Source organism: Alexandromys fortis, unplaced genomic scaffold (assembly GCF_014885135.2).
Source record: "Alexandromys fortis isolate MF-2015 unplaced genomic scaffold, M_Fortis_MF-2015_v1.1 scaffold_74, whole genome shotgun sequence".
NCBI classification, from domain to species: domain Eukaryota; kingdom Metazoa; phylum Chordata; class Mammalia; order Rodentia; family Cricetidae; genus Alexandromys; species Alexandromys fortis.
Window position 1 is genome coordinate 2,797,280 of NW_026068008.1, and position 72,089 is coordinate 2,869,368.

The 72,089-nt window shown below is 42.2% G+C and overlaps 1 protein-coding gene across 1 annotated transcript; it reads left to right on the forward strand.

The window, feature by feature from the left end:
- The first annotated feature begins 7,053 nt into the window (after nt 1–7,053).
- Nucleotides 7,054–55,700, forward strand: Stmn2 (stathmin 2). Its single transcript, XM_050161733.1, has 5 exons — nt 7,054–7,140; nt 38,055–38,150; nt 41,754–41,926; nt 49,154–49,345; nt 55,480–55,700. Exons 1-5 carry the CDS (start codon nt 7,122–7,124, stop codon nt 55,537–55,539), a joined length of 540 nt encoding a protein of 179 aa, XP_050017690.1. The 5' UTR covers nt 7,054–7,121; the 3' UTR covers nt 55,540–55,700.
- The last annotated feature ends 16,389 nt before the right edge of the window (nt 55,701–72,089 follow it).

Here is a 72,089-nt window from a genome sequence, read left to right on the forward strand (position 1 = left end):
GAGATGCTGTGAGCTGCCCTATGGGAACAGGGAATTGAATCCAGATCCTCAGGAAAAGCAGACAGTGCTTTTAACTGCGAGACATCTCTCCAACCATCAGATATTTCTTAATGTTTATGATTATCTTTATACTTATTTTGGTACTGAATAATGAAGAAGCTGAAAACAGTGCACTGCCATTATGCCTTGCTGACCACATTGTGGTCTCACTGAGCTATAGCAAATATACCATAAACTGGAGGTTTATAGACTTTAACATGTGTTCCCAACAGGTCTGAAAACTAGGAGATGAAAGACTGAGGGGGACAGATTTCTAGCTGTGTCATCGCACACAGAAGAGCAAGGGCACTCTCTTGGGTCTCTTTTATGAGGCACCAACCCATTGACCAGGATCCATTCTCATGACCTAATCCCTCTCTATTGCCATCACCTAGTTCTGTCATCGTAGGGCTTCAGCACATGCATTGGGGACGTGTGTAAACTTCAGTTCATTAGAGTGCCACAGCAAAAATATTAGGACATCATGGCTCAACTAGTAGATTTTGACCAAAATTATCGTAATTCATAGATGGTAGTCTCCAACTGAGAAAATTAAAGTGTTCAGGAGAAGTCTAACAGAGACTTGAACAAGAACCACATCATTGCTTTGTGCTGCTTTCTGTCACAATATTTTGCAGTAAACTCTCCGTTTGTAGAAAACACCTCCCCTAAGTTTTAACTAATCAACTTGCCCAAGGACAAAGCTATGCTTCCGTGTTGCTATGTCTGCAGTGACTTCTGCATTCCCATCCCATCCCTTAATTCCAGAACCGACCTTCGGCACATGTGACTCAACAACAGCCCTGCTTTTAATTAAGCTAAATACACCTGAGTCATTCTTTTATAAGATGATATTGAATCTATTCCCTTAATGGTTGGCTCCCATTTACAGAAAGCATTGAAACAAATTAAATGACCACCACACTGGATATAAACAACCACATCCAAAATGTTAGAAGTTCAGTAATGTCATTAACCTACTTTCCATATTAAACAGAAGACAGGAATCTGAAACAAAGAAGGGAGTTGTGCTGCAGTATAACCTGATTTGAGACTTGCAGAGAAGAGACTTGTAGTGAGTGGTACTTGGATAGTATTTAAAACAAGGCTCCTACAGAATAGCATTATTAAGACAATCATGAAAACGTTATTGTGGACTGGGTGTTAGATGATATCAATAAATTATAATTTGTATCAGAAATGTGGATATTTTATTAAGGATACATATTAAGAATTTATTTAAGTAATGTCTTACATTATCTTTTAAAGAATATCTCAAAGACAAAAACAAATCAGTGAAAGCAAGGAAATCTTAGCAATCTTTTTACTTCACTGACGCAGGTTCCTTATCTGCCCTTCTTCCAAATCAGTTCAAATAGACCATGACAAAATTTTAAGTTTGATGTTTTTATGCTTTGATATAAATATTTGAGTCTTCCACAGCTCTTGGAATGCTCTTTCAGGACAGGACCTTTCTTGTGCATTCTAAATAAAAACTCAGCAATATATTTGAGAAGATAGCAATTTATTTGGTGGTACAATAAGTGGGAAAGAGTTGCTCATTGCTCTGGTTTTGCTGAACAGAATCCTAAAAATGAGTGGTTTCTCAGCCCATAATTCAGAAACAACCAGTACCCCCAAAAAAACTGAAAAAAGGAAGAGTCCTTCAAGATGTGAAAAGACAAAGAAAACTGAAATGAGATTCTATGTTCTTCAGTTTCATTTAAGACTGTGTTATTAATGAGTTGAATTTTTTATCAAATAGCCTTTCAAAATGCTGCTATGTCTTTTCATTTAGTTCTGTTTGATAATATACTAGGAAAGAGTGGGGAAAGTCCAGAGGGTCAAAGAATTAGTTAATAAAGAACACACAAAAAGATCTCTCTGGAAGCCAATGTCATGTAACCCTTTTAGAGTCAAGGTTAAAGTCCCTTTCCTCTTGAAATCTTACTACTTCCCTACCCCACTGTAACAGAAGAATTTTTAAGCAATAAACAATGAATGTTAGTTAAATAGTCATTGTAGGGCTCCCCTTTTAAAGCAAAGAGCTTGTGTAAGAAATAGAATAGGTCATATTTCCAGACTTCTTTTCTGGGCACTTCTAGGACCATCACACTTGTATGCTCAGGCAAGGCTTATGAACTAAGAAACTGAGTGGAAACCGCAGGGCAGCCAAACTCTTAGCTTCAATAATATCCACCTAATATTCTCCCTGGATGTTAAGCTGCAAAGCAACTCAGAAAGAGAGGTAAAATATTGTAGTAATGGCTGCCAAGACAGCAAATAATTTTTCAACATCTTCAATATAATGAAAAGATTAAGTTTATTAGGTTCAGATTAGTCTCTTATGATTAGAGTGAGTTCCTTTCTCAAAGTTCAATTACAAAACCATCAATAGGATTTACTAATTTCACTAAGTCTCTTTGCTTCTGGGGCAAATTATTTTAATTACTAATATACACAACTCACACAGAGGTATAAAGAAAACCTTAGGTACAAAAAAGGACATAAAAATTAACTAAATGTTCTTGAGTTGTAGATAACTAATATCTGAGGAAAACAATAAAATACTATTTATTCATCCTCTCAAAAATAGTTGTAAAATACAAACATGGAGAGATTATACGCTAGAAAGACGATGGCTGCACTTGCTTTCTGGACACTGCAGTGAAATGGCATATATGGGCTCACAAGGCAAGCGGCAGCACACAGAAGACAGACAAGAGTTCAAGCCAGATACATTATCAGCATGAAGACAGGAAGTAGATGCAATGCCCCATCCCTAAAGGAGGAGCTTTGGCAATTGCCAGCCTCTTGGAGAGGCAATATTATTTTTCTTTAGATATGTGGCTCCTACTAGGTCAACCAAGATCCCGTGGACAGTTCCATACACAAGAGTATATGGGCAGCACAGTTGAACTCAGTGGGTTAAAATGTAAAAAGGGACACAAAGTCTGGTGGGTAGTCAAGGGTGCATCTGAAACAAGTTGGTGCAGGGGTGAATATAATCAAAATATATTGTATTAAATCCTCAAAAAGCTAATAAAGATAAAAATAATGCTAACATATAAACAACACAGGCTGCAATGTTAGCAAAAAACACCAGATCTCTTTCTATGGGTTGACTTTCATATGTCAAATAATACATATTTGTCAAATAATAAATATGTCAAATAATACATATTTACATTTCTACTAAAAGATATACTACTTTTTATTTCTTATCAATCTATACTGATATAAGCATGTCAAAAATAGAACTACTAAACAATTAGCTATTTTTTTCACATGTGATTTTGTAACTACAAAATATGCTAAATTTCTAAACACCTAACAACATCTGTGCTGTCTTTGTGTTGCTTTCATTGAATAATAAAGAAACTGCTTTGGGCCTGTTAATAGGGAAGAACTTAGGTGGGCAGGGAAGACAGAACTGACTGCTGGGAGAAAGAAGGGAGGAGTCAGAGAGATGCCATGGAGCTGCTGCTAAAACTTTGTGTGTAGACCATGACTTTGTGATAATGCAAAGATTAATGGAGATGGGTTAAATTAAATTGTAAGAGTCAGCCAGTAAGAAGTTGGAGCTAATGGGCCAAGCTGTGTTTAATTAACATAGTTTCTGTGTGATTATTTCAGGGCTAAGCTAACTGGGCAGCGGGGACGAACAAACAGCTCCCTGCAACACATCTGTGACTCATTTCTTTCTATTTTTTTTTTTGTAATCAGATGAAGTCAGATTCAAGCAATTCAAGTGCAGCAATATTGTTTCATATCTTAGTAACTTTTAATAATTACTGTGGGATTATTTCCCAGATATTTGATTTATTAATAGCAAAATCATATGACTGTATTGAATGACATCAGCACCCAAAGCAACTGTTATTCTCCAGTCTGGAAGGAAACCAACCCCTCAGGCCTCTTCTCAGAGACAAGTGCAATAGGCTGAGCTAGAGAAATAAAAAGGATGCTAATACAACTTTGACTTCCACAAGTTCAGCTTGTTGCCATTGAAGGAAACAAAGTTTGCCTTTGTTCTCCAACTAGTGTGAATCCTATTGACTTCTGTCCTTTGAGAGATGAATAAGACATAAATAAACAATATCATGTCTGACACATGCTTTCAATATGAACTCAGCAGAAGTGGCTGTAAGTACTGACACAGAGCTTGGAGATTTGTAATGATCTCAACAAAGTGTTGCTGCTTATTATAATTATTGTTGTAAGCATTTATTGATCTATCATGTGAATCATGCATCCAAATGTTATTAGAAAACTAATAAAGGTATTTGTCACTTGGCCTTTGCTCTTTAAATGTTTCAGTGTGTTACAGCCATAAACACAGCCACAGAACCTACAATTAATTGTGTGTTTATAATAATGGAAGACACTTATATATGGTAACCTGTCAGTTAAACAAAATCCCTATGCTACTATCCCCATTCTACAGTAGACTTTAAGGGTACCTGTTCTTTAATCTGAGTGATTTCCAGTAGCCATCAAAAGCATTTGCTACAGGAAAATATGACTACAATATACTCTGTTTTATGATAACATGAGCCAAGAAATTCCATTTCATTTTCAGCAGCAATGTGTGGTTGTTTGGTTCTGTTTTTTTTATTATTATTTGCAAGCAACTGTGCCGTAACTGATTTAAAAGATGATTGTCATCTTGTAAAGTTAATAACATTTTATTATGGAAGAAGGGCTGTGTTTTTCTTCATTTTATACTTTTTAGACAATAAGGAGAAACTTAGCTGGGTTCATAATATAATAAAGCTAAAACTTCATTAAAGAGTTAGCTGTGGAATAGCTGAGCCAACTGAAGAAGTGAGTAAATGAACAAAGTGCTGCATAGACAAGAACTTTCCTGTTTCTGATTTGCCATAATTTCCCAGAAGAAGAAGCATGGTAGCACATTGCAATGCCAAAAGAAAATAAAAGGCATTAATTAATATAGACCCATATCTTTTAATTCATTTCAACCTCTCTTCCAATTGACAATAACTCATTATCTTCTGCCTTGCAGTAATTTATATTAGCCTATCTGCTCCCTGCTTGGCATCACTGAAACAACCATGCAGAAGTGCAGTGAGGTGGCTATCACCCAAAAAGCCAAGAGAAAACAATTGAAGCCACTCATTTGCTATTTGTCTCTGTGTGCACTGACTTCCTTATCACATTCCTGTCCGTCAGAAAGGCACGCTCACCAGAGAGTGAGAAAGGAGGACAGTAGAATGAGTGTTTTGTTTTGTGCTCGCAAGAGCAATAGATCTCGCTGACCTGCCAATCGTAGCTGTTAGAGACATTATGCCATGACTGAAGGCCCTGTCCTCCAAGAGAGCTGAAGAATGTATAGGGACGGCACACAGCCTGGGAAGAAGGGTGTGGCAGAGAAAGATATTAGTCACACAGGCAAGCAAACTACCCTACTGAGAAGGAAGATGCTCTCACATTTGTACTGAGAGATGGCTTTTGAGGGGGAGAAAATGGTAATTTATTTCCAGACCCTGCCGATTTCCATATTGTACTCTCGCTGTATCATAGTCGTAAGCCTGTTCAATGACAGGAACAATAATTTCTGATCTTGCTGCTCGAGAAATAATTTTATTGATCTCCACTTTATTTTTTTATTTTTCCAGTGATTCAGCAGGTCAGAAATGCTCCCGTTCCAGTAGTTTCCTATCATTTAGCAAGTCATCCTGAGTGTTAAAATGCCTTTACAAGTTAACGGGAACTGCAGAGTGATTTCAGCACCAAGGAGAGTGCTCTGTCTTTTCCCCCTTGTGCGGTTGAGCTGAGCATGATGTTAAAAAGAAATTTTAGAACATAAATTAATAGCTACCAAAAAGCTTACTAATGGAATAAAACTTAATGTTGATACCTTTAAAATTAGACGGTGTTTCATACATGTTCATGAATGCAACAGCGTTCTTTTTTTTCATCTCTGAGATGGAAGTAGCTATTCCTCGCTATTTTAAAATATTTAAGCCACAATTTCTCCATGGATTTAGGTTAATTTGATGGCAACACAATAGAATTCAGTCATGTTGGATTAAGAATTTCATAAGCACAAGTCCAAAAAATATCATTGCTGCTGTTTCTTTGGTGTTGTCAACATGCTCAATAAATGAATGAATTGAGAAATAATAGACTAAAAATATGTTTAAGTGAATGAATGAATGCCTTGTTTATAACTGCTTTCAAATGCCCTTGCATGCCATACTGCCTAATCTGAGCTGTGAATGCATCTCTCTTACTCCTTTGTATCATGTCCTTAGATGGAACACATCTCTGTGCCCAAGTAGTCAAGGGTTTCCTTTGCTGTGCTGAAGAGAGAAAAGGCCAGGCCTCCCTGTCCTATGAGACTCTCCTGATTTCATGGACTCGGGAGTCCAACTACACAAGGAGGAAAGAACAGTAGCCCTGCTCATTCCTGAGCTGCCACCACAGCCAGACATGAGCTGGTTTGGGAAGTCCATCATCTGTTAGGGAAGTCAGCATCCACCAAGGACAGGGCCAAAGGTGAAAGAGAAAAAAAGAAAAGGTAACAACACAGGCTTTAAACAGATTCTCCCGACTGGGCATTGGGATGACTTCTCAGACCCCTGAGTCTTTCCCTTCTCCTGGTCAATCTATGCAATGACACATGTTTGAGCAAAGTATAGCCTCCTGGGTACAGGTAGGCACAGCCCAGTCCTTAGCTCCTAGGAGGCTTCCAGGCTAAGGCGCCACTCCACTTGGACTGTACTATCAGGCTCTAAAATGGGGGGAGCTTCCAGGCGAGGACTGATTTCCATTTCAAACTGCATTCTGGTACTTTGTACTCCAGCACCATTGGCCGATCAATATTTAATGCTTGGAGATTCTGACTCTGCGGGAGTCATGTCAGGGGACCCTGGGAGCCAATCTGCTTGAGCTTCTGCGTGATAATTATTCATAGGCTCCTGCCTCCTGCTCTTTCTCTAGCACGGTCCCACTCTGCAGACTCAGTGCCTTACTCAGACTCCTCTCTTGCTCTCGCCGCGGCTACAGCAGGACCCTTCTTTGCCTTCGCCACCGCTCCACGCGTGCACATCCCTACAATGGCTAAAACAGCAATGGGTAAGAATCGCGCTTCTCTCTCCCCAAGCTCAAGCAGAAGCCCTTCTCTCTGAGGGCTCTGAAGACATTGAGAGGTATTTTATAAAGGAAAAGACATTCATGATACATGGGATCTGGAAAGGTCGGAGGCAGGAGGAGGAGATGAGAGAGTAACGAGGAGGTCTTTGAAAACCTAAAGCAAAGGGTTTATTTTTTAAAAGATAGACGTAGATAAGTTGGCCTCCGATGGGTAAGAATTTTATTCTACTTCCATATTTAAAATTAAAATGCCATGGGAGGGGAGGGGGCTACCTTAACTCTGCCTTCAGTGAGATGAAGGGACATTTCAGAAAGTGGTTTGTAACGTCTTATATTCGTTCTGTAGTTTATAAAGAAAATAGAACGGGAAGGGGTTGAGGTTGGGAGAAAAGAGAAAATGCAAAGGCAAAGCGGTCCCATCCAGGCGGTTTGAGCAATGGGTGGGAACGGGGGAGGGGAGTGGACACATTTAATGGTATTGTCTCTGTTGGAAAAACCGCTAGTCTTGGGGCGCGGTGCAGGGAGGTAAGCGGCCGGAGGGGTGGGGTAAGACCTTAGCTTCTTTGTTTTAGGGAGAGGGAGGGGAAGGAGGAAGAGGGCGTGGAGGGCAGGGATGGGCAGCTGCAGGGGCGGAGAAGCGTGTGAGGCGGGGAGGGGTAGAGGGACCAGGCTCCCAAGACGCCAGGGTGGGGTTTCTTTGTGTGTGGAGATACGGTCCCCCGGGTGGGGAGGGGGGCACCTGCAGCGCTGGGCACACTGTGTGGACCGCCCCACCCTGTGCGGAGTCAAGCGGTCTCCACCCTGACCTAGCTGCGCGCTCTCAGTGGAAAGGGGGGCGGGTGGGGAGCGCAGCGCGACACCAGAGAACCCAGCCCTGCGGGGACAGAGGAGCCCCGCCACGCCCCGCGCACACACTAGCAGCCTGCTTATGCCAGAGACCTGACCGCTAACCTCGGCTGCCGCACCCTGGCCTCATTGTTCTCCAGTAGGGCTAGAGGAGAGTGGGTTAACATATTTTTCAAAACCACGTTAAATAGGATATTCAGACATAATAGCAAAAAGAACAGGAAAAGAAGAAAAAAGGGTTACTCCAAACTCCTTAGGTCGTTTCGGGGCGGGGGCCGGGGGGCGGGGGAAGAAGAAGTTTAGGGGAACCTAGAAGGCTGTACAGAAAATAATACAGATAAAGAAGTGTGAGCATGATAAAAGGCAAAAGAGGTCAAGGTCTTTAAGAGGAACCACGTGCAATTTCCATTTTGTGGGTCCGACAGGGCCAATTATTAGGAAGTCTTTTGAGCTATGTAAAACCGCAGGAGATTCCAGATCCAGAACCTTCGTTCTGAATAGGTCCTGTGCCTCGCGTGCGTGGCCCAAGGGTGAATAGACTGTGAGGGGCCTGTACCCAGGAGGAGACTGGAAGTCCCCTCCCCCATGCCCGGCTCTGGTTGCGGAGCAGGGAAAAAGATGTGGACTGGCTCCACCCTGCCCTGCCCCACCCTGTCCGTGGAACCCCGCAGATTCAGATTCCAGGCTGACTGACCATGAACTTGGGTGGGGCTCCTGAACAGTCTGCAGCACAGACACCCTTCTTCCACGCCCTGCTTCCCAGAACTGCCCTGAACCCCTCAGGGGATGCAGACACCTGGCCGCGCTCACGGTCGCGGCGATAAGCCCCTCCCAGCGGAGGGGTGGCAGGGCAGAAAGGCGAGCCCCGCCCGGCCACACAAAGACGCGGCCGCGCCCTGCCAGGCCTTGGACCACAGAGGTGACCCCTTCTCTGTGGTTCGAGAAGGTGTCCTCGCCCACGCACAGCCGAGAGCCCAGGTACCTTATCCCCAGCCCAAGCCCATGGTCCACTGTGTTCCAGGAAAGAGACCCCCATTGAGGGTCCTCCAGTGGGGCGTGGCTCGGCCCCACCCCTCGCTGCTAGACCGGGAGTGGCGAGCCAGGCTGGCACGCACGTGGTGATCCCGCGCGTGGACTGCGGCCAGCCCTGCAGCTCTCGCCTTTCGGAACTGGGCGTTCGCCCCCGCAGGAGCATCCCAGGAGAGGGTTCTGCGCAGTGTCCTGAGCTACTCCCGCTCGCCACGATTCGCAGTCAATCAGCCTGTCCAGGGGGCTTCTGATGTGGGTTGGGGTGATCTTCATGCACTGTACTCCCACCAAGGGGTTTCAGCTGCAGACGACTGGCTAGTTACTCCTCATCACCAGAACTGTGATTCCAAGTCACCCTGATTGTTAGTCCAATATTCACTCTCTCCTTAGTCTCGGCTGTTCAAAAAGGATGCTGGTCCTTTTGATACTGATAAACCCCTTGCCACTAATTCTTCTTGATCATCTTCGCCTCCACCTCCTCCCCACCCACAACCCAAAGATGATTTTGTCTCCTATTATTCAAGTTTCTATCAAGCAGATACGTTTTGGCTTCCCTTCGCTGTTGTATGTTCATGAGGCTGGGACGCATGTGCTGGTACTTGCTAAGGACAGCCTCCCATGCGCCAAAGATCGCTGAATAATTCTCCACAGAATTGTTTGTGGTTTCAATGGGCGAAACCTATATATAATCGAGATTATTCCCTCCACAAGAGGGCACATCTGTAAATATTTAAATATAGGTTTTGCACACAATTTTTGTTGTTTTTCCCCAAATCTGCTCTTAGAAGTGCTTTTTGATACAGTCTCAATTCTACCCAGAAACAAGAATGGTGAAATGGTAACACCAACCAATGAAACTCCCACCCCACATATGACAGGTGCAGAGGTCTTTCTGCCTGAGGCTGCACTCGTGAACGTGAAAAGAAACACTACCTCTGCAGTAAGAAAAGTGCCATTTTGGCTTTTGGGTTTTGTTTAAAAAAAATCCCAACTGCAAAGAATAATCAATTAATGTACAAGGCAAGTGCTTTTCTCCTGATTCCTTAAACAATTAGTGTATTCTGTAAGCTCGTGCTAAGTATGTATTGCCTACTCTCTTCTCAAATGGAGCCGCAGTATAAATTGATGCATGCATAACTAGAAATAAAAAGCTGAAGATTTTCAAGGATGTCGGGGTGGGGGACTGAAAGAAATAAACGGGGCTTTGTCAACTGATTTCACATATCTAACTCATACTAGTTGGGTGGGCGGCAGCAAGCTTGCTACGCCCAGGGAAGCACAACGCCAGTCGCTGGCACAGTGCTGTGTATTAGGGGATCATTGCCTGTGCTGTGATGGAAATCTATGACGGAAAGTCCGTTTCAAAATGATCGTTAATACTGAATGCTTTGTAATTTTAAAAAACAACTAAAATCCTGACCTCTGTTTTGCCAAAATTCCTAACGGTTTTGCACTGACTTACAGACTGATCTCGGGTAAATTTTCTATGACGAGAGGAAAGAGGCATGCTTTCTGTTAGAGCTGTTGCTATTTCTTAATCATTTAAAATGTTTAGCATAATTTAACTTTTTCTCTTTAAAAGTGTTATCATTACTTTTGGTTTTAAATTTTTAATTATGGATTAAGTTAGAAGAATAAGCCTTAGGTCATTTGGCACTGTTTGACTTTAATCAAATTCTCATTGTCAGTCATAAAAAAAAAATGCTACGAGGAGTTCCTTCCAGGATGTCATGAAGCTGGTTCATATAATAAAATAGTTTCCTTTTGTAATTTAGAATCAAAATAGTTAATTAGTTCTGTGGTTATTTGATGATATCTATCAAGCAAGATTTTTACATAAAACCCAAATTACTGAATATAAAATTTATGAATTCATCTCGAATGTCTTTTCATTGATAAATGCAGTGTATCTTCAAAAAATGCTATTATTCTATCCATTGATGGTTTCATTCTTTTAAATAAGACGGATTTCATGATCATGTCACTCCAGTAGCCAGTTGCCTACGTACAGCTAGATAAAACTGGTCACAGACAGAGCATGTGACAGCTAACAGCTCAAACCCAGACCTGGGTGTGGCCAGCCCCACACTGATGGTTAACCCCAGCTCTCACCAGCCCCACACTGATGATTAACCCCAGCTCTCACCAGCCCCACACTGATGATGGTTAACCCCAGCTCTCACCAGCCCCACACTGATGGTAGTTAACCCCAGCTCTCACCAGCCCCACACTGATGATGGTTAACCCCAGCTCTCACCAGCCCCACACTGATGGTTAATCCCAGCTCTCACCAGCCCCACATTGATAGTTAACCCCAGCTCTCACCACTTTTCTTTTGTTTGTGGAAAAACACAAATTGTTACCATGCAATCTGTAACAATCTATGAAGTGTGGCGGTTCACAAGAAAACACTCACTAGTTAGTGACAGAGCTATTTGCTTTCTGGGTCTCTCAATCNCCCAGCTCTCACCAGCCCCACATTGATAGTTAACCCCAGCTCTCACCACTTTTCTTTTGTTTGTGGAAAAACACAAATTGTTACCATGCAATCTGTAACAATCTATGAAGTGTGGCGGTTCACAAGAAAACACTCACTAGTTAGTGACAGAGCTATTTGCTTTCTGGGTCTCTCAATCGGAGACCAAGGAGTCTGCAGTATCTTTTCACCCCACTAGAGGGCAATCAGTTTCTCTAAGAATGATTTCAAATGGGCTTCAAACATTAACTGTTCAATAAAATCTTTCTTTTTATTGGGATCGTTCAATTGTTGACTTAATAAAGCAAAGCCATGCTCTCCCCCAGTGAGGGGGAGGGCATCTACATCTCCGCGGTGAGACCTACTGACTGTAATCTACAAGTTGGCGGAGCCCTGGAGAATTAGTCCCTTATGATCTTCCTTTCCAGTTTCATTACAGCATAATTATTATATCATTTATGTTACTTCTGGGGTTGCATGCTGCATAAATGGTAGAAAAAGTCAGTGGCAATAGCAAAATTATTTAGGAACAGATGTTTTAATTTGTAAGTAAAGGCATAAATTAAGCTCATGTTTACTTATTCGTTTATTTAAATATGATGCACGCTGGGCAGAGCCCTAATGTCAGAGTCTCCACCTTAGGGGGGCTGCAAATGATATAAGTAAAGCAGGCAGGAAAATGTGATCCTGGGGGCCAGACCCAACCCGATCACAACTGCTTTCCATGTTAGAAGATTTTCCAAAAGGATCTACCTTTTTAAATCCAGTCAGATAGTTTTTGTGTGTTTTCAACAATCAGGATTTACACAGGATATATTTATAAGTATATATGTTTAGAGTTGATGATTCCTGAAAGATGTTGAAAAATTAGTCTTAAAACCTCGGAACAGTTTTATTGTCTATTAAATAACTAATATCCATTTTAAGGAAGAAAAAACAGATAAGTATAAGCATAAGCTAATTTTGATAGTTATCAAAGTAAATTCTTTCAAAGTACAAAAAAGGAAAGTTCTTTTTATATATTTACATAACTATAGTCTACCTCTGAGGTATTTAATAGTTTCATATTATGGTGTTTCTCAAATTCTAGTATAGTTTTCATTGTAGTTAGGATTCTTATGGGGTAGGACTGGCTGGAGGTGGATCTTCAACTCTGAGACCCTGCTGAATGATGCCACTTCTGACCACCGAGCTATCATGGTTAGAATACAAAGCTAAGACATGCATGCATCCTCATAGGAACCTCCAATGTTATGTCTTAGGACTTTTAAACCTGTGGCAATGAATTACAAAATATTTCACTTCCAAACTCACGCACAGGGATTTAATTCCTCGGAGGATTGTGTATTCTGTGCCATCATTCTTTCTTAATTAGATTGTTTCAAATATATTTATATTAAAAAACTAAACAGAAGACTTTCAAGAGAAATTGTGGGAGAAATAAGAATTTGGCTGTGTGTGAATGTGTCTATGAAAAGAACATAGCTTGTGGCACAGTTAAGAAGGGATAATAGAAAAATGGAATCATAGATTATACTAGATTACTGTTATCCTCAAATAATATGCAAAACAGAAATTCAACCAAGAGCCTTTGTAGGATAATGTACAATTTACTAGACAGTTAACTCGGCATGTATAGTCCATACGGGAAATAAAGTACAGCAGCATTAGCCAGACTGAAGTTAGTATTTATGCATAGTTATTACATACCAGATTATTCCAACAGAGTATTCATCCTGGATTCTGAATAAAAAGAGAAGTGTTAAGAACTCACTGGGTTATAATGCCTCTATACTGGAAAACAGATTAGGTTTGGTATGGTATCACATGCCTATCAATCCCATCACTCAGGATGCTGAGGTAGGGTTGTAGGTTCAAGGCCAGCCTGGACTATATTGTAAGAACCTAATTAAACAAATTAAGTAAATAATTTTTCTTTTGCTTTCTTAAGTCAATAAGGGGCCTCTATTATTCAGTATTACCTTTCTAAGAAAGTTGGTCTCGAATGGAAAAAAACAGGTCTTTAAGGAATATCATCAAAAATATGATATGTTAGTTCACCCATGAAGTGGGTAGCAGACAATGAAGACATTACTACATTTCTGGAAATTCTGCCCTGCAAAAATGATACTAGACACAAAATGTCTCATTTAAAACATTATCCCAAATAAACACTGGCACAGATGGTAGAATGCAGTGACAGCCCAATACTGGAGGAAGGTTGGCCTTTGCCTTGTTATTGTTTTCATCTCATCCCAGGTCTCTGGAAGCTGGAAAACTTTAGATCACTGGTTCTCAACCTTCCTAATGCTGCAACCCTTTAATACATTCCATCATGATGTGGTGACCCCCAATCACCAAAAAAAAAAAAAAAAATACTACTTCCTAATTGTCATTTTGCTACTGTTCTGAATGCACAGGATGTCTGACAGGAGACCCCAGAGGGGTCCAGACAAACGCGCTGAGAACTGCTGTTGTGGATTGTTGCAGGTGCGAATATGTCCTTTGTTTGGGGGACTTAAGTCTGTGTTTGTTTTGCTTTGTATTGTTTTTAAGAAAGGAATGTTAAGACGGCAATACAGGCGTGGTGTGTATTAAGTGCTTAATCCTGGCAGTTTTAGAAATAACATTTGGAGAGGACAGAAATTGAAACTGACGACCTGGAGTGAGATTTTAGTCCCGCAATCAACAGCATTGCTAGGGTGTTGCTTAAGGAATCGTTTTTCTGATGCAGGCCAACTGCATCTTTCACTCCTTCCACAGACCCCAGGCAGTTAATCTTAATCTTTAGTTTTACGAAAGAAACTAGATTTAAAAGAAAAATAGAGCCCAGGCATCTGCTTTTAATAAATCTATACATTGTTTCAAGATTATCTTACTAGTTCAGAAGCAGGCAGGCAGGAGATCTGTGGGAAGGCTTTGACTCCCTGGTGCAAATTTTTTAATTATCTTTAATAAAAGAATCAGGCCTTGTCATTTGTCAAGGAGACATTTGCAGCAGTAAAACCTGTGTTTATAATAACCCATTTTTATTAGTCATGATTAAAGATAACATTTTGTGTACATTTGTTCTTGCAAAACACGTTTATGTCGATGTAAAGGTTAATGCATCCTGGCACTTGCTGTGCTAGTCACCTGGAAACAGCACGTCCAGGGCCTGTGCCTGAGAGAAGCACCATGTCGTGCTATGAAGCAGAACCAAATTCCTAAGAATTTGTTAATTTACAGTGTTGTTGACCTTAGGAAAATTGTAAGTTCCAAAATTTGCCTTTTGACAACAAATAGATCATTACAGTTCTCAACACATTAAGAATGGATTGTTTCAATACTGAATGTCATTTTTGCTGGGTCACACTGCAATGCCTTTATGAAGATCCACTTGGAAATTATCCTTCTGCAGTAATTAGACTTGGGGTCTTGGAGACGATGCTGTGTTCTCAGTTGTTCAAGAACCTGGGAAAAAGGCAGATCATCAACACTGTGAACCTATGAGTCAATTAAATGTCCTTACGTCAAGATAAAGATACTTAGATTAAATCTACCTAACTCTTATCCCCAAACTACATTTTATAAGAGATATTTTAAAGAATACATTATTGTCATTAGTAATCTCTTCACCCTTTTTAGAAGATTTTATTTTTCTATGAACATCGACTATAAAGTTTAATTTCTATTGAATAAAATTGCCCACAGCAAACCTAATAGTCTGCCAGTTTAAAAGAAACATAACTTCCATGGAAGAAAAAACCAACTGGAAAATATATATATATGTATATATATATATATATATACATATTCTAAAATTGAGGCCAGCACAACACAATTATCTATTGCCATTCTGTAGCTCCCATAGCAAGCGACCAGCTGACATCCTCTTAACAACCGCTCCAAATTACCAATCAATTCAAGTCTGGCAGATCACAAGACCCACAGTCCCGTCTCTTGAAAATGTTTCTTTTCATTCTACTTCAGCCAAAGCAAACTCTTTCATTTACAGTTTTAAGAAATGAGCATATAAGCACAGAATAATGGGGGTTGTTTGGCTTTTGTTTGTTTGTTCTTAATAGATGGCTCAGCAGTTGAGAGCACTGGTTGCACTTCCGGAGGACTCAGAACCTACATGGTAGCTAACAACAATCGATAACTCCAGTTCCAGGAAAGCCAAGACCCCAGACAACCTCTGCAGGCCCTAGACACACAGGTGGTACACAAACAGACATGCATACAAAGCACCCAGACACATAAATATTTTAATTAGACAGTATGATCTGTCTATTTGGGCAAACATTCACTTGTTTTGTACATTCTTTTTAAAAACTTTTATTAAATATTTTTTTATTTATTTTTGCATACTGACCACAGTTTCCTATTCCTCCTCTCCACCTGTTCCTTCTCTCCAACCCCCCTCCCATTTATGCCTGTCCATCTCCTTCTCCATTCAGAAAAGGGTAATCCCTATGCTTTGGACACAGCATAGAAGCAACTCTATTAAGGGTGAGCAAACTTAAGCCTAGAAGAATGGACTCGGTCAAGTGTATAGCAAGACCAGAAAACACTGGTGACCAAGGTAGATATGAATCCATTTTAATATAGATTTGATGTGAATAGAAAATATATTACAGTTAGTGCTTGTCCCTTCATCCTGAAGTCAAACATATGCAAAGAAGAAAAGTACATGCTAGGTATATTTTTCTGCAACCCTAAATCATGTCACTTAAGAATGTCATTTAATAGCCCTTACATAAAACTAAAAACCTATATACTTACTCTTAGTATGTGAATGCTGACTCTATTCAGGAGCCTGTGCCATATATCCTAAGAGTATAAATTGGTCTTCTCCTCACCCTTGGATAATTTACTATTTTGAAAATAACAAGATCTTATACATAATAACAAAACAGAAAGGCAATACAAAAGTTATACATAGACAGCTTCTGCATTTTAACAGTGCTGTTACAGCTTCCAAGGTATCTGGCAAGTCGGTGCATAACAGGAGCATCAGTGGGGAAGGGCTGAGATCCCTGAGATGCTGCAAGTCCCTTCCACTTGGAATCCTTTGGTTAAAACATGTATCAGAGTTTCCTGAGCAACAGCAGCCCTTTGGGGAGAGAGTCTGTCCTGAGGTTTTGAAGTTGGACCCATGAATTGCCATATCTAGTTGCTAGATGGTGCTACTGCGACTGGTCTAGACCCACACCAGAATAAAACACACAGCATAGTAGTGACCAGGGAGGAACCCGGTGGTCCTTCAGGGAGAGGGCTCCTTCCTTGCTCTGCCCTTGTTCAGTGCAGACTACTTGGCTTCCTCATTCTTACTATACCTTGGCCATGGTGATTTCCTTTGTGACTCTCTCTAACCAATCACTAGAGAAACAGCAATCCTATCTGCCTTGTCTATGTCAGAAAGTGATTGTCAGCATCCAGGAAGTAAATGTGAAAATGAAATGATTAGTGTTTGTCAGGTAACCATGTAAATGCAGGAGCTTGTGTTATTTTATCATTAGCTATAATAGCTCTGAGTGTGTGTGTGTGTGTGTGTGTGTGTGTGTGTGTGTGTGTGTGTGTGTGTTTGAGACAATGTTATCACTCTGCAGCTCAGACTGACCTCAAACGTATCTGTTCCTCATACACTTTTTAACTGCTGGGACTACATGTATGCACCACTACACACAGGTTTGGGGGATAGGGGTGTCCCATGTAAACATCAACTAGCATGTATTCAGAATGAATAAAGGGGATCAAGAAACGTAGTCTGAACCTGAAATCATCTGCTTTTGAAAGATATATTCAAAATAGTGAAAAGTGAATTGAAATGATGATTGAATCTCTCAGGCCATAGCACATACCACTTTGAGGGGCTGGATATCAGAACCCTGCTGAGCAATCTGAGCCTTCTTCTTGAGAAGTAACAATGAAGTCACCCAGAATTCCATTGGTATCCCTGCTCAACTTTCCTAGCCTAGGCTTCTTCAGTGGAAGATGATGCCCAAGACAGGAATCACCCATCTGAGAGACCCTCTGACCATAGCACAGACAGACACAGAAAACATAAATGGGCTAATAAGAGGCAGGTAGAACTCAAGTTGCTTAGCCTTCACTTCCAGTTCTCCTTCAAGCATGTTCTTAACCCTTCGCCTCTGAGTCAGCATCACTGAAACAGATCAAATCCTAATCAGAGAAAATACCCAGCCCAATATCCATGTGTGCTGACAGCTTCATTTTAAAAGCTGCTTTTGAGATACACTAGAAAGGCAAAGCTCCCTGTCATAGGAGTGTGGAGCACAAACAGATGCCAAGTCCCGAGGGAATGAAAAGGTGGCTCTTCAGTTCCCAAAAGTGCTGCAGCTGGACCTGCCTGTTCCAGGTGAGAGAGAGAGATGCAGGAATGCGAAGATGCATGGGTTAGACAGATGTAGCTTTGCTCTGCTCACGCCCTATGAAGCCCTGAGCAGAGTGATCATCCATTCTACAATATTAACATAATTCTCACCATTTCAGAATGGGAACTAATGCCTAATTATGTGTTACTCACTGAGAGAACTAGGTGAGCAACTGATAGCAAGCATCTGACAGTTTAGAAAGAAATTGATCACCTTCTCTGATTCCCTGAGCCAGAAAAAATATTTTTAAGATTAAACACCTTGATTCTTACGCTAACTTCTACACATAATGGTAACCATTGGAAAGTACTTGACCTATGGAAATGATTCTACTCAGTAATTCCTGGTTGCAGAAGGAAATTTGATATCCTACCCAGCTGCCCATGTAGTAAATCTCCAAGACAAATCAATTCTAAGCAAGGCCAGAATTTGATAGTCAATGCATCTCATCTGAGGCAAAATACTATAAATAAGAAAGACAAAGTAAGGGTGTATTTTCTTATCTTTATTTCTGTCACATTTCCCTGACATTAATATCTCATCATACTTCAGCAATGTAGGTAACATCAGTAAAGTTGAATCTTCTTGCCTATTTGGGAAGATTCATCAATTTAAGACATCAATTAAATCAATAGAAATTAAAATTGACTCCAGATATGCAAAGTCTACACTTAGGCCTCTTGAAGAGTAAGAAAAAGGACAATTAGAACACATGAGCTCAAGCTCACATGCGTACACACACACACACACACACACACACCTTTCCCAGACCCCAGCTCTCTTGCCTTCTGCTCAGTCATCCTACCCTCCAATCTCCTTGTTGTTTGCCCTGCTCTCCCACTTCAATTTCCAGCATCCTTGGTATTTCTCCAAAAGAGCTATTTATAAAAAAGCATGGTATATAAACAACGGCTTATATTTATTATGTGAGTATAGATACCTTGAGAAAGGTCTGAGCTCATACTTACAAGCATGTTTCAGATTAGATATGGCTTACAATAATCATAAAGAACTCAATATTTTGTCAGCTTTACAGGCTATAGAGTTCAGCTGGTACACTCCTACTTTCTCATTAACATGGAATAATGAGCAGGAGGAGCTTCGCATGGAAGCACCAGGAGGAGCTTCGCATGGAAGCACCAGTAGTATTTAAAGCCTCACAAACTCAAACCACATTGTAAGAAATGCGCTTTGCTCTGAAAAATGCAGCCACTCTCCTCGCTTTAAAATCTCAGGAGAGCTGAAGCTCACACGGCAAACAGGCAGCGAGAACAGTGCTTCTTCTCTCTCAGCCTTGAGAGTTGAAGTCTAATATTAAAGCAAATAAGATGAAAGTCAGGATTTTGGAGGAATTTATTTTTCCAACTTGAGGACTTAAGCAGCTTTGAAAAGAACTGGATTACATTTGCTGAAAGTTTACCAAAAATGACATATAAAAAATTAGGAGCACACACAGTTGCAGTCTGTGATATTTATAAGCTGTATTTTAGCTTACCTATGACAAAGTCACATGCACAGACAGGCACACACACACACACACACATGCACACGCATGCATGCACACACTCTCATACTTGCATACATGCATGCCACTTGAGAAGGAGCACTGGGCTTTTTTTTATTTATGAATTAATTAAAGATTTCTGTCTCTTCCCCACCACCGCCTCCCCTTTCCCTCCCCCTCCCCCAATCAAGTCCCCCTCCCTCGTCAGCCCAAAGAGCAATCAGGGTTCCCTGCCCTGTAGGAAGTCCAAGGACCACCCACTTCCATCCAGGTCTAGTAAGGTGAGCATCCAAACTGCCTAGGCTCCCACAAAACCAATAGGTGCAGTAGGATCAAAAACCCATTGCCATTGTTCTTGGGGTCTCAGTAGTCCTCATTGTCCGCTATGTTCAGCGAGACCGGTTTTAACCCAGGCTTTTTCAGACCTACACCAGCTGGCCTTGGTGAGTTTCCGATAGAACATCCCCATTGTCTCAGTGTGTGGGTGCACCCCTCCCTCGCGGTCCTGAGTTCCTTGCTCGTGCTCTCTCTCCTTGTGCTCCTGATTTGGACCTTGAGATGAGCACTGGGCTTTTCTATCTGTCTCTCATGGCTGTAAAGAATTTTAAAGCTACACAATTTAAAAGATCAAAATTAGAAGCTATTGCTCCAGAAGAAGTCCATAGCTATGATGCTGTTCTGTCCAGATCATTAACATTTGATTAACTTTATAGCCATGAAGACACTAAGAATAATTAGCTAAGAAACCAGATTTCCTGCCGTTGCTGTGCATTGTCCCTGAACAGACTGTGGCAGGTTCCCATGGCAATCTCCACAGCTCCCCTTGAACTTTCCTTCCTGAACTCCTCAGGATTGTCCCATGGCAAACTTGGCAACTAGCCATGTGGTCCTATTATAGGCTTTTTCTTTTCATATTCCCTCTGCTTTCATGGTTCTACACTGTGAAATGATTTTCTTTTTCTTAACGTAAAACTCTTCTTTCTCTTCTTTTCTACTGTACCTGGGTCTTGTGTGGAGCCAGACACATTCTCTTACTTCATCTTCACCGTAGCAGGTTTATTTCTTGCTGGATGACTTTGGGCTAACATGCATTGATGTCTGTTACTGTGACTGTACCAAAAACCAATATAAGGATTATCATCTACATTTTTGCAGGTGAGAAAAGAGGAGAAATAAAATTGTGAATTTGAAATAAATTACTTTGACCCAGAGCCCACTTAGTTAATCTCAATCTACAGTCTCCTTGGACAGAATCGGGGTTCTGGTAGTTTGGGGTGGTCTTGTGGTAAGAGTGACGTGAGAAATGGAAATCCACAGTGAGCCACAATCAAACAAACATGGCTGTGAAAACGGGAGTGTCTTTGAGAAGAAGCTCATTGAGTAGTTCAGTAAGACAGTGATGGGGAAGGATATGACAAAGCACATCATATGCACATGTATAAAATAAAGCACATATGCACATGTATAACATACAGCACATATGCACATGTATAACATAAAGCACATATGCACATGTATAAAATAAAGCACATATGCACATGTATAACATACAGCACATATGCACATGTATAACATAAAGCACATATGCACATGTATAAAATAAAGCACATATACACATGTATAAAATAAAGCACAAGCCGGGCGGTGGTGGCGCACACCTTTAATCCCAGCACTCGGGAGGCAGAGGCAGGTGGATCTCTGTGAGTTCGAGACCAGCCTGGTCTACAAGAGCTAGTTCCAGGACAGGCTCCAAAATCATAGAGAAACCCTGTCTCGAAAAAAAAAAAAAAACCCACACACACAATTGTAAGAATCAAAGTTCCACACACTTAGTATCTTTTTTCTATTGATAAAACACCATAATCAAAGCAACTTGAGGAGAAAAGGGTTTGTTCAGCTTATAGTCCAACATCACAATCCATCATAAGGGAAGTCGAGGAAGGAGCCTGGGAGCAGTAGCTAAGGCAAGGCCGTGAAAAAGTGCCACTCACTGGCTTGCTCCTCAAGGCCTTCTCAGCCTTCCTTCTTGTACCACCTGGAACCGTTCACCTGGGGGGCCACCGCCCCCAGAGAGAGGGGTCTACCCACATCAATCATCAGTCAAGAAGATGCTCCCACAGGCCAATCTGGAGGAGACACTTTCTCCATTGAAGTTCCCTCTTCCCACATGACTATCTTGTGTCAAGCTGACATAAAACCAGTCAACACATTTAGCTATTGCCCTTTCAAGTGTCAAAAATAAAGATCAACCTGATGATATTTATTAGTCATATGTTAACATTTCACTTTCTCAATATATCACCTCAGCCACTAAAATAATATTCTCTCCCCGTTTGTAGACAAACTCATGCTCAGAAAGTATGCAACCTAAGATGAAGAAACTCATATTCGGAAGACATAAAATGTTATCTAAGATTGCTTCAATTCCAACCCTATTTTTTCCATTATTCTCAGGGCCTATTTACTCGCCTCTAGCTATTATTGAGGGCAGAAGCAAGAAAAACATATAAATAAGCAGAAGAAATGTCTCTTCTTTCTCCTGGCACAGTCAGATGTCTTCTCTAAGAGGAGGCCGCAAAGCACAGCCAGTGAATTTCACTACTACTCTCTGGGCTGCTGTTTGCACATGAATGACAGCCCCTCCCTGTCCAGCAACCAAAGGATAAGCATTTGTGGAACAACTGTTAGCTACCGAACATGCATCCATGCAGGGGAATATCAAAGACATTAGGAGATATGCCCTCCCTCACTCTCGGGAAATGAATGGCTGGAAAGAAATGAGTAGGAAACCAAGCAATAGAGGAAAACACAACCAACTTGAAGAGGAGCAAGCCAGGAAAGGGACGGTTTCCTTGAAAAGCCAAAGGCACCCCTAAAGCCTTTGCAATAGTAATCTTGAAGTTTGATTCTGGTTTTAGGGAAATGCATACTTAGCTTTGGGAACTACATGACATTTACAAATGGTCATCACATCCTACCTAATAGGCCTGTCCATTCAACCTATTACAGTTTGTCTGAATCTCAAAATATGAGCTATATTTTTTTTGTGAAAAATATTTAGCATAAACAAATCCACAGTGAATAGGACATAAAGAAGGGCAAATATTGTGTCTTTGGCTTTGTGCATCACCAATTGGTGGTATTTTGGTAAAAACACATTACCATGCCAAACTCCAATTCATATGTATCTATGCAGATCAAATGCTTAATTCTATTTTTATTGTGTTTATAGCCTCATATAGTATTTGCTGCCGCAAATAAAGTCCATAGGCCATCCTAATCTTTCAGTCCAGTTATACCAGCCTGCAATCTTCGTAGTATGAGAACGACTCTCAAAAAGAGTTCCAGATGGCATTCAAAAGGCTTATGTTTTATGTATCACTTTCTGCCTGTGAGGAAGGGTATTTGAAGCTAAAAATAGACCTTTTATGGAGCACGGAGAAGAGTGGATGTGCTCCGAGAGTTTAGCAATTTGAAATCAGAGACGTGGGTTGCTTCCTGAAGCATTTGATAATATTCACACGGTCAGACACACAGCTACTGTGAAACACAAAGATCCAGAAGGAAGAGAACATTATAAGCCAGAAATATGAAGGCTAGACTGCTTTTACTTAATATGAGGTGCAATAAAATAATTTATCTAACGTAAGGTAGATAAAGGAAGTCTTTACTTCAGAAAACAATGTGTATGTAATGGCAAAAATACTCCATTTTAAAATCTATTGAGTAAAAACCAACTATGTATGACAGTCAGTCGGATACAGAGAGGTGACATGATATGTTCAAGGCATGCAGACCTTTGGGGTTACAGATGTGGCCCAATGACAGAGAGCTTGATTCCAAGAACCAAAAAAGGGGGAGGAAGGATAAGGAATTTAAGGTTTTAAAATTTCTTAAAACTCATATAATGCAATAGCAACTCATAGTTCATTTTTCTACCTGTAACAACAACAACAAAAACATCAATCCAGACCTATATGAGCAGCATATTCTCACTTGAAATAGTGGGAACACATCCTATACATGTATAAAATTTTAAGAAATGCCATTTTCATGAAAGCTTTGTACGTGGAGACTGTTGAAACAGCAAATGTGCATGAGAATGGTGATGGTCAGAAGCAGCAGGAAGCAGCCCCTGGAGTCTTCCTCCAAACTCCATGCCCACGAAAGTGCTAGTCTAGGCCATCAGAGGTTCCCTTCACATCCCGGGGTAGACTGCTTTGAAAGTCTTCCCTAAGTTATCTGGAGGACATTATTGACTATAAAGGTCTGCTACTAAGAAAAGAAATCATTTTTATTATGCAGCAAAAACATACAAGCAGATTTAAAAACAGGAGAATTAAATGTTAGTAAAAATCACAGATTTCTTCTAAAAGCTCGCCTTTCTCCAGCCATGGCATCCCATTTGTTCTCCTCCCTGCTCCTGCTATGCCCTCTGGCTACAACAACCACCACCTCCGAAGCAAGGGAGGAGCCCAGGGTGAGATTTCCATAGATATAGTAGGAGATCATCTTTAGGCAATTTTCTCTGTTGTTTGGACTCCAAAATGGTGATTGATTATTATAACTGCAAGAAACCAAGTACCAACTTATCAATAATCAGTGCTTCTCTATATCAGTGCATTTAAAGTAATTCTTTGAAGTGAATACTTACTGATCTGCATCAACCGGCTCTTAAAAGGTGAGAAAAATGAAAGTGCAATAACCAAAATAAGTAAAACTCCTCACAGCATGCTTCCCAGAAACAGAAAGAGAACCTCCTGATCTTATCGGAATCCTCACTGCTATCCTTCAGGTTAGCCATGGTTAGAAAACTATCTGCAGAAAAGCATGACTGCTCCTAGATCTTTTCCGCTTTCCTGCATCGTATCAAGAATAATCTGTTGATTATTCCAAGTGAACCAAACCCAGTCCTCAGGAGCACTATCTTGTAAATGCGAATCACTTACAATCAAAGGCGTGATGGTGGAAGTGGACCTTGAAAGAATAGGGACCTTACATTTACCATGGCAACAGCACACAGACCTAACTGCTGACAACACTGGCCTTTAAATTTAAATTGTAAAAAAATAAAAATAAAAAATAAAATAAATAAATAAATTTAAATTGTATTTTTTACCCAATTTCATTAAGATAGAATTCACAAATAAAATGTATATGTATGTATGTGACTCAATGTGATGCCCTAACATATTTATTTATACACTGGCAAATGATAAAAAATCTAATTAGAATATCTCTCTGTCCATGCTTACCTTTGAGTGCCTGCTGAGAACATGCACTTTTGCCAAGCACGTAGTACTTTGTAATGAAATTCCTGAAATCATTTGTAAACAAGATAGTTATAGCCTTTGACAGCATCCGTATTTCCTGCTTGGGTTTACCCTTATGTGCATTCCTTGTGTTCTCTTTAAATATAATAGAGCCACAAAGCGTAGATGCCACTGTAACTGCCAGACTCATGGGACTTGCATTCACTAGAAAAATTTTTCCTGACTTTTGTGTTTTCTTTGCATCCACATAGCATACATGCATAAACCCTCAACACACACTTCTTCAGTGACTGACTAGCATAAACTGTAATAGCGTGACTTGGAGATCCAGCCACTAGGACAGCATTGTGGAAGATCTGAATACAGGGATTTTGATACACTGTCAAAGGAGACCTTGTGTTTCTCTTATGTTTGGAGAAGCAGGGAAAATGTAGTTCCTGCGTGGAGTTTCTGTGACTTGTACTTGAAATAGTTACCTTCTACTAATCACAAGTAAACAAAATTGCCATGACTACAATTTAAATACCACTCAAACAAGAACACTATCTGGTGGGAACAAACATCACAAGTATTATTTGGCAATAATACTGAATTAAAATACTTTTATTCACAGTTGATATCAACACTAATATACATGGCGTGGATCTTTTTGATGTTGAGACAGATCTCACCAGGTTGCCTGGCTGATCTGGAACTGTGTGTGTGTGTGTGTGTGTGTGTGTGTGTGTGTGTGTGTGTGTGTAGATAGACCAGGCTGACCTCAAACTCACAGAGATCTCTGCCTCCATGCACCACCACATCTGGCTATAGCATAGACTTTTTTCCAAAAAGGATTTCAAATACGAACACCTGTAAAAATCTGTGTATTGCATGCCCAAGCCTGAGCAAAATAAATCACAAAGGAAATTTTTTATCAAGGAAAAAACTAGATAAGTTTTAGTCTATCTTTAGCAGATATGTTTTTCGCTGTCTTTTCCTTGTGGAAGCTTATCTCAAGGCATAGATTTTATTAAAGATATTTTCAGGACTAAAAGAATGACATGAAGCCATTCAAATATATTGATACTTTACACTAGTTCAAGCAGAGGTTTGCATGCAAGCATATCCTAGGAATACTCATTGAACTTTTAGGAAATGTTCAAACTGATAGAAAAAAATAAATCACATTATACCTGCTAGATCTTGTAGCACAGGCTGCTGTAGAATCCTTAATCAGACTGTTCTACATAGATTAGCATGTCTCTTTAGCCAAACAGAGACACTACTTCCTAGCAGTATCTAGGGTTTAAGGTGGAAGGAAACCTTTAGTGCTCACAATCAGGATTGGTGATAAAATCTTGATACGGAAGCAGAATAAAGAGCTTCTAAGATGACTTAGCATTGATGGACCTTGAGATTTTTCACTGGGGGAGGTTTAAGTGACAACTCTCCTCCACGTGCAAAATTTGCATCAAACCCTTCAAGAGCTGCAGAGTCAAGAGAACTGTGAGCTTCTCAAGTGACACAGTTTACTACTTCTACTGCACTATGGGTAAGAACTGGCTCATATCTGCCCATTTCTTTCCCTTGTCACTATTGCTGATGTCAAGAATCCAGTGAGTTAAAATATAAGAGCTTCAGGGACTTTTGTAAACACCAGTGATGGGTTGGTTATACTGTTTTGGTTCTCTTAAAATTTCTTTCGTTTTACGAGAGAGCTTTGACCTACAAAGGGAACTGGAATGCCTTGTCTGGTTAAAATGTGCGGTCTTTCAAAGCCCCTCTGCTTTGGAGACACAGTTCCTGGGGTAGAGATGAGTAGAATAAATGTGAACCCAGTCTAATTTTACACTAAACTAAGTAACATCCCATCATCCCAGCAGAAGTATCTAGAAACATCACCTCATAACAATGTTTTTTAGGATGTTAAAACCTGACCTTTGGGAATCATTTGTTCTTCTTTTTCAGTGTTACATCTTCAGTTACATATTCATCAATAAAACTGTTTCAATGCTCGCTCCCAATTTAATGTTGTATGTAGGAAGTATCTTAAGCAAATTCACACTAATCTATTTCTTTGTGTGTGTGGTGTAGTGTGGTATATGTACCTGTTAGAGGGGTAAGTGCACCCTGTGTGTATGCACATGTGTAAACACGCATGTGGAGTCCAGGGATCCATGTCAAATGTCTTTCCTTGATTACCATCCACGTTTATTTTTGAGGCAGAACCTCTCATTGAATCTGAAGTTCATTGGTTGGGCTCAGTTGCCAGGTTGAATGGGCTTCAAGGATCCACCTATCTTTGCCACACACATACACACACACACACACACACACACATACACACACACACACCCCTGAGCATTAGAGTTTCGGGTGTAAGCACTGGGAATCTAAACTAACCTCATCAAGCTTCTACAGTGAGAGCACCAACTAAAGCATCTCCTCAAGCTCCATCTCTTTTGTCTTTAAACACCACAGGGAGCTTCAAAATCTTCATAAATAAATGCCTACATGTGTGGCTCAGCAGGTACCATCCTTGCCTGGCCTGAAGTAAGCTTTGGATTGGATCCCCAGTACCATGTAAACTGGACATACTGGCACATGCCCATAGTCCTAGTGTTTGAAAGACAGAGGCAAAGAGGATCAGAGGCTCAAGACTTTCTTTGGCTGTAAAGTATGTTCAAGGAATGCCCAAGATGCATGAGACTCTGACTTAAAAATAAAAATAAACAAGCAAATAATAAATAGATGTTTTCTGAGATGAAATGGTACATCTGGGTGAAAGGTAAATGATTTGGCCTTGACTTAATGAACAAACCACCAGACACATACACGGCATGGGCCCGATCTCGTTAAGGTAAGCCACAGGACCTGAATGCACAAAATGTAAAAATTTTAAACAGTCAAAAAAGGCTACTACCAGATAGCTAATTCCTGCCTCTAGTGCTTAGTCTTAGATTTTATCGGAATCAGCTAGCAGAGGGCAGGGTTTTTCTCATTGCCTACTGCCATGAGTCAGACGTAGTGGCACACACTTTAATCCTAGCACGCTGAAGGCAGAGGCAGGAGAATCTCTGAAACCAGCCTGATCTACAGAGTGAATTTCAGGTCAGCCAGGTCTGTATAGTGAGATACTATTTCAAAGGGGAAAAAAAGTAAATCTTTGAAACAAATTACAAAGACTGTAAGGGAGACTGGATGCTTAGTTAAGTACTAAAGATTCTTTTTCAATGACAATATCGTTCTTTTAAACAGCACTGTTTGTCACTGTTTATATATATATTAGTAAGTCTCAGTCAAAGAATTTTTCTTCTTTCTACTAGAAAGAAATCAGGATATCCAAATGCTATAAAACAAGGTGAAAGTCCTTGATTCCACATTCTGCAGTGTCTTGTTTTGTCTTTTGTCCCCAGAGAGCTTCCCAAAGAAATTGGAATTCAAATACAGGTTGAATCCAAATAGACTGTTTAGGATTTCCCAAGAAATAATCCCTACTAGACTAACGTGATCACACCCTTTCTACTAGACTGAGTGGTCACACCCTCCCCACTAGACTGAGATGGTCACACCCTCCCTACTAGAATGACATGGTCACACCCTCCCTACTAGACTGACATGTTCACACCCAGAACAAGCACAGTGAAGATCCATGAAGTGTGCAGGCTGACCCTAGGCACTCTTCCGCAAGCCTGGAACCAGGGCTAGTTTTCCAGTCTTCTGAGCGACTGTACCCTTACCGCCATTGAGAACAAAGAGTAAAGACTGGAGACTTCTGGGTTCTGATCTCTGGCTCTCCCTAACTCAAAGCTCAGTTTCCTTTCTGGATCTTACTTTAACACCATTGAAAATAGGAGAGCCATGCTTTCCTCCCCGTCTACGATGTGATGGAGGAAAAGGGATAGGTTCTTCTTAAGTTATGCTTAGAGCTCTTTTTAAATGACCCCATAGGCATTGTGTTTTTGTTAACTGAATTCTTAAAAGAAAAGTCATCATGAAAAGTAAAAATGCTGGCTGGCTATTTATATATTGAAGCTTGTGGTGCAATGATTAAAATCATTGCAAAACAATTTACCACGTAAGGCCAATAAAATGATAATTAGGAGAGAAATGAAGCCAGTGTGCCAGGCCACAGACAAGCATCCCAGTAAACATACACAAATAAATATTTCTCTCATTCTCCTAAACATTTATCACAAACTCAGAGCTCTAAACTCTTTCAAATACATCTTAACTATATATGCGCTGTGCTTTGAGAAGAAATATTTTAAAGGAGTTATTGACTACTAACGTAGTACATTAATTCCTAATATTTTCAGAACTTCCTTTGCTATCTTTCATATGTCAGCAAGAAGTCTAAGACATATCATTTTTCTCTTCAAATATTAGACAAAAGTAAGGATTCAGGTAAAATCTTGTCCAGGATGAATATCCAGAACTAATTTCTATAATGTTGCCAATTCCAAATTACATAATAGCAATCATATGTATGATATGTCATACTAATGGTTACTCCCACATAAACCAAATGAAGTGGAAAATTGAAAATTTTTAAACCATTTACTTCTAATTGTTTGGGTCTTTAAAAAATACTGGAGTATAACATTTCGGATTATGTATATTATTTTTGACTTAAAGTAAGACACATACACAATTAAGATAGATTTGAAAGGGCAAGTAAAGCTTAGAGTTCGTGGGATATGGTTTAGATGAATGGAAGAAATTTTTATATGCCCGTGTTGTATTTTCTAAAGTAACCTAATCTCCACATGCTTTAATCTAAAACAAAATCATAACTAATTACTAAATCCATGTATTCTTCTAAAAATTGTTCCTGAAGTTTCCAGCCATATCTATACCAATTTATTACCCATGGACAATCCATACATCAAAAAGTATTGCATTTTCCTTCTGTAAAGACACATAGGCATCCCTCTGATTTGACATCCATAGATTCAATCACGAATTGCTAGTATTTTTTAAAGGGTACCTCAATGAAACATGTACCCACTAATACTTCATATCAGTATTTCCCCAAGCCACAGCACATAACAAATATTTACTACCATATCATCATTGTTGGATTATTAGGTATGAAAATAATTGAGAGATGGTTTAAAGTATCCAAAAAGATGCTCATACATATAAGTAACAGCATTCAGGTTATATATGCAAATATACATGCAATAACAAAAAAGATCATGAATTTAAAAAAGAGCAAGGATGGGAGTACTGGGGTAAAGGTTGCAGGGAAGAAATGGAAGAGAGAAATGTGATTATTTTATGATCTTGAAAATAAAACAAATTTTAGCAATCATCCAGGAGGTAATTGTCAAATAATACACTCTCAAAAAAAAAAAAAAAGAACTTGGGAATCCACAGATTCTGATGTCTGCAGAGGATCACAAAACCAGTCCTCCATGCATACAGAGGCCCGGGCAAGTGTATCTCTAGCTGTGCAATCAATGGCTTATGTGTGGGAAGTAAGGGAGGAAATGCCAAGGAGAAAACGTTTATGCCTTCTATTTTATTAGTTTCTGGTTGGAAACATATAGACAGTGAAAATGAGAGCAAACTACCCAAGGAAAAATTGCTGGAAAGGTGAGAGTGGGTATGAAACTTGGTGGTGAAGCACTTACCTAGCCTGCACAAAGCCATGCGCTCAACATCAGCACCACAGACAACGGGAGGGAGGAAGAGAGAAAAGAGGAAGGGCAGAGGAGAGAGACATAGAAAACAATCCATAAGGACATGAACAGCATGGAGCAGCATGTAAGAGGGAAAGAGTCAGACAGACTGAACACTTTAGCATCCACCGGAACTCACAGAATTTATCCCACATCTCTGAACTTTTTCTTCACCTATAAACTTGGACTATTTACTAGACCTTTCTCGGCATTGCCGAAATGGCTAAACAGAAAAATGTCTTCCCGATGCCTTAGTTCATTGTTTGTGCTCAACAAAGAGCAGCTGTTCCCATTACTCATGGTTCATTGTAGCCATTTGGAAGAATAGAAAAAGTGCGATTAGTGTTCACGCATCATTAGGCTAAGAGACTATTACTATATAATTATTATACTTTGTGTGGGTTGAATTTTAAATGAATTCACTAGACAAATGCACTTATTTGTAAACATTAATAGTTAATAGCCAAGTCAACCAACGCACCCCTGGGAAGGAATATATGGAATTACCTATTAACTCCCACATTCTTGCAAAGATGCATTCAGTTCTTCTTGCTCTTGGAGTTTGGTAAAAGTGTTTATATACATTGACCCCAAAATCCAAGAAAAGAAATTATTGTCAACTCAGTGTATGTAATACCAACAGCAAAATCATAAGCATGTTTCTCACAGTACTTTTTATTTCCTGAGGAGTCCTTTGCTCTTACTTTAAAAATCATTCAAACCATTTATAGTTCAGTACATGAGCCCACACACAGTTATTCTCCAAGCAAACCCTTCCTGTGAACTTCAGCTTAGCTACATTCTGCATGGAAAGTCTCCCTTGACCCCTGTTTACAGAGACCTTTTACCCTTCCTTCTGTGTTAGTATAGCTCTTTGTCCCAAACTCATTTATTTCCTAACAAAATTTTCATGAGATTTTGTGTTCCTACTTTGTTCCCTTCATTTCCTATGTTAATGCCACACACCACCTCCTGGGCGTCCATTGTTTCTTCATGTGTCTCCTGCATTAAAGAAGATTTTCTTAAAGTTGGGCGGGGGAGATCGGAGAGATGGCTTAGTAGGTGAAGGTGTTTGTTGTGCCAATGCAAGGATCTAAGTTCAAATCCCCATAACCCCTGCAAAATCCAGACATACTAGCACTAACATGCATCTGTAATCCCTGTTATACTGCAGAGAGATGGGAGATTGACACAGGACCTTCCCCAGAAATTCAGAAGCCAGCTAGTCTGGCATTGTCAGTGGAAAAATAAATAGGAACTCCTGTCTCCAACAAGGTGAAAGATGAGGACCAACACTAGAAGTTGTCTTCTGACCTACACATACACACACAGCGTGCATCCTGGCATTCACACAAAACAACAACATAAAGGGAAGACAGGAAGGAGGGAGAAGGAGAGAGAATGGAAAGAAGGAAGGATGGAGGGAGGGAAGGAAGGCGGGCGGGAGGGAGGAAGGAAGGAAGGAAGGAAGGAAGGAAGGAAGGAAGGAAGGAAGGAAGGAAGGAAGGATCAAAAGAACAAAGGAAGGAAAAAAGGAAGGGAGGAGGGGAGGAAGATAGAAAGATTTTTATGAAATAACTTTTTTTCAGCCTGTTTACTGGTTCCCCACTTCTGAACTGATAACGAAGGCTAACCTGGGAGACTTTTGACACTGAAAGGAACCATTACCAATGAACATAAACTGGAACCGTCGTAGAAACCAGGACTTGTGGCCACCAGGCACACACTTCTTAAAATCTTTCTCAGGGACTGGGGAGTTGCCTCTGTGATTAAGAATACTTGGTGCTCTTCCAGAGGAGCCAAATTCAGTTGCTAGCACCCACATCAGACAGCTCACAACTGTCTGGACTCCACAAGCTCTGGGACGTTCAATGTCTCCATCCTGCACAGCCACCTGCACTCACACACACGCCTGCATGAGGATGCATACTATCTACATATAGTTAAAAATAATAAAATAATTCTATTTTAAAATCTATCACAGATTATTCCTACACAGAGCCTGAAGACTCAATTCCAAGACTTAAGTCTCTTTTAATTGCCCTGTTTATTCACGATACTTTGACATTCTGGCACAGAATATTGTGTATGATCTTGTTCTTAATAGAAGCATAATGCATTCAGGGAGCAAAGATTAAATTGTCTTACCCAAAATATTTGAGCAAAATTAACACCCACAAAGACTTACTCTTGAAGCCCAATTGAATGTAGCTAAAAGGCTGCCCCTAGCATGCAGAGAATACCAGCCAAAGTGCAAAGAGAGAGAGCAGGCCAATTGGTACATAGTCCTACATACAAAAGGCTTCCGTGTTGTCTCTTTAGAACCCATTTCCATAAGAACAAAATAAATACATCTTTTCTGCTTTGTTTTCTTAAACACTATTCAATCCATTTTTAACAGAAAGGAGAGAAGGCTGAGACAAGGTTGGCTGGCCTCAAAGACATGGCAATCCTCCTGCCTCAGGCTCCTGAGTGCTAAGTTACAGGCATGAACAACCACATCTGACTACTCCTGTTCAGTCTTCACCCTCCAGGTCTGTTGTCTTTGAGTGCTATATGAAATCCAGGACACACACTTAAGGTGGAATTTCGGGAAAACAACAGGTGATGTTTAGTACGTCCTGGGCATAGCTTGTTTAAACCTTAGCTGAGTGGCCTGTTTTTATTGACTAAAATCTGGAATCCCTGACCGTGAAGCCCTTCTTTGTCACTCACCTCGCTACAGCAGGCCTAGAGGTCTTTATGGCTTCTCGAAGTCATGTCTGCATCCCTGTGTCCTTTCCTGTTTCCATCTGTCTTAGTCTGCCCCATATCCTTGCCTAGACAGCAACGCTCTCCTATGTCTGTGTATTTCTAGACTGCTCCACAGGAACGCCTGCCCCTAGGTGGTACTTGCTCTTGTCAATGGAAATAGATTTAAAGTCAATGACCAACACAACTGTAATTTCTTGAGCAGCCACTTCCTGATCTCTCCCAAACTGTTCTCTGAATTGTTTTGCTGATGAGTAAGACACAGTGTGTACTTTCAAAGGGTGCATAGTTTAACTAACAAAAATTATTTATCAGAAAACAATATCTAAAGACCCTAAACAGTACACAAGTGAGATATCATAAGCCACTGAGAACAGCTAGAAACACCATAAGAGGGTACTTATGGATGGGGGTCTGGATGAAGCAACTTTGAGGAAAATTTGAGTGAGCTAATAGAACCCAGGAGCAATGAATGCCACCTGCCAGAAAATTCAGGCATAGGTACTGTGGAAGGGGTATAATTACCTCAAGGAGACAGCCAGGACTCACCTGGTGGTTGCAACTTGTTCTGTGGAGTTCCCTGGGATTCAGAAAATCCACATAAGTTGCAATCTACACAATGACTGCCACTGGCCATTCAGAGTCATTGTATAAAATTAATACTGAAACTAGCCATGTTGACACCTGAGTTTAATTCCAGAAGCAGAAGCAGGTGAAGCTATAAGTTCAAGGCCAGCCTGCTCTACACAGTGAGTCCCAGGCTGTCCAATGCCACATAGTGAGACTTTGTCTTAAAAAACAAAATGTACTAAGAAGTAAGGACACTATTAAGGAAACCACCCACAAAAGTCAACTACCTTTTCCCCAGTGCTCCAAACCACAATATTACACAGAATTTGCTAAGACATCTTTTCACAAATAACTTACCTGAACCAAGGGATCTGGTAAAGGTTAAACCAAGAGGCAAGACTTTTGATGTCATTGCTTGGTGAACAAAATGGCTGTCTTTTGCTGTAGCAGGCTGAGGGGTCTCCCTTTCTGTTACATATTTGGGAATAATTCCCTAGTTCAGAACAGTTTACCACTGCCAGGCCTTTGTTCCTCTCTCCTAGCTAAGCGCAGAGATCTGCCTTCCTGCAGTTTTCTTTATCAGCAGGCATTCGGTCAGTGTTTAGGCACAGAGCATCCCATCTAAGATAGTCACAGATCTCTAAGGACATAGAATTACCACCTGCCCAAGCTGCTCTTCTGGTTTTACCCCACTCAATAGATTCTGAACACCCTACGCTCACTTCCACCTCAGTTTACTAATGATTTAGTTCAGGACTCTCAAGGACAGCAGGAGGGACAATTAACTGCATCGCAGAGGAAGACCCATAACCCCCACGATCAGAACGCTGATGACAGCATGGCCTGGAACTAGTCATTTAGAGGCCTGGGTCTCTCCTCTTAGAACAGTAAGTCTAACTCCAGACCTAGGCCAGTAGAAACTGGTGTATGTGCTATCTGATCAAGAACCATCAGCTTCCCCCTGACTATTTAACGTAGGTTTTGTTTCCTGGTGACCCAGTAGCCTCTATGCATACTGGGAGAAAAGAAATGATGCTAAAATACAATCCGTGCCCTGTTCGTAGTTTTACTGAAAAAGAACTTTTTAGCCCTTTACTAACCACCTAAAAATTTAGCATAGTGCATTAACCTTCCCCTCTAGAGTTCCCTGACAATTTAATTCCTCTCTTAACTAACTTTCTCCATTAAGAAGTTCACCAGACATGTGCTAACCACTCCAATGGATCTGTGTGTGTGTGTGTGTGTTGTGTGTGTGCACGTGTGTGCATGTGAAAAGATTTTCTATGGTGGAAAAGAATTCTGGCCCTGGAACCTGCTATGGCTAGGGAATTGCTGTTTTTTAAGGGTATATATTATATATGACTGGGAGTGTTTATAATGGGTAGAACTAAGGAGCAGTGTGGACCTAAGAACAGTGTAGAACAAGAAGAATGAGTGGCACAGTGAGAAATGATGGATTGAAGGGAGAGGAATAAAGAGACATGGACAGGCAATTCCTGTTGTGAGTGGACTTCTTTACCCTCAGATCTTTAGCCTCGCTTTAGCTATCCATGCTGCCTTTAACTGAACCCTGAAAGGAAGTCTTAAACGCTAAAGCCTTTAAGGACCTCACTACCCCAGGCTGCCTAGTACAGCTTAGAACCAATACTTCAGTCAATTTTTCAGCCCTGGCCAACACGGCAGATATGATTTAACAAAGCTCTGCGAGCTGCCGAGCAGCTTGGTGGCACTCTGGTCTGACGCTATTCCAAGGTGCAAACAAGGTGCTTTTTTTGTGTTTTCACAGCAGAAAGAGTTGAATCCGACTCTCCCTCCCCTTACAAGGGCTCTAGACCACTCATGAAGACTTGGACTTTACTATCTGATCCTCAAAGGTTTCATGTCTACGTATTACCAAATGGGGTCCAGAGGATAAAAATCTTCAGTTATTAGCATAAATTGCTGTTCATCATTCATAGGGCTCCCCATGAGTCAGCCACAGGTGATCTGTACACCCTACTCTTCACTAGCTGGGAGATCTTACTGATAATTACTGAAGTTTGTTACCAAGTCACTAATGACAGATATGAAGAGCGATTAGTATAAACTTACAATCTTCTATAACTCTAACTTGATATTTCTTTCTGGGTTAGAAAATCTTTTAGTTTTGTGTTTAGACTACTTCTTAGTAAGATTTGAATCTATTGTGTACATAGGATATACAGTTATCCTTCAATGTGCATGGAAATTATTTCCATGACCCCCTAGGAATAGAAGAATTGCAGGTGTTTAAGTCCCTATTTAAAAGGATGAAGTATTTGTCTGGAGCTCATGCATCTCCTGTCCTATACTGTAAGCCGTGTACTGATTACCCAATACAATGCGAACACTATGGAAATGGCCATTACACTGTATCTTTAAGGGATAAGAGAAGCATCTATATATAGTCCACACAAAGCAGTTCTGAATGATAATTGTCTTATAGTGATTACATGACTAGTACGTGCCATTGCAGAGGTCATTTTTATTTCAAATATATTCAGTATGAGCTTGGTTGAAATCCTGGGTATAGAACCCAAAGATGTGGAGGGATAACTGTATACTTTATTTTGCAAAATGTTTGGAGTACCATACTATATTAAAAAAAAAGAAAAAAGAAAAAGATAGCAATCCTACCACACAAAGCTTGGTTATACAGTTTTGAGTCAGTTTTTGGAACACGTTAAGGCATCAAATACACTGTGCTCTGGTAGAAATTATGATTCACACTGAACATTTACATGAAAAACCATCTTAAATATTTCTAAGTGACTAACCAAAAAGAAACAAGACAAAGAAATGTAGTTCAGCTTTCTAAAATTGAAAATTTAATACAATTTCTCAAAACGGCCATTGTCAAAAATGCCTATGGCCCAGAACCAATCATGGCTTTCATTGTTAGGAAATAAGCTAGCAGAGATGCCTGCCGCAGGTCGTCTGGACATGCTAAGATGAACCACGTGAAACTGACAACGTTGATCTGTGCATGTGGCTGGACCTCATTCTCAGACACATAGCCCTACGGTCCCTAGACTGCATTTTAGAGGAGGACTGGATTACTCCTTGGCAGCTCTGGTGTAGATTCTTCCATCGCCTTTTATCCAGAGGCCCCATCTTTGTCATCAGTCATATGTGACTTTGACCTCTGTGAGACTCAAATTTCCTCACTGACAAAATTAGCAGTTGAGTAGGTGGACTACAGATTTAAAAATCTTGTCAGCCTCTTGGCTGTGGCATGTCATCTGCAAGAGTGAGGCTTGGGGAACACACAGCTAAGTTACAAAAAGTTAAATCTCGTGTGGTTTTAGGTACATTTACTTACTTGCTCTAGCTGCATTCATAGCTGTCCTCGGCTGCATGTAGTCATAGTCCATGTGCTAGACATGGTAAAATATCTGCTGGATCTGCTTCCGGCTTATCAATAAAAGATGTGCTGTCAATAATGTCTAAATTCAGCTTCTAGAATTCCTTCTCCCTCCAAGGTCTAGACACTGTTCTTTGGACTTTAAAAGTCCCTGGTGATGATTAAAAGATCCCACCAGCACACAGATGTTAAATGTGAGGTTACCATTTCCCTGTCACAAGCTACTATAAGGTATAGTACGCTCCTCATTTTTCTGCCGTTTTCTTTAATTAATTTCACTAATTAAATAACCACCCAAAGTGATGGTGTCCTACCCTCTCGTCCCAGATTGTTCTGTCTGGAGACCTTTGTGCTGGTGACAGCCATGAAATGCTCACCAGGTCTTCTAAGGCAGGACTATTAGAGGAGAAAGGAAGGCATGGGGTAGAGAGGAGGGAGGAGGGGAACAGCACAGGCTGGTCTCCTGCTTCTCTGAGAGCCTGGTATCCAGTGCTGCAAAGGGAGGGAGATCCTGATCAGATCTCAGCACTGGGGAGAAGGTGAGATAAGAAAATGCATTTGGGAATTAAGAGAAAACAGCCACAAAGCTCCCTGGAGGGTGCAGATGCTTAACAACTCTCTGGAGGAGTTGTGTGACTATCCCCAAATGGATAGTGGTGATGCAGGATGAACCCCGAGAATCGTAACTTGTGTGAAGAGGACTCACACATGTATTAATTAGAATGCACACGTTAGTTTCGTCTGTTTCCTTTGCCAGTGTTTTTCTGTCTTTTTTCCTCCTGGATCTCGTCCTTTTTTTTCTAACTCACTTTCATTGTTTATGTAGCCTACAATAATACACACTTAGCTTCCTCTATAGGGAAGAGTATATGTATCAGGCTTGTTTACCTTCTCATTCATTGAGGAAGCAAGCCAAGCAGCCTGCCTTCGGCAGAAGGTTATAATTATTGCTCAGATTCAGAGAGGCGTTAAGAGGAAATTCAGAGAATGAACCTCTAATCTTACACCTTCCCTTGCAGCCTACAAGGAGAAAATGAAGGAGCTGTCCATGCTGTCGCTGATCTGCTCATGCTTCTACCCGGAGCCTCGCAACATCAACATCTACACCTATGATGGTGAGTCGCCTGCGGCAGAGACACCTCTAGCGACACAGTGGGCTGCAGTCTGAGTACAGGTGCTTCTCTCCAGGAGCTCCTAACATAACTAAATGAGCATTTTATAGATCTCAGTGTTGATTTGCTGTGTCCAGCCATTAGGTCTTATTGATTGCCTATTGCTCACAGCAATTTGAAGCTGCTGATACTAACGGCACATTAATGTCTCTTAGGAAGCATGGTTGGCTTGCTACCAGCATCCTGATCATCACATCACAATCCACCGGAAGTCTTTTCAAATAATGAAGCACACTAAACTACAATTACACCAGATCTTAATTTGCAAAAAACTATTTTTCTACACAGATCATTCAAAGACTAGAAAATGTATCAACATCACTATTTTCTTTCTGCAGTACCCATATTTTGTGAGCAATCGCAAACAAGCTAATAACAAAGATCAAATCCATATATATTATCCTGGCTATCCGTAACTCACTGTACAGAACAGGCTAGCCTCAAACTCTAGAGATACTTTGCCTCTCAAGTGCCAGGATTAAAGGTGTGCACCACTGAGCCAGGCTGCCAATTGTCTTAATTGAAGTGCAACCTTTTCAGTTTGCTTTATGCCAACTCATGGTGGTTAGCTAAGTTTAGTTTCATTTCTGGATCTTCAAATGCGTGTGGCCCCAGGCAAGAGGATACTTAGACTCTTTGATTATCATTTACTCTCCCTCCTAGGAATGTTGGGGAGAGGTTGTTACATGTCTTACCCTGATGCCTAAGACATCCTCAGGACCTGCTGTGTGCTTATCAACACTGTTAGTATCAACCTCGTCTAACTCGGCCAACCTAATCAAAGTAGGGCAGTCGTGTATACCAGAGCTACCTGAGACAGTCTGATGTTTGGTAGGCTCACAGTTATTCTGCCTTTCCACATGTGCAAAAGTCATTAAAAAGAAGGTAAAGGGCAGGCGCCCAGTCTTAAGTGCCTTCAGTTCTCTCTGAGATCTCAGAGCCATGCTTCTCCCGGTGCTGTTCTGATGACACAAGCCTTAGAAGGCTAATTAACTTTCCAGAAGCAGCAGTCTCTGTGTGCGCGCAACCAATCCATCTCCAACCAAAACTTCCACGAGAACACATGCAGCATGCCCAGTTCCTGTAAGTCCATTGAGCCATTAAATCAACCGCGTAGATCCATACTGTCTGTCAGATGTTGTTGTGAGCAGGAATCTGGCTGTTTCTTAAGTAAGAGACTATAAAATCTGGTCTGTCACTGAGGTCCCATGAATGTGGCATGGCCCTTGCCTTCCTGGGACTTGAAGCTCTGTAGATGAGTCTTAAAACACACAAGGAGAGAAGCAAGTTGTTGGTACACAAGAACTGGGTGGTCTTGCACTTTGGCACTGAGAGGCAGGAAGCGGAGCTGTGCGAGCTGTCTGAAGCTGAAGAGACAACTCCACATGCACCGCTTCAAAAGCACTCAGTAGAGACTTTCATGTTTCCAAAGTGTTTACTTGGCCTTGTATCCCTGCCTCGATAGCGATTATCTGAGCAACGTAGATCATGTAAAGTGCATTTCTGGACCTCAAAGGAGAGTATTCTGTCATACATTACAGTAAGAGACTGGGCCGTTGAGTGCTTGGGAATCCCCTGGGGGTCTTAGAACCACTCTGGAGGGTAACAAGACACACCTACACATGAAATACTAGTGACACAAAGCAGTGGCTTAATGCCAAGAAATTTCTGGATGCAAACAAAGATTAGTGGACCAGAGTGTTAAGTGTGGGATCAAGCTGAAGACCAGTGAAGTTTTAAAGAAATCGGTAGATTTTCCTACATTGTGAGCTATGAAGTTACAAATGTCCTCGAAGACACTACCTATTATACTGTTTTATGCTATAGATTATTTCAGATTGTAAATGATAGCACATGATTAATATATGAATGTATGATAATAAGCCTATCAATCATATTATACATGATTAAAGCGTGAAAGTCCAGTAATTTATTTGTCAGTACATATGGCAATGATAAGCATGGCTAGCAATTTTCTGTTCTTTAGTTTAGTTAATAATTAAAAACTATATGTGTAACAGTACATTCTTTAAAAAGATTTTTTCATTTATGAACGTGAGTGCTCTGTCTTCCTGTAGGTCTGCACAACAGAGGAGGGCCTCAAACCCCATTATAGGTGGTTGTGAGCGACCATGTGGTTGGTGGGAATGGAACTTAGGACCTCTGGAAAAGCAACCAGACCTCTTAACCACTGAGCCACCTCTCCAGCCCTACAGTGTACATTTGAAACACAATACACATTACATAATGACGACACCAAGTTAGTTAACATACGCTTACCTCATATGTTATCATGTGTTTCTGACAAGAACCCAATCAAAGAAAGTAGACTAAAAATGCTTAGACCACTAATAAAATGGAGCTTTAATAAATCATTAAAAATAACAAAGTTATCATTTGCAAGAATAGATGAAACTGGAGATCATTTTATTAACAAAATAAATCAGATTCAGAAAGACACATATCTCCTTTTCTTTCCTAGGTCTTCATGTACACATATATATGCACACCATACACACACACACACACACACACACACACAGTGTGTGTGTGAAAGTAGGGGAAGGGGTATTTGGGGAGAAGGAGACCAATCAGAGGGAGGCAGAGAAAGACAAGAGGCGGTAATGGGGTACAAATACGAACAAAGCACATGAGAAGAAAGTTGTAAAAGATCACAATCACACCCACCACTCTGCACAATGAGCACATGCTAATAACTTTCGAGTGTAAAACAACAGAGTATAATGTTACAGTTATCACTGCAGATCACATTGTGTGTCAGCTTAATGCAACCTAGAGTCAGCTGGGAAGCAGGAAGCACAATTGGAGACTGACTCCATCCCAACGGAGTGTGTACATGACTACGGGGCATTTTCTTGACTGATGCAGGAGGGTCCAGTCAACTGTGGTTGGTGCCACCCTAGTCTTGCATTGTATAAAAAAGTAAGCTGGAACATCCATGGAAAGGAAGCCAGTAAGCAGTGTCCCTGCATGGTCTCGGCTTCAGTTTCAGCCTCCAGGTTTTTGCCCTGGCTTCCCACAATGATGGGCTGTGATGTGGAACTGTAAGCCAAGTATATCTTTTTTTCCAAAGTTGTCTGTGGTCTTGGTGTTTTGTCACAGTGACAGAAAGCAAACCAGGACTCTCATGAACATATTTAATTTTCTAGCTAAAATTTTATACTGTTTAACCAACATCTCCCCAGTATCCATCAGCCTTGGCTGGCACACCACACTCTGTATGCATGAGGACAGTATCTTTGCCTTGCTGGGCCTACCTAGCTTTCTCTTATACAGTGCACTCCAGGTTTACCCATGTGGTTGCAAATGACAGAATTTACTACATTTGTCAACAAAAACATTTACACTGTAAAAGTGTGTGCACAGTCAAGCTGTGGGAGTTCGTGTATTTTGGAAATAAGGCAGCGCTTTGTGCAGCACTTCGTTTCCACTTCCTGGAATAAGATGCCTCTTGAACTGCTGGGCTCATTAAAGTAGTTGCTTGATTCAGATGCCTACTTGATGTTCTCGATGTTCCTTCCGTAGACATGGAGGTGAAGCAGATCAACAAGCGAGCCTCTGGCCAAGCTTTTGAGTTGATCTTGAAGCCACCATCTCCCATCTCAGAAGCTCCACGAACTTTAGCTTCTCCAAAGAAAAAAGACCTGTCTCTGGAGGAGATCCAGAAAAAGCTAGAGGCTGCAGAGGAAAGAAGAAAGGTAACTTTCTCCATGAGTTTTTGTCTTTCTTTGTTTGGTTTCGTTTGGTTTCATTTGGGAAATGAGATTTCTCTGTGTAGCCTTGGCTGTCCTGGAACTTGCTCTGTAGACCAGGCTGGCCATAAATTCAGAGTTTTCTAAAGTCTCTACTTTCTTTCTTCTTCCCCTCCACTCCCATTCTCTCTTTAACATAGATACACATATTATAATGGGGAAACTGAGCTACTAGCCCAAGTAAATGTACAAGATTTAACTGTTTGGCTACCCTCTTCTGCTTTACTCTCAGGAGTACCCAAATGTCTTGTCTAAAGTCCTGCAGGGTCTGTTGCACTTGGGCTAATTTACGTTCTCACTCAGCAGAGGCAATTTCTATATGATGGGCACAGCACAGCACAGGAAGACATATACATGAAACACACACACACACACACACGTGTCCAAAGTAGACACAGAGCTCAGAATATAAGATCAGTGACTGGTCCAAACTTAATATTCAGAAAGCAAAGTTCAGTTTGTACACTCATGACATTTCCAGCTACTGTGCTTAATTCTCAAAAAAAATGGATAAAGGAGAAAGAACACAGAGCTAATAAAAATTAACTGGGTGTTAATTTATAAAACTCCCTGAAGCAACTAATTAATGACTCTGGTAAAACTTCTACATCCTGATAGCAGTAAATTATTAACAGTTATTTAAACAATTAAATCAAATTAGAAATGGACCGTATAGCTAATGGACATTGACAAATGGAATCTGGCAGAATTATGATATTCAGAAAAAGAATGTTATGGAACCTTTTTAAAATATTTTAAAATATAGTATACTCCATTATATTTCTTGTGCAATTTGGAAATTTTTCAATGACGAAATCACCATGTGGATTATGTTCTCATAGTAGACTTTTAATTAAGTGATAGTACAGCTAATTAAGAGAAAGTACCAACTTAAACATTCATTCATTGATTTTGTTTTTCTGTTGGATTGTACTGACTTAATTAGTACTTATGTGAAAAACTGCTAAGTCTCTTTAGAGAGTCCCCAGCAAATGCATATAGCTCACTCACTATGCAGGGGAGGACACACAAGTAACTTCAATCCAGCTGTGCTAGCTAGCTAAAGGAGAAAGTAAGTACGAGACTGGAAAGTTCAGAGTGGCTGCAGAATAAGGATGGCTGAATTGAGATAACGCTGCGTATCATCCAATGCTCTGGCTTCCAAGCCATTATTTCTTGTCTTCTAACTGGCTTCACTGCCAGCGAAGTTTAGCTGCCCTCTATTTTCAATCACTTTCCAACAACACAGCAACTCAGGCAGAAATAGAGCTTCTCCTCCTTGCAACCGCTTTGCAGTCACGGATACAGGAGTTTGATGCTCAAACTTGGGCCATTCACCCACCTCTGCCCTAAAGAGATGGTAAGGCAAAGTCTGGGGGTAAGGCAAAAGAAAATTCAGACCTCACCAGAAAAAGGTGGGGGTGGAGCTTAGAGATAGAAAATGGCAGGTATCCCCAGTTGTTGTCTGCAAACCTATAGTATTCCATATTCCTAACACAAAGCAAAATTATAGGTAGTAAGTTTCCAAATGATACCTCCTGAAAGTAAAATCACATAATTGACAGACAGATCTGGGACCTGCTATTTATTCTGACCCTGACTCTAGGAACTAAAGACACTCACTAAGCCTCCTGTCACTAAGGGACCAAGAGGACCAAGAGTCAGTCTTAAACACACCATAGCATACAACACATCAAGCATGAGCAAGAGAACAAAAGATAAGGGTAGACTGTCTGACGTGGGAAGAGCAGCAAGCGCCAGGGTCCAGGGTTCTGGTGAGTTTGAGAGACAGCACAAAGGCCAGTGAGGCTGGAGTGCTGAGCTCAGAGAAAGGACTGGTGCTGAAGTCAGAGGGCAGTGCTCTGAGGACTTTGAGTTGAAGTGAAAGGAAGGCAGAGGAAGACAATGAAACCATGCCCATGCTGAATAGGAAACACAGCCCAGCTTTAAAGAAAGACCTATTTTTAAAGGAATTAACTAGAAAAACGGTGTTAGATAAATAGAGAAAATGGGAAATTGTTATAGAATAGAAAACAAACAAATAAAATCCACTTCATGACTAAGGGCACACAGAGGCAAGCACAGAGAAGATGTTTTGAAGGCAGTGCCTCAGACAGTGGATGGGGGAGTTGGGAGGGAGCGCTAGATCAGACCCAATGTATAAGTCATAAAGAGGCCTGCATTTTTACATAAAAACAAATCCTTCTAGGTGTTCAAAATAGCCGGGCAGTAATAGCACATTCCTTTAATACCAACATTTGGAAGGTCAAGACAGGTGGATCTCTGGGTTCAAGTCCAGCCTGGTCTATATTGTGAATTCCAGGACAGCCAGGGCTACACAAAGAAATCCTGCCTTGAAAAAAAAAACAGTAAATAAATAATAAAAGCTTGAATAAATATTAAAAAGCTGCTAAGAACTGAGAAACAGAATTCAGCTGTTGTCACTTTACACTGGGCCTATTTCCCTCCCCATACATTACAAATTTCTAAATATTCTCCCCCAAAGTATACATGGCATTTACATGCATATCAGCAGCATTTTGCTGTTGTTATAAACGGTCAGTTGCTACTGCCAGTCAATAGCCTCAGTTATCTTAAGACAGCAAGCATTTTCTCATCAAACGGACATAATCCTAACTCCAAGCACAGAGGTAGACAAGGGTGGTTCTTATTAGGATGTTCTAAACACGAAACCACTTACTAGGATGTTTAAAGCTATTCCCTGGGAATCCAAGAGCCCTCTGTGGGCCAGGGGCCCGCCTGAGTTGTACAGACAGGGCTCTCTGAAGTCAGGGCTGGAAGGCTGCTGCCCAAGTGTCTCCACAGGGGATCAGATATACTGTGTATTAAATATCCTGGCAGTTTCCCAGAATCCCTAGGCCACTTGGCCACCTTCATAGCTCTGACCATATGGTCACTTGCTCAGATAGAACTGCACAGGCTCCTCCAGCCAGAATAATGTTCCATAGTTTAGCTGAGAGAAAAGCTTATTCTAATTAATTTTGCTTTTTCTCCCTTATTGAAGTACCTCTGTCAATCAGTGTTCATTTTTTGAAATTCAAGTCTTCATATTTCAGCTAACCACATTAGGGAATGGATGGTGACATGTTGGCCATTCAGGCCCTGTGCCCATTTGTTCAACAGTCCCTTAGCAAAAGGCAGCAGGCTTCCACACATCCCACCTAGATGATCCAACACACTCTGCTGTTCCAGTGTCTCTGTTAGTGATTTCTCTTTCCCATATGTCCCAGTGTGGGGACTGTGTCTGGTTATCTTCAGCAGACTACAGTTTAAAGGTGACTTTCAAATCATCCCAAGAACACATGGGTATCAGAACGTCTGAAGTTGAGCCCATGCCTCCACACAACAGCTACTGCCCCTGAGCAAGTCATCTCAAGTCTATCTCCTTTTGCCCATTTTCCGAGTTTGGTTTGTATTTTTCTTGTGGCTGTGATAAGTACCATGACCAAGAGCCGCCTGGGCAGGAAGCAGCCATTTCACCTACACTTCCAGGTCACAGTCCATCACTGAGAGAAGTCAGGCCAGGAACTCACGCAGAGCCTGGAGCGGAGACCACAGAGGAAACCATAGACCTATAGGCTTGCTTAGTTTGCTTTCTCTTAGAACCCAGGCTCACTGCCCAGGGGTGAGTCACCCCTGTGAGCTGGCCCTCCTTACATCCATCATTCATCAAGAAAATGCTCCACGGACTTGCCCACAGCCAGTCAGAGGGAGGCAGCCCCTCAGCTGAGATCCCTCTTCCCTGGTGATACCATCCGGCATTGTCCTCTATTGAAAAGACTTGTAGAAGGTCCATGAGCTGTTGCTTATTTCTAATAAAATGCAACAAGTTCTGGCTTTGCAAAAATTATGATCCAGCAAATGATTTTTCAAAGGAAAGTGGTCCTGATTAATACTGCCATATCGCACATTTCATAAATATTTTAAATATAAACTGATCATGATCATAATACATAGAATAATCAAGGTGATAAAATAGATACATGTAAACAGGTCGGGCCAACTAAAACTGGCCTGAAAATGTTAATATTATGAAAAATGACGAAAATTTAATGATACTTATTACTTTGATAAACGGATTAAATCAAAATGCTCCCCACTCAAACCTGTTCAGTAAGAGATAAATTCATATAGCAATATCACTGCACAGTGAATTCTAACAACCTATGAACCTCGGAAAGAGAAGTGAATTCCTTGCTCTAAACAAAGTGGATTGAAAGGGAACCATTTGTAGACAAATCAGGTGGCCCCAACTTCTTCATTTGTAACGCCAAAGTTTTAGAATGGGCTCCTCTTGTTCCCTTACCACATTATGGATTTGCCCCACGACGGCTTCTGTGAGGTCTGAACCAGGTGAAGTTTACACACATGGCTGCCAACGTCCCGCACTGCTGGCCCTCATTACCGGAAGGGGCCTCTAATTCCTGCCCTGACTCTAAGACACCTGACCTTGTCCTCCAGTGATGTGTTGCAGCCACTCAAAAATACAACTCTCACTTTAAAAGGGTGTAACAGAGAGTGTATTTCGGTCCTAGCTCTGCAATATTCTAGTACATCACCTTAAAGTTGCTCCTAGCCAGTCTAATTGGACAGACCGGGAAAGTTTGTATTCTTTTGGGAATTGTCATCTGCAGCTGGCATCTTACGTTGGTAACTGGCTATTGAGATGGAATATAGGGGGATTGAAGTAGTTTTTATATAGTCACAGTTTGATATTCAGGAAGCCAGCTGGGTTCATGGTCATAAAATCTTATTGTGGTCTTCCGGGCAAGCAAGAAGAGCATGCAGACTCTCTTCTTGTGAGGGGACCCCAGCAACCCCATCCCAGGCTTCGGAACGAGAAGAGCTCATAATGAAACTCCAGGTTTTCATCATGTTAAGTCTCTCATGTATTCCTGGCTTTTCATCGGGAAGTGAACGCTGTGGTCTTTGCTTGGCACAACTACACTCAACTGTCATATTTGAGCACACACTTTTTTGCCCTTAGCCATGTTGACGATGTCCTTTCAGGATTAGTGGAAAGCCCAATAGTTACAGGACAGCATCCAGCCTCCTATTGGGAAGATCCTTTGGAACTAAGGGCTTTGGTGTTTGATGAATGGATCTGGGTGTCAAGTAATACATCCCACACATGATTAAATGGAACAAGAAGATGGAGTGGCAGGAGTATATGAACTTCAGAAGTAAATGGGAAACCGGTGGCATCTACAGTGTCTTAAATCTCTTCTGTGCGCGTAGATGAGTTTTATAGACCAGTTAACTCAGATTTATCATCCAATTCATTTGTGCAGCAATTAAGCTCTTAGACTGGGTAGCGTGAGAGATGCTAATTAACCTCTCTGCACAACATTCAAGCGTTCCTAAATGGACAATAACTCTTCTTCCTGTCTCAGTACTGTGCCTCCGTGTACCTCTCGCATCATCATCCAGTGATCCTAAGTTCTGAGTGAGGATGTGCAGAAGAGGTGCTCACCAGCCATCTGCCTCAGTTTCTCCCATCTCCCCGGTGGCACATTTGAATGACTCACTCTGTATTTGCCTCAGCTTACTTCTACCTTGTACTAGCTGCCCTCTACCTCACCCAGTTTTCCGTCTTAATTCTCAGAGAGCTTCTGTGAAAGGCCATGATCCTCCAAGGCCATTACTTATCTTTGAAAACTTCATATGCACCAACATTTGCCAGGGTCCCTATTTTCACCTCTCTCTAAACACACACAGTCCACCTGCCTTCCTGCTCATCTGCCCGAGCACAGCACAGTAGGAAGAACTGTTTGAACATGCAGCAAGACCTTCACTCCCACACACAGGTAGAGACAGCCTTCCACTGCTTCAGATCATGTGTTGCCGTTCTTTGGCTTCTCATGCATCGCATGCCATGCCTTTGTGTAATGTTCTGAAATTACTGCATATTTTCTCACTTTACAGATAGTGGCAGCAAAACTGATTTTCTTTCTTGACAGTACAACTGCTAGACTGAGCCATATTCAGGGAAGAGTTGATTTCTCCGAGGAACAAAGTCAGGGATGTTGCAGGCAGAAAGAGCTGCTTATACACTCCAATGATGGAGTCCTAAGTCTAACTTCCAGCACTAGCAGAAGTACCAAAGAACCTTGGAAATAGATCTCAGCAGGAAGATACTGGGTGCTCTGTCATTGCCAAGCCCCCAGTGACTGCAGTTGCAGAGGACCATAATCCTGCTGATGCTAAGGAGAGAGAGAGCATGCACAAGACATAGCTAACCCCATTGGCTCTGCTCTCACTGCTGAAGGACCACAGAGTCCCCATAATTCCTCTGGGTGTCCAATTGAAGAATGACAGCCAGAATCAGGGCTTTCTTCTGGTTTGGGCCCAAAAGACACTAAACATGAGTGCACAAATGTTTTCAAGTCTCTACAGAGTGTTTTATGTGTATGTATGCTTTGTCTGCATGTATATCTGCACACCATGTTCATGCTTGGTGTCCAGAGAGCCAGAAGAGAGCACTGGACTCCCTAGAACTGGAGTTGAGGACAGTTGTTTGCTGTTATGTGGGCTCTAGGTACTGAACTCTGGTCTTCTTCAAAATCAGCAAGTGCCCTTTACCACTAAGTCATATCTCCAGTGCCAGGAAAAATTTAATAGCTGCTGGGAAAGAGGAAGGACAGTCATGTAATAAAAAGAGAAAGTGGATTTGATTAACAAGAAAAGCTCCTACAGGGCCCACCCTACGGTTGGTTAGAAAACAGTGGACAGAAGAAAAGGGAAGTTCAGGCCCCAGGCCTTTCCCATTTCCTTCAGGTTCTCAGTGAATGTAGTGGTCCAGCGGTTCATTGTAGCCCTTCCTGATGCAGATATGTTTAGCAGCATCTTATTTTTGTTAAAAAAAAAAAATAAAAGAGAGAGAGAGAAAGAAAAGAAAAGAAAAGAAAAGGAAGAAAAGAAAAGAAAAGAAAAGAAATTCTTCAATGAGAGTTAATGCTATTTCTAAGACACTCTGTCTAAAACCTTGACAGTTGAAAATTCAGGGAGCCACACACCCCGTCAACACATTCTATAGAAAGTGCTAAAGTCTACAGACAAGAGTCACTGAATAGCAGTGCTCACGCCTGCAGCACCAGCTAGCACTCAGCTAGGTCGGCTTCCCGATAACTAAAAATTGTGTTTTCTCCCCAGTCTCAGGAGGCCCAGGTGCTGAAACAATTGGCAGAGAAGAGGGAGCACGAGCGAGAAGTCCTCCAGAAGGCTTTGGAGGAGAATAACAACTTCAGCAAGATGGCGGAGGAGAAGCTGATTCTGAAAATGGAACAAATTAAGGAAAACCGTGAGGCTAATCTAGCTGCTATCATTGAACGTCTGCAGGAAAAGGTAAGGGCACCAGAATGCTGAACAGGGAGAAGAAGCCCTGTACAGCCCAGCTGGGGAACAAGCCCTGTGCAGCCCAGCTGCAGGCCATACCTGTACAGCACAGCCGGGGGGCAAACGCTGCGCAGCATAGCTGGGGGATGCTGGGTGCTGCAAAACGAGGTGTGACAGTCAACCTCAGGCTGCTCTCATCATGTATTTTGAATCTGTGACCTGAGCCTATGGTGGAGAAAGGAAACTCTATATCAGCCCTGAAGCCCTTGCCAAATGTTCCACTGGACAGGGAGCCCAGGAAGGCTGGTCTCAAATGTGTATGACTTCTGTACAAACCAATGCAATGAAAATTACCAAGTTGCACATATTTAATACTTAACTTATTACATTAATGCTATAATACTTAATGTTAATAAAAATTAACATATAACATTTTTAAAAATGATATATTTAACATAAAATATTTGTCACAATTCCAGTCTCTCCATGTAAGAAAATCTACAAGAATATCTGGAACATGGGAGCATAGCAGAGGGACCATTTCATACATATTTGGTTGTCCTCAGGCCTTTCTCCATATCCCACCATCCATGTGCAAACACAGGTGCAAACGCACACACACACACACACACACGTACACACACACACACACAAGCTTGCCTTTGAAAAAATTATACATAGTAGCTATGAATAGTTTTGCTTTGTCTGTTTCCAGAAGCTGCATTAAGCTTGAAAACTAGGGACTCTGGAAAAGATGCGAAGATGCATCTACACTTCTCACCCTCCAACCTGCTCCCACATCTATGCTATGTCAGGCCCTGCAGATGCAGAGAGACACTGTCATTGTCCTCCAAACACTGAGAGTTCACACTCAAACTCATAATCCTCCTGCCTCAGACTCCAAGCTCAAATTGCAAACATGTATCACTGTTCCTGGCTAAAGTCTTTTAAAAACATTATATCCCAGAGATTTTTTTTTAAGTTAGATGCACTCTTCGTGAATTTTTGAGAACTCTGCCTGGGAAGGGGTGTAGGCTCCAGCAGAGAAGTAAGACCCCGGGGCTCTGGATGATGTGAGAACAAGTCCTATTCTGGATTTAAATTTCAGCTGACAGCAGTCTGTTCTAGACCACACCATATGGGGCGGTAAAGGTCATTGCCAGAGCCAGGTTTTCTTTGGCATTCCATAACTAAATGGATATTTTTCCAATCATATAGACTCTTTGGCCGCTCACAGCAAACATCTTTTATCTCCTCAGTGAAATGGGAACACCTAGGAAGCAACAGATTTCCTTCTATGTGCTGTGTTTTAAATGAACTGGAGGTGTTGTGTAGTAAGAGTCATCTTCTATTGTGTCTCTGTCTGTGTCTGTGAGCACTAAAACTACTTCTTTCCTAAAATAGGACAAAGCAAACTTGCTATGAGCTATACACAGCCTTCTGGTTAAGTGAAGTCAAAAAGGCCATAGTTGTGTAATGCTGAGAGTGTAACAGAAGCTTTTCTGAAACTTGACATCTGGAAAGGCAGTTACTTCAGAAATTGCATATTAATGAGTTGATCACTCAGTGAGCATCTACAGGGCCTCTACTGTGTGCTTAGAAACCTGGAAGGGGAAGTAACAAAAAAGGGTCCTCTCCAGCCAGGCATGGCAGACCTCATTTAGAGTCCCAGCACCTGGGAGGCTGAAGAGGAGGACCAGACTTGGCTACAGAATAAGTGAGACCTTGTCGGCCGGGGGGAGGGGGGTGGATAGAAGAGAGAGAGACGGGATCCCCGGTTATCTGTTGTCAGTAGAAATCACTCCATACCAGGCTCCCATACTAGGGAAAACACCCACTCTTGCCAAGCGGGAAGAATTAAAGAGATGCTTTCTTCCCAGCCTAATGGGTACCTCCCGGCTCGAATGCACTCCTGAGAAACCTGCAGTACCTTCCACCCATCCCACCTGCCCATCTGCCTTATAATAGCGAAACAGAACTCACAGGAGTTTCCAGCAGGGCTCACACAACCAGGTTTGCCCTCACCAACTAGAAGTGTAGAATTAAGAAGGATCTTTATATAGGTAGCAATTTTATGTTTCATTGTCCAACCAGCAACAAGTAGGTGCATTTGTAGCCATTATTTTAGGGACTACCCTTGGTCCCATGACCACCAGCATCTTGATTTATGACAACAGGACTTTTATGAGTTCTCTCAACTTATTCCTGATTTATCTTTTATGCATAGGCTCATAACCATTAATAAAAAAGAAAGGGACCTGATTATGCTGACATAATCTTACACTTAAATAGACTTTGATAATGGAATTTTATAAAATTATTATCTGAGGTCATCTAGTTCAAGTTTTGATACCTACAGACATTAAAGAGGCATTAAGAGATAAAGGAAGGAGGGAAAGACCTCACATTTCTTGACTTCCAATAGAAATCTCTAAATCACATTTTTTCAGAGGAACAGAAGTTTTCTTAAAGCCATCTATTATACATACCTTCATTTAAAAGTAATGTTTCTAGTGTCAAAATACTACTACACTTCCCTTTAGCAGGAATAGAGAGATGGGAAATTGCAGAAAAAGCATTTTGTAAATTCAGATATGCTTGGGCCTAGCCTGGCCAGTAACTCTAAGTGTACCTAGCAAAGTAAGTGTGAAATGTGTAATGAAGTGGATATTACTAAAGAAGAAAGTCCTTAGTGAACTCCACAGACAACATCCTGAGTGAACTCCACAGACCACGTCCTTAGTGAACTCCACAGACCACGTCCTTAGTGAACTCCATAGACCATGTTCTTAGTGAACTCCACAGACCATGTCCCGAGTGAACTTCATAGACCATGTCCCAAGTGAACTCCACAGACTATGTCCCGAGTGAACTCCACAGACAACGTCCTGAGTGAACTCCACAGACAACGTCCTGAGTGAACTCCACAGACCACGTCCCAGATGAACTCTACAGACAACGTCCTGAGTGAACTCCACAGACAACATCCCGAGTGAACTCCATAGACCATGTCCCAAGTGAACTCCATAGACCACGTCCCAAGTGAACTTCATAGACTATGTCCCGAGTGAACTCCATAGACTATGTCCCGAGTGAACTCCACAGACCACGTCCCGAGTGAACTCCATAGACCATGTCCTTAGTGAACTCCACAGACCACGTCCCGAGTGAACTCCATAGACCATGTCCCAAGTGAACTCCATAGACCACGTCCCAAGTGAACTTCATAGACCATGTCCCAAGTGAACTCCATAGACTACGTCCCGAGTGAACTCCACAGACAACATCCTGAGTGAACTCCACAGACCGTGTCCTGAGTGAACGCCACAGACCACGTCCCGAGTGAACTCCACAGACCGCATCCTGAGTGAACTTCATAGATAGACAGAGCCTCACAGAGCTACCCTAGAAGCTCCCAACTGTAGTGTTCTGGTTGTTAATCGGGACCACTGATTGACATCATTACCTGTGCAGGACTACCCTAGCTTCTCCGACATTCTCATTTAAAATCACATCAACACATCAGGAGTCTGCATTCCATTATTTAAAGTTCTCAAATACAAAGCCAGCTAAAATGCCTGAAAATATTTTTGTAGAAACTCAGAAGGATTATCTAAATTTTTTTAAGTTATCTTGAACTCAAATTAAGTCTTTGATTTTCTTCAGCAAACTCATTACTTTACTAATTTGAGTAAGAAGTAAAGTCCAAAGGAAGCCAATAGCACTAACTCTAGTGTTTACGCTTGTGAAGCTATTTCCTACTGGAAGCTCTGTTGTCTCCCAGCACAGGAGAGGTCTCAGCACTGCCCAGTTTTCATGAGAGCCCAGCTTTCATTAATGAGTCTCCATCTGCATGGAAAGCAGACCCCGCTACAGCTTTGCCTCCTGATAACTGAACAAAAGAGGAATCACTGCATCTGTACGACCTCCCACATTTCCAAGCACAACTTGATTTCTCAGCATATGCCTTTGCTCCTTCTCTTCATGGTTTCAGTGGCATGAAAGGCTCTTTTAAACCAATTACATTTCTCTAGAGTCAACTTCCTGCTTCCACCAATTTTTAACTTTTGAAGAAGTACAGGGTATATGACACGTTTCCCTCCTACAGCCTAAACTTGAGGGGGGAAAGGTCACATTCATATATAACTAATGTTGAATCTCACTACCTGATGTAGGTGGGTCTTCTTTCTATGTGTTGCTTTCATTGGTTAATTAATAAAGAAACTGCTTGGCCTGATAGGTCAGAACATAGGTGGGTGGAGTAGACAGAACAGAATGCTGGGAAGAAGGGAAGTGAGGCAGATGCCATAGCTCTCCTCTCCAAGATGGACGCAGGTTAGAATCTTCCCAGTAAGACACCACTTCGTGGTGCTACACAGATTATTAGAAATATGTTAATCAAGATGTGAGAATTAGCCAATAAGATGCTGGAACTAATGGGCCAGACAGTGTTTAAATGAATACAGTTTCCACCTAATTATTCCAGAACTAAGCTAGCCATGCGGGAGCCAGGCAGGACAAAAAGCAGGCCTGCTCACCTCACTGCTACAGAATGGTGCCCAATGTGGGGCTCAAACCCACGACCCTGAGATTAAGAGTCTCATGCTCTACCGACTGAGCTCGGTGGTCCAACTGACCTCACATTTCTTGACTTCCAATAAGAAATCTCTAAACCACATTTTTTCAAAGGACCAGAAGTTTTCTTAAAGCCATCTTTCATACATACCTTCATTTAAAAGTAATGTTTCCAGTGTCAAAATACTACTACACTTCCCTTTAGCAGGAATAGGGAGATGGGGAATTGCAGATACATGCTGAGTGTTAAAAATACATGCTCAGTGTTTCAGGATAAAGAACCCTGTAAGCACAGACACTTGACATGAATAGGATTTAATAATAAGATTTACTTTATAGCTGGTCAAGATGATTGTGAATGAATCAAAGAAACTATATGAGGAGAAAAGCAGTTTTAGAAAATGATACCGTTATTAATAGTTAGCATTTCAAAGTTCAATTCGACAGGCATTGAGCCCCTCTATGTAAAACCACATGCCTTCGATCATCCAATGCAGAAGTTCAAGCTAAAAAATGCTAGATCCACCTTTTCTCCATCACTTCCCTCCTTAGAAAGCTCACTTCCTAACCCAAGATCATTATCTCTAATAGTAGGATTTTTATGCAAATAAATATCCACCGACCCATGCAATGTACCATGCTATAAAATGACACAGTCAAGACTTTATAGCCAAACATAGCCAAAGAGCCAAATTCTCCTGTTTAGAACTATGTGACTGCCCCATAAAGGGGGAGAATTTCATTTATGTAAGAGTTTAGATGCAATTGTATGGATTTGGGGTCTTGTGAAAGCCCTTATGGGGAAGGATTGCTGTGAAGGCCTTACAGCCTATGCTTACAGTCCTCACCAGCGGGAATGAGGGTGGGGACCCCAGACATTCGAAGTGGCATGAAAAGGTGATTCAGCTGGACTGCCTCAGCTGGCGTGTGCCAGAGTCTCTGGAAACACTGCTGGGCTCAAGTTCAGAAGGACTATTTCAAACAAGGTTTTAAAAAGTGGTACATACCAAAGTCTTCTCTCTGGATCTGTTTCCCAGAAGGCCTGTGGGCAAGCACAAATCCCTCAAAATAGTCCAAAAAGAGGAGTTAAAGACTGAAGATGAGGAAATCAACAATGTTATATTTTATTGCCGGTCTCAGAATTCATACACAAGTCAATATATTCAAGTTCTTATTATTATTTGACATTTTAATCATAATTTTTAAAAGAAGAGCATTGTTGTTGTTGTTGTTGTTGTTAGAAGTGCAGGATTAGGGTACAGCTCCTCAGTAAAGGGCTTGCCTATGACTTACAAGGTACTTGGTTCCAGGGTTTGATCACCAGCGAGGGAGGGTGGCGCCTGAGGGGAGGAGTATGGGGTGATAAAGATGTTTGTAGTCTTCTCTACTGTGATGTTCCTTGAGCCCACATTCTCCTTGTGACGTGAAGAAAATTCCTTTAGGAATTTCTGTTTAGGTAGATACCACACTGCATGATTTCTGACCAAATATGTCCAGCAAAGGCTAGGGTGGCCCTCCTAGTTCTCTGGGCCTTATGAAATGACCTCTTCTGCTTGGATGTCTTCTAGGAGAGGCACGCTGCGGAGGTGCGCAGGAACAAAGAGCTCCAGGTTGAACTGTCTGGCTGAAGCAATGGCGGGTATGGCACGCCCCTCCCATAGTAAATCCCTCTGCCTATATTATAATGGATCATGAGATATCAGTATGGGAAATGTATGACATGGTTTAAAAAGAACTCATTATTAAAAACAAAACAAAAAACAGAATCAAAAATAAAATAAAATCAATGCGGTCCCTTTGCAGAATGTTTTGCTTGATGTTTAAAAAAAAGTACCTTGGATCTTATTTTGTAAATATTTACATTTTTGTTAAAAAATACAAGTATTGCATTATGCAAGTTATTTCATAATCTTACATGTCCTGTAACAGGCTTTCGATGTTGTGTCTTTCCACTCCAATGAATTCGCTAGGTCTGTTCTTCCAGAAGCTCCCCATGTGGAACTCTAGTCCCTTCCCTTCTCACTCCAACAGAAAAATGAGGTCAGTAGACAGTCTATGGTGCTAGAAACCCACCATTGCCTAGTGACCTAGATGACTTCATAATCTCTAGCTTGACCAAGGCCACGCCTAAATGACAGGTATCATGTCTCCATGAGAGCCTCCACATCTGCTTCCTGCCTAGAAACCATAAAGCCAGGCTAAGGAAAACGCCAGTCCTAGTGCTTACTTCTGCTTCTCATGGACTATGTGCTACATGCGTGTTCAGGTCTTAGAAAGGGATGGACGGGAAGACAGATCTGATCTCAGTCAGGGTAGAAGCAAAAGGCTGAACACAAATGCGAAGTCCAAGGGTTCAAGGAGCCCTGAAGTCGTTCTTCATGAAGTGGGCTTACTTCTCTTATTTCAGTTATTTGGATGGAATGAAGTAGTTAACGTGTCGGGTGGCTTACTTGTGGATGCCATGGGTGATGATGTTCGTATTAAGCTTTTGCCTGTAGTACAAGCACATGATGCTACTGAGTATTTTCCACTTGGAGACTGTGAGCTGGTTGTTGCATTAAAAACACAAACAAAATCACACACACACACACTGTGGACTTTCACTCAAGCTGGTCTTTCTTCCCCAGTGTAGGGCAATCCTGCCTATAAACAAAACCACACCACTCCATCTGTGAGGCTGACGCAGCTAGGGGGCTAGGCAGGGCATTTGTGCCAACTAAAAGAATCAGCAGATACCCAGCATACGTACCTATTGCAGTTCTGAAGTCGTTTCTCCCCCAACTCCCCACTCCCGAAGGTTGCTGCCTGCATATTTACTCTCCATTAGTGCTATTTTCCTGTATGTCATTGTGAGCAAGCTGTGATGAATAAAGACTTGGAGTTCTGTGAACTAATAACGGTTTGGTCTGGTCTCTGGGCCCCATATGTCCCAACCCCGGTGTTCAGATCATGATAGGGTGGCTGCTGGACAGGGTCATCTCACAAGCAAACAGGCTGCAATTAGTCTGGAGGAAGCCAATGGCCTACTGGTTGACTTCCCTCGTGAAACAGCAAGCCACTTCTTTTCCCCTCCCTCGGACACAGTGGGGAAGACCTTCAGCCTGTTCCCCTTAGCAACAGGCAGAGTGAAGGAGAAGCTGAAGTTCTGGACTAGTGCTGAGGATTCGAGCCTCGTTCCAGGCATTGGGAGGTTACTGGCACCACCTCAGGTTCTCTTACGCTGCCCACAGGACACCCCCAGCCTGGACCGTCTGTTAAAATGTGCCTTCCTTGCCACTCTGCCAAACCGTGTCCTGCCAATGAGCACATGGCAACACATGGACACAGCAGGATCCTGCCAGAGACCCAGATGGATTTTATAGGCTCAGACAAACAGCATCCAGTTTGAGCAGAAAGTCATAAATAATTGAAACAATGCAGATTTATGAATAAGTAACGGGCTCATAAGAGCAGTGGCTAAGTTTAAGGTTGAGGCCACCTGGTGTCTTTCTTGAATGTCCTTTAGAATTTGTGGGATAATAGCACTGTATAACACTAATCCATGATACATACACTTTATTTTTTTAGACAGGGTCTGTGATATAGCCTGTGGTTGGACTAGAGCTCTCTATATAGATCAGGTTGGCTTCAAACTCACTGTCTCTGCCTCCCAAGTACTAGTATTGCAAGCCTACACAGTGAAAACATGTCTTTAAAAAAAGATACACATGCTTTTTTAATTGTTTCTTTTTAGATTTTATTTATTTTTATTTTTGTGGATGGATGTTGTTCCTGCTCTATGTCTGTGCCCACATGTGTGCAGTACCCAAGAAGGCCAGAAGAGGGTAGTAAATCTAGGACTGGAGGCACAGATGGTGTGAGCCACAACACTGAGACTAGGAGTTCAAGCCAGGGGCTGTGAAAGAGCAGCCAGTGCCAAGGACTTGAGCATCTCTCAGCCCAGTGTACATGTTTGTAAACACTGGGTTCCTGGTTAGTCCAGGGCAAGCTCTGTTCTCATGCTGATTTGCATAAGTTGGTAGGAAAACGTGACCTTTTTTTTAATTTTTTTAAATTTATTTATTTATTAAAGATTTCTGTCTCTTCCCCACTGCCGCCTCCCCTTTCCCTCCCCCTCCCCCAATCAAGTCCCCCTCCCTCGTCAGCCCAAAGAGCAATCAGGGTTCCCTGCCCTGTGGGAAGTCCAAGGACCACCCACCTCCATCCAGGTCTAGTAAGGTGAGCATCCACGAAACTGCCTAGGCTCCCACGAAACCAATAGGTACAGTAGGATCAAAAACCCATTGCCATTGTTCTTGAGGTCTCAGTAGTCCTCATTGTCCACTATGTTCAGCGAGACCGGTTTTAACCCGGGCTTTTTCAGACCCAGGCCAGCTGGCCTTGGTGAGTTCCCGATAGAACATCCCCCTTGTCTCAGTGTATGGGTGCACCCCTCGCGGTCCTGAGTTCCTTGCTTGTGCTCTCTCTCCTTCTGCTTCTGATTTGGACCTTGAGATTTCAGTCCGGTGCTCCATTGTGGGTCTCTGTCTCTGTCTCCTTTCATCGCCTGATGAAGGTTAATATTCAGGAGGAAGCCTATATGATTTTCTTTGGGTTCTCCTTCTTATTTAGCTTCTCTAAGAACCCGAATTATAGGCTCAATGTCCTTTATTTATGGCTAGAAACCAAATATGAGTGAGTACATCCCATGTTCCTCTTTTTGGGTCTGGCTTACCTCACTCAGGATGGTGTTTTCTATTTCCATCCATTTGCCTGCAAACTTCAAGAAGTCCTTGTTTTTTACTGCTGAGTAGTACTCTAATATGTATATATTCCATACTTTCTTCATCCATTCTTCAATTGAAGGGCATCTAGGTTGTTTCCAGGTTCTGGCTATTACAAACAATGCTGCTATAAACATAGTAGAGCATATACTTTTGTTGTGTGATAAGGCCTCTCTTGGGTATATTCCCAAGAGTGGTATTGCTGGGTCCATGGGTAGGTTGATCCCGAATTTCCTGAGAAACCTCCACACTGCTTTCCAGAGTGGTTGCACAAGTTTGCATTCCCACCAGCAATGGATGAGTGTACCCCTTTCTCCACAACCTCTCCAGCAAAGGCTATCATTGGTGTTTTTGATTTTCGCCATTCTGACAGGTGTAAGATGGTATCTTAAAGTTGTCTTGATTTGCATTTCCCTGATCGCTAAGGAGGAAAACGTGACCTTTGAGGCTTTTCATTGGCCCCTAAGATTATGACCATGAATGGCCACAAATCCCAAGATTAATTAATTAGGCCCCAAAACAGTAAGCGATATTGCTAGTCCACTTGGCAGGTGGAAGAGAAACAAATTACTCCCATGTGGCTTTCTGAGTATTAGAATAGTGGACACTCCTCACACTCATACTACAGTGTGTCCCTCCCTAAACAAGAATTAGCCTAATGTTGAAAAAAAAGAAAAGGAAAGAAAGAAAAAACCAGGCCACAGAGAAGTGACTGTCGTGCCACCGGTGCAGGGCCCAGTACCTGCCTTACAGCAAACACTCCCCAAATCTCACTGCTCTGGTGTAGACTGACCGTCTGTAAAGTTGCTCTAGACCAGTAGTTCTGCAGGTTGTCATGGAGGTTTGATCATAGCTGACTGACTGTTTACTTGCCTGGCTCGCATGAGGCCCTGGGTTTGATCTTCAGCACTGGACAGTAAAGGGAAACAAAAAAACAAAAACCGAATTGCTGACCCCCCCCCGCCCCTTTCTCATCCCTGGGCTCCGCACCTTGATGCCAAAGTGTTCATTGTTGCCCACCACCCCCAGGGGATGCTATGCCATCTTCCAAACCTCACTGTAAGCACACGGCTCCTGCTGTGTAGAGGAGACCTAGCCACTGCTCCATGGAGGACATTTTCAGCTATGAGGACCATGATGGTCAGGGGATGAAGGGAAACGCATGCAATCCTACCCAAAAGATAGCGGAGGGTGGAAGGCACCAAGAGGGAAGAACCGAAGTGATGCTTGCAAGGTAACGAATGATGTGCCCAGGCAGGGCTATGGTAAGAAACAGGCAAAGTCAAAGGACAATGGCTTGGCATCTCACACTTATTGTTTCACGAATGCCAACAATATCTGAGGTTTCTCCAGCCCCTTCACAAATGAACTAGGAGCCGTTTGTGCAGAGCCAAGGCATTTAGAGAAGAGTAGTTCATAGCCTGAATCCACTTAGAGATATTCTTACGACACTCCTGCTCTGGTGAGGGTTACGTTTAAGTTCCATAAATGCCTCTGAAGTGGTCTGTGAAAATTCCCATGATCCCATTGGTCTGATGAACCAGCTTTCTCTCCCGCATCTTCTATACCCCAAAACCCACAGAATGACCACACACCAAAAAATGCTGTTCTCCCCTCAAGAGCCTGCTGTGTCAGAATAGCTACAAGAACTACAATACCTAGAACAATCCATCAAGGAAGAAGTTGTGTTTTAGCTCACAGTCTTGAAGGTGATTGTTGATTCCTTTATGCTAGGACCCATTGAAAAGGAACCTCTAATGAGGTCTGTGTGGCAGAGAAGAATTGCTTGGCGGGGGGGAAGGAAGAAAGGAGAGAGAGAGAGAGAGAGAGAGAGAGAGAGAGAGAGAGAGAGAGAGAGAGAGAGAGAGATACACTATGGCCCATTTGTGTCTGGACCAAGATTTTTTAACACATGAAACTTGGGGGAACATTCCAGATTCAAACTTAAGTATCTGCCCATGGGTTCTTCACCAGCCTTCTCGACACGTCAGAGTAGGAAATAAAGTTGAAATGTGCCAACAGGCGCTACTGCACCATCCACTCTTCTGCTGAGGGAGAGGACCAGAAGAGAGAGATGTCAAGTCCTTGGCTTTAACATCCAGCACAACCACTCCTGGCCTTTTATGAGGCCATTTGTACAGGCACATGCAGGGCCTTAAACAAACCTTGGCAAACCTCAGAGCCAGCTTGGATTCCTCACCATGCCCATTACCATCTCCAAGTGAACACCAAGCCACATCAGCTGTCCCTTAACACCATCCTCATCCTGGGTCCCTCTTCACTCCATAGAACTGCCTCCATCGGGTCCTCTTAGACACCCCTGACCACCTCCTGGCACACCTCTGCTCCAGTCTGCAGCCACCTCTGCACACTGATCTGGTCTGTTTGCCACCTCACCACCCTCCCATTCACCACAGGACGACACTAGAGTGTCCGTGAGTCCCTCTTTCCTCACAACGCCATTCCCCTTCACAACACTGTGCACTCTGACATACTTGGTGTGGTTTTTTCAGACCTCCACACCTATGCCATGCTCTGCATACAATTATGGTCACTACAACTCAAGACATGGTGACAGTCTAGGTAAGGCTGTGATCTTGAAATATATTTTAAAATCACAATGAATTAGAACTGCAGTATTTTATTTGCTACTCCTGTTACAGAGCTAACATGGGTCTCTGTGGCCTTATGTCTGTGCCGTTTCTCACTCTGGAATCAAAGGCTTTGCTGGTCACTATAGAGAAGGGAAATTGCAAGCATGACTTGTCAGGCACTGGGTGTTCCCGAGCTTCCACCCAAAGTAGCACACACCACACCAAAGCAAGTGGTACGGGTCCATTCTACACCAAGTCCACAAGAAGGTTCACCCCCATCACAATCAGAGGAAGAAAACTAAGAATGTTTAGTGGGCTGCTCCAATGACTGCCACCCTGCTGGTACCAAATGTTCAGCTCAGTTTTTTTAACCCAGTTTCAATCACTGTCTGTCCCCCATGTAGAAAACTACCAAGTCTTTTAGCCATGCATCAAGATCAATGTAAAGACCTCACAGCCCCTCCCCCTTCCTCCCTCCATCTGTGCACGAGTCCAGGACATAGCCAGTCTTCATTTCAGTTTGACTGCATCCGCAATCAGCTAAGAAACACGCTTATGGGTGTGGCTGGGAGGTTGATTCCAGAGAGGCTTGAGCCAATTTAAATGCCGGCCACACTGTCTATGGGCTTGGCTTCCCAGGCTGAATGAAAATGGGGACGAAAGAGAGCAAACTGAGCACCAGGATTCTGCCTGCCTTTTGCCTGCAGCTGCAACATGACTGTCTCTCATGCCACCCGCCCAGCCTTTCCTCCATCAGGACTGGACCCTCCACCCATGAACTAAAATAAATGCTTCCTTCCTTAACTGCTTAGTCCAGGTGTTTGCCACAGCGGTGAGAGGAGTAACTCAGAGTTCTCTTCACTGGGAACAAATTTAAAAAGCAAGTCAGTGTTGAAATGGGTGGAACTGAACAGGAGAAGTGCACAGCTGTGCTCATCTAAAGGTAAGAGTTGCACAGAGCCCAGGCACCTCAGAAATACTGGAACCCCCTGGACAGCCCCTGTGCGGTGTTGGAAGAAGGACTATTCTTCTATTCTGTCCCCATCTTACTCCCAGAGCAAAGCCTCTGCCGTGAATCTGTTGTTCCCCATGGTTACAGCTGGGGGGAAGAGGGGAGACAGAAGGAGAGACAGAGACAGAGAGAGACAGAGACCTGTATATGTATACATGGCCCTAAGCGTGAGTATAGAAATATGCATGACACAGTGTGTGTGTGTGTGTGTGTGTGGAGGTCACAGGGAAACCTCAGCTGTCTATCCTCCGACCATCTTGTTTGAAGTAGGATCTCTTGTTGCTAGCTAGTCTGACTCCTGATGTACCAGTTCTCCTGTCTCCTCCCCTTACTTTACCATCAGGATGCTGGATTACAGGTGACCACTACAGACTGTGACCTTAGGTGGGTTCTGGGGATCTGAACTCCAGTCTTCATGCTTGTAAAGCCAGCACTTTATCCACTGAGCTCTCTGCCCAGCTCCCTGCTCTGCCCGGTTAACTAATCTTCCTGGTCCTTTATTCTCCATGGCTGTATCTGCAGAGGCCACTCGACGTCTGTTTGCTACCCACAACAGAGGCTTGAGTATCCAAGGGTCGTTAATACATTTTTACTGATTGTCATAGTAGCATAGATTCCAGCAGGATAAAGGAAACAGCACCTTACAAAGAATAATGGCCGTTCTGCTAGCGTGGGTGAGAGAAGGAAGACAACCAGTGCAGGCTATTGGAGGGCCTGGGAAACCCTCCCCAGCAGTCTCAAGATCTAAGAGGTCTCTTCTTCAAAAGGACAGCAGGGGTGGGTGGTGGTAAGCTCCAAAGATGTCTTTCAAGTCCCTTGAAAATAAAGCTCTCGCCTCATTCTCTAAATATCCTTTATATGAATTGATCAAGAGAGGTGAAGCCAGGCCACATGGATTCAAAGTCAGAGCCTGTTCAATTATCACTCCCCCTCCTGTTGTGCCCTAGTCAGCCCTCACTCTTCACCTGGGTATCTAGTTAGTGAATTTGTACTGAGTGCTAAGGACCTAAGGGCACTGGAGACCGAGCCCCAGAGCATCATTCCACTAAACCCTGGGCACTTTGGGGGTGGTGTTGTGTTTTGTTCATTTCTTTCTTAGCATGTACTCAATACAAAAAAATGGTGGGTTTGATTAACTTAGACATTCTCGTGTAAGTCTGTCCTGTATTATTTTTTTTGGGGGGGGGGGGGAACAGGGTTTCTCCATGTATCCCTGAACTCACTCTGTAGACCAGGCTGGTCTTGAACTCAGAAAGTCACCTGCTTCTACCTCCCGAGTACTGGAATTAAAGGCGTGTGCCACCATATCCCAAGAGTACTTTGATTTTTGTCTTCTCCTTTACCTCCTTCCAGTCCCCAACCACTCCCACTAGTATCTCCACTTCCCGAACAATTCTTCACTTCCTAGTCTACAGCCTACATATGGGAGAAAGAGGGGCATTTGTCTGTCTTCATTTCCTAGTCTACAGCGTACATATGAGAGAGAGGGGCATTTGTCTGTCTCCATTTCCTAGTCTACAGCGTACATATGAGAGAGAGGGGCATTTGTCTGTCTTCATTTCTTAGTCTACAGCCTACATATGAGAGAGAGGGGCATTTGTCTTTCTGGATGTGGCTTATTTGGCGTCACATGATGACGTCCACCTTGATTCATTTTTATACAAATATCATCATCTTTTTCTTCCTAAGAGCAGAATGAAAGTCCTTCAGGGATGGCACACTGTCTTCATTCATCTGCTGTCAGCATCTATACTGATTCTGGGTTCTGGCCGAGAGGCAATAAGCATGGATGTGCATTGGTTGGATTGAAGAGCTCTAGATGGTAACTACTACAAGAGTTTAGCAACAAGAAGTTGAACACTTAAAAAAAATGAAACTGTATTTCCAGAAACTGTGCTCAAATAGGAGGATTAAAATCAAACTGCAATTACAGGCAATGCATATAAAACTTAAAAAATAAGAAGGTAGCCAAGCATGGTGAACCAAGTTTGATCCAAGAACTCAGGAGACAGAGGCAGACAGATCTCTACAAGTTCAAAACCAGCCTGAGCTACAGAACTAGTTCCAGGGCAGCCAGGGTTACATAGAGAAATCCTGTCTAAAAACACCAAAAAGTAAAACTGATAATAAAAATAATAATAATGATGAAGAAGAAGAAAATAAAATAAAAAGTATTAGTACTCCATCTGAATAAAGTTTATGGTATACAGAAAATATTAATTCATTGCCAAAGACAAATAAGTACACACAGATGACCACGCACAGAGACCATGAATGGGAAACTGTACAGCAAGAGAGAGTGAAGCAGCAAACGGGCAGGGGAGGCCACTCTTCCGTCTGGAGCAGCAGGCCAGAATTAGTGGGAGACATTGAAAATCCATCCATCTCAGGAATGGAATCAATGCACCAAAAAGGTAAGACAGCTAATATTTAGACATCAAATATTGGCGTACGCAGTTTTATAAACACTACTGACTGCATATAAAGGGGTAGATAGGTCCAGGTACAAGGACAGCAGGATTTCTCATACCCTACTATTTTGAATAAAGAAATGACACAGACGAAAATACCAACAAAGGAACCTCAAAGTTAAACTGTATTGTACATCAACTGTACTTGGTAAGCATCTACGAGTTGCCATAGCGATGTATAGCTATAATCCCAGCCCCAATGGAGCAAAGGCAGAGTTCAAGGTCATCTTTGGCTATGTAACATGTTTGAGGCCACCCAGGCTACATGAGACTCTACTGCAAATCAAAAGCAAAAATAGACATCCACAGAATATTCCATCTAACAGTAACAAAATACACATACTTAGCAGCCAATAGAACTTTTTCTAAAACAGATCCCATTGTAGGCCATGAAGGAAATTTTAACAAATACAAAAAGAGATAAAACTGCTACTTGTACCCTCTCCGATAATAATGAAATAGAACTAGAAGTCAACAGCAAGAGACAATACCACACAACTCGGGGGGGGGGGGAATAAAAAGTTCCTAGAAGCCAATGAAAACAGAACACAAGCTAGTAGACAGCAAAGGCCATGCTCAGAGAAAACCATGACAATGAGAATCCACACATAAAATCCAGGGAGAATGAAGCTCATAACCTAAAGACCCTCCTCAAAGTCTCAGAAAACAACAAGCTAGACCCCAAGCTAGTAGATGGAAAAAATTAAGAAAGACAAAAACGCGATATTCTTCCTTCTTTCTACCCTATTGCTGGATTTTCCCTCCTCCTCAGCCAGGCTCTGGAAATTGGCTCTCCTCCTTCTCCTCCCACTCACCCCTTAATCTACCACCATCTGCCTCTCTTCTCACCTCCCCCAAGGAAACTATTCCCACAAGTGCTAATGACCTCGGTTGTTTCCCACAGTTAGGTTTGAAATCTTACAGTACTCAGGCTTGGTCCCCAAAGGCGACCTTCCCTATACAGCCCTTCCTAACCTGTGCCCCTTTCTGCCGCCAAAGAATCCTGTGCAAAAATCGTTCCACAGCTTCCAAGCTTGGGTTCTAGCTGTGCCGATCTGTTTTTTCTTCATTAAATCTCCACTTTATGATGACAGAGCAGCAACTCTGTCTCTTTGAGTCACTTGTTCCCTGCAGCCATGAGCTCGCAGCACCTCTCGCGGCAGGAGGAACAATGTGTTTCTCCATCTTACTGATGGCCATGCATCCTACTCTGAGCAGCGTGGCAACAGTGAATCTGGTGTCTAGGTTAGAATTTGAAATGTCCAGGAGCCTGGCAGTTAACACCCCACCCTCTGTGATCACTGTGAGAGCTTCAGGAAGCTTCTGAAACAATGGGAAAGTAGAGACATGTGAAGCAGATTTGAACCCAACAAAACCCAAAGCTAAGCCTGCTTGGCCAACAGCCTGCACAACAATATTTCAGAAAAAGTAAATCTCGGTTGAGATGATTCATGTAATATCGATAGGCTGCAAAGACGAGCTTGTGAGCTTGTGAGAAAGGGCTCAGGCAGCACCCAGTACACAAGAAACGTTTGCTAACTAGTACTTATTAATACGCTTTACACTCTTGTAACTTCTGTTTGCTGAGTTGTTTTTATTCACTTAACCATAATCTCCTCTGAAACACAGTCTCTAGCTTTTTGTTGATTTCCTATCATTTAGCAAGTGTTCAATACATACAGACACTCCTTATGGAGTGGCTGGGAGAATGAAGAGGGAAGAGCATGAATTAATGTATTCCCATGAGAATAACGCTCCACGTAAAGCCTGGGCACAGCTAGTCATGAGTTCCCACCTTCTCTCAGGTCTCTATATTCTGATAGTGCACACTTGCTATTTCCCTGATTGACTTTGAGGTTAAGCTTTGTGTCATACAAGGACTATGTTTTAGTTTTATTTATGTTCTTTTATATGTATATGCATGTTCTGCCTGCATGTGCATCCATGCACCATATCCATGTGTGGTAAATGTGGAGGTCAGAACTGGAGTTATGGACGGTTGTGAGCTAGGAATGGAACCTGAGTCCTCTGCCAAGAACAAGTGCTCTAACCACTGAGATATCTCAAAAAAGGACAATTTTAAATGATAAGAAAAATAAACTTCGGTGAAAACTAGAACCCTCTGTCACCTAGCTATACACGGCTCCATAGCTAGAAATTTAAGGCCAAACTTCAGCTACACCCCCGGGGCCAATACTGGTCCCACTGAGCCCACCTCCCGGGCTGCTGGCTGTCTGCAGACCACATTTGCACAAGGCAGCAGTTACACAGCTCTCTGAAACCTGGAGTCCCTGCTTGTTCCTGACAAGGTGGCAACTGAGTTAAGCTGTCTTCAGATGGGTACGTATACATCCACGCTGGCACCGGCGTGTGGGATTCTGTACTAACACTGTGTGCCGCCTTCCTTTAAACCTCTAACCCTTTCTCTCTCCTGTGGACTCTGCTTCCTCTTCGCAGTCTGCAGGCATCTCAGGGAGATGTGCTGTGCATATTCCTTGTTATTCTACATGTGAAAAGTCTCCTACAGGCTCATGTGTTGAAGCCTTGGTTCATCCGATTTGCTATATGGGGAAGTGCTGAAGGAAGTAGTATGAACTCATTAGGAAGACTGGCCTTTGAGAGTCAGCACCTATGCAAGGAAGGGTTCTGCTCACACGGAGACACCTGCAAAAGTGTTTCCCCTGTTCAACCATCACTCAGATAGGCTATTGTAGATGATGTCCTAGAGGGACCACCCACCAACCAATCCAGCTGTAGCCCGTAACATCATCCACATACAGAATGCTGGAGCTGCAGGATCGTGGAGGCTTCCACTCAGTTGCATAAGGAAAGCCCTAGAGGCCAAACAACATGGAACAGGAACAGATTCCATGAACATCCCCCTAAGGTGGTGATGTATGAAGCCCTGAGAGATGCCAGGAACACAGGATACAATGTCTGACAAGATAGGCTGCCATGAGAAGCACCAGCCCAACAGAGAGACCACGAGGGCTGCACCCCACTAGACTGTAGGGCAGGACTGGCAGAGCCTCCTGGTGCTCGCACCTGCCGCCAGTGTCGTTAAAGATGATGGCTTTTGGATTCGCTGAAGAAGTGAGGCAATACCTTGCAAAGACTCCGATCTTAGTGTGCTGTGTGGAGCTGTAGCAGAACACTTCAGACTGAGTAGCTTACAAAGAACTTTATCTGTGACTGAAGGACATAACCACCTTGGTGTTGGCATGCTGGCCACATGTCAATGTGGCAAAGCAGCACAGAGGAGTCAAGCACATGGGTTGGCCCCATCTTATAACAACGCACTCCCTGCAGATCTAACCCAATTGCCCGAATCCTAACCTACTCCCATAAGGCTTTACCCTCATCTCACCAAAGCTGTATGGTACCAACCAAGCTGCCAGTGACCCCATGGTGCAGAGTGGAGATTCTGAGTGCTCTTTCCACTGACCGTGCAGGCCTCTGTCCTCCTCGTTCTCTTTGTCTCTCTAACGCCCACATTCCAGGCTCTCTCTCATCAGTGCTGCCGCTCCACTGTCTCCTTTGTTGGCTCTTCTTCTTCAAGCCAGCGTGGACGTGTTGGGCTCCCCCCGGATTCAGTCTCTGAGCTTCTTCCTCCTACTGCCGCTGTTGCCCCCTTGGAGCACTGTGTCAAGCCTGCAGCTCAGTGTCCATATGTTAGCAATTCTAAATCTGTCTCTCAATCTGTCACCTGAACTGCAGTCTCCTGTGTCCAACTGGTGGCTCAACATCTCTGTAGATAACGATAATCTCAAAGTAAGACATCATCTACAAACTCCCAGCAATTCCTTCCAGCCCACCTCACTTCTCATCTTGTATGTTTTCATCATTTTAACTGCTCAGCCAAAATTCTTGTCATCACCTTAGGCTTGTCTTATACTCTTTAAACATGTACCAGGCAACTAGGTTATTCCCACAGCCTGTCTAGACGCAGATGTGTGGACATTAGATAGTGGACCTAATCCACTATCAAGAATCTGGATTCTGGAGCCAGCTTCTGAACCCCACAGAGGCAGCAGGGTGTACTGGACAACAATAAAGATGTTTGAGCCCAAGGGCTGGGTTCAAACCCCATTGCTGCCACTTATCAGTCATGTAGCAATAAGCAGATTATTTAACCCCTTCTTGCCTATTTCTTCGGTTATAAACTGCAGGATAGGAACAATACGCACTTTATTAAGTTGTAATGAAAATTAAATGAGGTGCTAGGAATGTTGCTTAGTTGGCAGTATGCTTACCTAGCACACATTAAGTCCTAGGTTCGATCCCCAGAGCTGCACTAGCCAGGCTGACAGCTCGTGCTTGGGAGGTGGAGGAAGGAGGATGAGAAATTCAAGATTATCCTTAGCTACATAACAAGATCAAGGACAGTTTGAGATGAGTGAGATCTTATCTAAAAAAGAAAGAGAAGAAAGGAAGAAAGGGAGGGAGGGAGGGAGGGAGGGAGGGAGGGAAGGAGGGAGGGAGGGAGGGGGAAGGAGGGAGAGAGGGAGGGAGGGAAGAGAGGAGGGAGGGAGGAATAACGAATGAAATGAACTGTGACCCCAAGGCCTAGCAGCTATGCCTGACCTCTAGTAAGCAATGCAGGCTCCTGTAAAGCAGAGCACTTTTTATCTTTATCATTTTTATCTAGAAGGAGAGGAGGGGGGTGTGCTTCTCATAAACTATATGTTAAACTCATCTCAAATCACTTTCTGAAGGATTGTTTTGTGTCATGACTGCATTGCTAAGGTTCTTTTGGAAGCTTTATTAGAAATTTAGTTTTTAATTTTGTCTGTGTCTGCAGTAAGAAGCTCTACACACACACACACACTGTCTCTGTGTCTCTCTGTCTCTGTCTCTCTCTGTCTTTGTCTCTCTCTCTCTTTCTCTCTCTCTCTCACATACACACACACACAATCAAAACACTACTACCCTATAATAAGAACCCATATGTCATCAATTTTAGAGCAGAATATAAATAAATATATTTCCACTGATCATTTTGAAGCCCAAATATACTACATTTACCCTTTAAATCATGACATTTACTCGAGTGAGGGAACACATTGCAAAATGCAGCAATAAAAATCAGTTATAAATTCAAACAGCTGTGGGAAGTTTCCCACGTGCGATCCATTTGTCAGCTCATTAAGAAGCATTCACTCAGCAACAATATTTTGTTTCTGTGCTTTTCATGGTCCCCTGAGAGTTCAACAATACACTATAAAGGAAATGATGAGGAAAAACAGAGCACTCCAAGAGTTTACCCAGCATTTACTGTTTTGGGTGCCTACCCAGGAAACCATTACAGTTAACACATTTGGCTTGAAAGTGGTGGTTACGGAAGAAGGGAGCATCATTTCTAATGCAAAGCAGAAGCAAGCAGTCACAAACGGAATAGCAAAAGCACTGGAGGAGGAGGTGGGAAGTCTGAAATGTGAGCATGTACAGACATTTAGAATGTCGATTACAGCATCAAGTGAAATCTTCTAAATTTAACTAGCTTGTGTTTGCTTGGCTGGGTTTTCTCTTTTCTAGAATGAAGCTAATGCCAAATGCAGGAGAACAAGGAACGCAGTGCAGAGAGCAGGGTAGTCCTTTCTCGAATAATTCACCATTGCCGTTCACTCCACACACGCCAGCTAAGGTGGGGCTTTAATGGGGGAAATCTGCTTGTGTCTTTTCCTCACTTAAGATAGTTTGGTAATTCTTCCTTGCCCTAGAAAGAGTCTGAATTCCCAAATTAAAGTCTTGTAGATGGGTAGAACACCATCACCTCCTTGAGTTTCTGGAAAGATCACAATGTCTAACAGCACGCCAGGTTCATGGCAGAAGCCTATAAATAACTGTGGAAGGAGTGGACAAAATGAATGGCTGAAACAAAGACATAAACCTTACTGTTTTCAGATTTTATTCGTTTTCATTTTTTAAATGAATCCTCTAAGAAATGTAATACGATGGATTTCAGTCACTCCCCACTCCTCTCCCATCCCTCATAAACCACCCCTAACTCCCCACCCAGCCCCCAAATTCGTGTCCTTTATTTATTAATCCATGCAATCCACTTTGTGCCATCCATGTGCTACTGGTGTAGAATCACCTATCGCAGTGTGGTGACCCTACCGAGGCTCTCACTCTTCTAACGTGCCCTCCCTCTCCTTAAAGTTATCAGCTACCAGTAACTCCTCAGCTAGGGTGAGGGCTTCATAATGACCTCCTCTCCATGCTTGAATTTTGTCGGGCTTGAGTTTGTGCGGTATTATGCATGCTGTAACAACTGTGCACTGCCCTGCTGTGTGTTCAGTGGATGTCACGATCATCCTCTGCCTCCAGCTCTGAGAATCTTTCTGCCACTCTAGAAAGTCGTATGGAAACCTACTCCCATAGAAGCTTCCTATACATTTAAATAAAGTTGCCTGATAATAGGGCAACACTACCCATCCTAGACATCATAAGCTATCCAATAAAAGGTTCAGTGCCAGGAATGGGTTACCTTCTTTGGGGTTTTTTTGGTCATTGGGGTCCCCTAGACCCCAATCATTATAGGCTACTGTTATTGCTCTTGGTTACTCTCCAGAACTTGATGGTAAGACCTTACTGCTGAAGTTACAGAACACGAAAATCAAGTTGGTACCCCCTGGAAGATTCATCTGCACTGGCACTGTGCGCTCTACTGGAGGAGAAAACTGATCACCCGTCTTCCCCAGCTGGGAGCTGCAGAGATCAACCTGACAGATGTGCGGTAGGACAGCAGTAGCTGAACGTTAGGAGAGTAACCAACCACTTCCTGCTTTCTAAGGCCCACTCCCAAGACACTGAGACCAAGACCTCTGGCCAACAAGTCTTAAAGAAAATTGCCTTCTGTGTTCCCCTAAATGGACGTGGCTTTAAACCCACTTCTACTGACTTATCTCTGTATCTATGAGTTAGTGCATCCTCCAGCCCTCACCAGAGAAACTTTTAATGGTAGATGGTTAACTACCACAAATTAACACATAGACCCAGAGAATAAGAAACTGTGGAGTGCTCCTCCCTAAATGGAGAGACCAGAGCCCACATCAGGTAGCTTACACCTGCCTGGCTCCTCTTCTGGCCGCAGTAGACACTGCACTCACACATGTAAGTCCACACTTAGACACACGCACACTTATAATTTAAGAGTTTTTTAATGTTTAGGTAGTCTCGGATGGACCCCATCAGATGGACCCTGACACTGCTGAACTGGTTAAGAACTGAGACTAGATACGTCACAGGTCCTAGATGAAAACCTACTACAATTATTCTTCTGAAACGTAGAAATAAAACCTCTTCATGACATAATCACATATGCATAGATGGGTA

Coding starts and splice junctions, on each gene's coding strand:
- Stmn2 (XM_050161733.1), top strand. Junction 38,151..41,753: donor CAACATCTACACCTATGATG/GTGAGTCGCCTG, acceptor TTCCTTCCGTAG/ACATGGAGGTGAAGCAGATC. Junction 49,346..55,479: donor TTGAACGTCTGCAGGAAAAG/GTAAGGGCACCA, acceptor GATGTCTTCTAG/GAGAGGCACGCTGCGGAGGT.